Source organism: Lactuca virosa, chromosome 5, assembly GCF_052849685.1.
Source record: "Lactuca virosa cultivar CGN04683 chromosome 5, Lactuca_virosa_CGN04683_v6, whole genome shotgun sequence".
Lineage (NCBI taxonomy): Eukaryota > Viridiplantae > Streptophyta > Magnoliopsida > Asterales > Asteraceae > Lactuca > Lactuca virosa.
Window position 1 is genome coordinate 125,053,389 of NC_136430.1, and position 72,089 is coordinate 125,125,477.

Below are 72,089 nucleotides of genomic sequence, written 5' to 3' on the forward strand. Positions count from 1 at the left end.
CGTCCGCTCGCTCTGCCCTTCTGTCTGCGGGTGGTACACAGTACTAAAATGCAGGCGTGTGTCCAACTCCTCGTGAAATTTCTTCAAGAATCTGGAAGTAAAGCGCACGTCTCGATCTGACACTGTCGAGATCGGCACTCCATGCCGAGATAGCACCTATCTCACATAAATCTTGGCCTATCTCTCTGCAAAAGAGCACTCACTAATAGCAATGAAGTGAGTGCTCTTCGTCAGTGGGTCCACAATCACCCAAATCGCGTCAACTCCACGCGCAGTCCTCAGTAACTTGGTGATAAAGTCCATAGAGATATGTCCCACTTCTACTGGGGAATCTACAGAGGCTGCAGGTCAAGCACCTCTCAACCACCCAAGCAACATCCCGCTGCATACAGGGCCATCGGTAATCTCTCTTCAGGTCCAAATACATCTTAGTAGCCCCGGGATGGATCGAGAATCTCGATCTATGCGCCTCCTCCACCAGCATACGCCGAGCTCCGCCCATATAGGGCACCCAAATCTGCCCTCGGAAGGTCATAAGCCCTCGGATATCCGTCGCTAACTCGAACACCTGCCAAATCACCCGCTCCCTCTAGCGGTTCTCCGGTCTCACGACCTCCACCTAAGCCTCTCGAATGATATCTAAGACTGGATTCATCACCGTCATCCTCATACATACATCCCGGATCGGGGCGCTCTCTACTCTGTGGCTCAGGGCGTCGGCTACCACATTAGCCTTGCCCGGATGATACATAATCTCACAGTCGTAGTCTTTCACCACATCCAACCATCTCCTCTGTCTCATGTTTAAGTTGGGCTGATCCAAGAGATACTTCAGGCTCTTGTGGTCCATGTATATGGTACACCGGACGACGTACAAATAGTGGCGCCAGATCTTGAGGGCGAACACCACTGCCCCTAACTCCAAATCATGGGTGGGGTACCTCGTCTCATGAGGCTTCAACTGCCTCGATACATATGCTATCATGTGACCCCTTTGCATCAACACTGCACCCATCCCTGAGATAGATGCATCACAATAAACCACAAAGTCCTCCACTCCCTCCGGAAGAGCTATCACCGGAGCTTCGCACAATCTCTGGCGAAGAGTCTCGAATGATGCATGTTGCTCAGGCCCCCAAACAAATGTAACGCCCTTCCGGGTCAATCTGGTGAGAGGAACCACAATCTTGGAGAAATCCCTGATAAATCTCCGATAATAGCCGGCCAATCCCAGAAAACTCCAAATCTCGGATGGGGATCTCGGCACCTCCCATCGCATGACTGCCTCAATCTTGGCCGGGTCAACGAATATCCCATTCTGATTAACGAGATGCCCTAGGAACTGGACCTCTCATAACCAGAAATCACACTTGGAGGATTTGGCATATAGCCTCTCTGATCTAAAAACTCCCAAAACCTCTCTAAGATGCTCCTCGTGCTGTTCCCTGGACCTCGAGTACACAAGAATATCGTCGATGAACACGATCACCGATTGATCCAACATGGGCCAGCACACCCGGTTCATGAGGTCCATGAACGCCGCCGGTGCGTTGGTGAGCCCGAAGGGCATCACCACAAACTCGTAGTGCCTATAACGAGTCCTAAAGGTTGTCTTCAAAATATCCTCCTCGCAAACTCTCATCTGATGATATCCGGACCTTAGATCAATGTTGGAGAACCAAGATGCCCCCTGCAACTGATCGAACAAATCGTCGATACTTCGAAGTGGATAACGGTTTTTGACTGTAAACTTGTTCAACTCCCGGTAATCAATGCACATCCGGGTTGAACCATCCTTTTTCTTGACAAAAAGGATTGGAGCTCCCCACGGTGAGCTACTCGGTCTAATGAACCCTTTCCCCAGCAGCTCCTGGAGCTGAGAGGATAATTCATGCATCTCTGTTGGCGCAAGGCGATAGGGTGCCTTGGCAATTGGCGCTGCACCCGGAAACTCCACCTGCCTCTCGGGAGGCACACCCGAAAACTCCTCGGGGAAAACCTCTGCAAACTCACACACTATCGGAACCTCAGAGATAGAACTCGGTCTCCCTGCAGTAACCCGTGTATCCATCACGTACGCCAGAAAACCCATACTGCCCTGCTGTAAACTCTGTCTCGCTCGGCCAGCAGAGCAGAAAGCTGATCCAGACCTAGTACCCACGCCATACACCGTACGTACTCCTCCACTAGGATCTCGTATAGTCACTAACTGACGCTCGCAGTCTATCACAGCTCCAAATCGACTCAACCCGTCCATGCCCACTATGAAACAGACATCACCCATAGCGATCGGTACCAGGTCTATCGGAAACTTAACACCAAAAATCTCCAGTATACACTCACGGATCACGTCAGTAGCAAAAACTGCATGCTCGTCGGCTATAGAAACCCTCAGAGGTCGACTCAACGCCTCACGTCAGATACTGATGTGACGACTAAAAGCTATGGACACAAAAGATTGACTCGCACTCGAGTCAAGTAACACCAAAGCAGGTACAGAACTCACAAGAAAAGTACCTATACACAACACAGTATAAGCACAAAATAACTCAAAAGAATAATAATAAGAATACATACCGACCACAACGTCAGGTGGTGCGCGGACCTCCTCCGCTGTCAGCTGAAAGGCTCTCCCATGAACCCTCAGTGTCTCGGCCTTCCTTGGCCGACTCTCAGTAGCACACAAAGAAGAAGATGCAGATCCATGTGCTGACCCCTCCACGAGCTAAGGGCACTCGGGCTTCCGGTGTCCGGTCTGGTTGTAATGGAAACAAACCGAGAACCCCTTGGGGCAATCCTTCGCCATGTGCCCCTCCTTGCCACATTTGTAGCAAATCCCTGCACGACACGAACCCTCATGGCTCTTAACGCACTTGCCACAAGTGCGGCCCTTCTGGCCCCCAGCTCTGGTATCAGCGGGCTTAGCCCGCTTCATCGCTGGTTGCCACTGTACTGGTCTCCGGTCCCTACCCCGGGATTCCTCCTCCTCCCTGGTTTGCAACTCAAGCTCAATCTCCCTTCTCCTGGAATTGGTCTGAAGCTTAGCTAATGTCCTATACGACGAGTTCGCCACGAAGTCTCGTATATCCCTCTTTAGTATGCTCAAATATCGGCTCACACGTTCCTGCTCAGTGGACACGTGCTCAGGGCAAAACATCGCCCTCTCGTCAAACATCCTCGAAATCTCAGTCACTGACTTTGTCTTCTGCTTGAGAGACAGAAACTCCTGTGCCAAATGTTCCCTCTCCACCGGGGGAACATACTCGTCTCGGAACAACTGAACAAACCTCTCCCAAGTCACTGCAGCATGATCTGCAGAGGTAAAGATGGCTGTCACAAATTTCTACTAGTCCTTCGCCCCCAAGCGAAGCTGGTTCAGCGCAAACCGAACTCTCAAGTGATCTAGGCATGAACATGTGTAAAAACACCCCTTAATATTAGAGGTCCACCTCATCGCAGCATCAGATCTTGTGTCCCATCAAACTCTGGTGGCTTCGTGTTGCTGAACTCCCAGAACAACAACGAGTCACCTCCCTGTGGCCTAGCAGTGGCGACACCTGCGGTGGCTGTAGCAGCAGCAGCCTCAGTGACAGCGGCGTATCGCTCATCAAAAGTCTCAATCAGGGTTGTCTTGATAGACCCAAACATCTCGGAAATCTCTGCTCGGATGGCTGCGGCCACCTCCTCATGAATCATCCTCCGAATCTCATCGTCACTAGTCCCACTGCCTCCAGGGTTGTGGCTTGTACCCACCATGATGCCTCTGAAACACAACACAAAATCGTCAGAGACTCGCTCGAGCATACTCACACTCGATCACCCATCCCTACTTGTTCCTTAGCTTCCTGTGGATTCTTACCTGGGTTGCGTACAGGTCTGGTGTTTTCAGTAGTACGAGCCCAATATTACCTACCACACCCGGCCTGTAGTCACCCCAAGTCCTCCTAGGATTCTAATTCCCAAGTACTCTATCTCTCCCGAATATCAGACTACTCTCGTCTCAGAATTCTCTCTCTAAGTGTTCATGCTCACTACTCTCATTAGCACATACTCATAGCACATAACAGGTAACAACGACTCCTAAGCTAAGGCATCACAAATCAAGCAACCCTAGCCCTAAGATATGAAATACCTAGCTCATTATATAGCACGTATCACTATCATTTCATAATTATCTCATCACACACTAAGTAAGGGTATTTTGGGAAATCACCGTTCGGGCTCTGGCTGATTGTACACACTGCTCCATCTCGATTTCTCCTAAAACTCTTTCACTTTTTAGAAAAATTCATTTCTTTTGAAAGTTTTTCTCAAATCCTCAGTTTGAGTCCCGACATACCCGAAGGTGCATCCGAATCCCTCAAGCCAAGGCTCTGATACAAACTTGTAACAACGTAAATTTTGAAACCAAATTTTCAAAATTTTAAAACACATTTTCTCAATTCAAACATCTCCAAAGTATTATAGTATCAAATCATCCAACACATATCCCAAAAACTGAATATATAACAAATATAGGATCCTCTCAAAACATGACTCAAATCTCTGACGTGTGAACAATCAAGCCGGCGCCTTCCCCTGATCCTGAGAAGTACCTGAAACACATAACACATAACACGGTAAGAAAAAATCTTAGTGAGTTCCCCAAAATACCACTCATATCTCATCAGCCTCTCATGGTTATACTCAGATAAGACCCTCTGGTCCCACTACTCAGATGGACCCTCCGGTCCCTCAACTCAGTAACTCAATATAATACACTACATACATATCATAAATACACATAAGCAGGATATCTCAATACACAGTATATGCACGTAAGACCCTCCGGTCACACATAGATTACCACTCAAGGTAAGTATAGTGAGAAGACTCACCTCGTAAGTAAGCTAAGTGAATGAATACTCTCGCCCGCGAATCACAAAGTCTAGCCTCCTCCTAAACACATAATATAATTTTATCTAATTAACTATTTAAATTACGCTTATACTAAGTATCTCTCTCTCTCTCTCTCTTGAAGTGGGAAAAGACCAATTTACCCTTCCATGGTTTCCCTAAAGACAGGGTTGACCAAACCCTAAGTCAACAAAGTCAAACTCGGGTCAACAGTCCATGTTGACCCTACTCGTCGAGTGCACTCATGGGACTCGACGAGTCTGCTCGCCATCCACAGAATCACTCAAAAGTCTGGCTCAACTCGCCGAGTTGCTGCACGATCAAAACCATCGGGACAACCCCATCCGACTCGTCGAGTCGGCTTCTTGACTGGGCGAGTCCATTCAGACTCATCTATCATTCAGTCGTTTTCAAAGCAGAGAACCTCCCCAACCTCTGGATCTACACTCCTAGGGCTCATCTATCACGTATAGTCACAGGCTTTACGTTCATGCATGTCATTTTGAGCATAAAATGCCAAAACACACCCCAAAAAGGGTTTTTCACTCAAGATCACTATTATGGTTGGATAAAGTAGGGACTTTTGGACTCTAGGGATCTCACATGGACCAGATCTGTATTTCAACCTTCCAAATGAGCATGGAGCACTCAAGGTCCTCATATTTGGGTGGGAAAAACCCTAGATTCACAAAATCATGAGATCTATAAAAAATAATGAGAAAGGTGCAAGCTTTGTACCTTTCCCAGAAGCTTTGAAGTGAAACAACCTCAGATCTAGCAGTACCCTCTTGTCCCTTGGCTTGGAAATCTTCTCTTCTCTTCACAAAATGCACCAAACACTCACAATTAGCAAAGTACTCTCTCTAGGATCAAAGGTCGTTTCGGGTTTGCTCTCAAGGAAGGGTAGCCGCAAATGAGGCTATAAGTGCCTTTAAATATGCCCCAAACCCGGGGATTTAGGGTTTCTCATCCCAGCGCCTACTCGGCGAGTCGGCTCCCGAACTCGTCGAGTAGGTCATTAATCCTACGTGGCACATCGCAACTCTACTCGACGACTTTGAGCACCGACTCGTCCAGTAGCTCAAAAGATAAATAAACAAATAATAACAAATGATATACCTGGAAGTCCGGATGTTACAATTAATTTGGAATTAATTTAGTGATCAAAACAGACTGATTTGTGATGGACTAAGCTTATGAGATAGTCCATGAAGTGTTAGTCAAAGTCGATTGTTGGATCATACGCCTAAGTGTAAGAATTAGGGTTTATAAGTGACTCTTGGGATTCTACCCTATATATGTAACCTCTAAGCCCCTAAAATCGGCGCCAAGAGTATTCTAAGAGGATATTGCCGATTTTTGGTGCTCCAAGCTCTCTCTCATTGTCTTTCAATTTTTTGTGGTGTTTTCTGAAACATTTGAGGCATCACACTTAAGGTGCTAAGATCTTGAAAGGCCAACTTCTACAAGCTACAACAAGAGGTAATCATCTAACTAGTTTTTGTGATTTAAATATCAAATTTGTATGCTAGTTAGGCTTCATGCTTTGGTAAAAAGAAATTGCATGTATAATTAGAGAAAACTTAGATCTAAAGCATTACGGTTGTATGTGCACCATAGGGATGTTATAGTGCTCAAAACCCATCAGTGGTATCAGAGACTAGGGTGTTTTCTGTTATATTGATGTAATTGTTTGTTTTTCAAAGCTCAAAAAATGTGTTTTCTGACCACTGACTGCTGGACTAGTCGAGTCCCATAAGGGAACTCGACGATTTGGATCATATGAGATGTACTCGTCGAGTCCATGCCATGAACTCGACGAGTAGGATCCTCTGTTTGCAGTTTTTCGAGTTTTTTTGGCCATAATTGGATTAGGATCATTACCACAAACTGTTTTGTATCATAAAATTCATTTTTTCTTATATGGTGATGATTATCCTCATCTAATTAAAAGACACGTATCAAATTTTAAGATAATAAGTTGATTATTTGTATTATTTGATTTGAATTGCCTTGCTATGTGAGTTAAGTTAAGGTTAATTTGGTAAATAATAAATTATATGATAATTTTATTAGTTCAAATTTGATCTAAATGGTTCTTGAAGAGTTTCATAACTTGTCCTCAAGTTATGGAATATGAAAAGTCTCATTCAGGAAACATTAACTCCTTAAGTTATGGAATTCCAGAGGATTTGAAGAGTTTAAAAAACTATCCCTCAAGTTTGGGAATTTGAAAAGTCTCATTTATGAAACATTAAAATTCCCAACCCTAGAATTTTAATGGCTTAAAATTCAACCCTTATACTATTATAATATTAAAAGTTCAATACTTATATATATGTATAACACAAGTCAGTCTTACTGTTAGTAGGCCTCATTCACGAAGCCGGTCTATAAGGGGGGTATAAGGAAAATGCATATAAAATGGTGGTTGAATGGGTGTCCACTCTCACCCAACGCTTCCTTCATTGGTTGAGGGTCGTTAGTGGAACGGGTAGGATAGGACATTAATTATCATTAAAAAGTATAATGATAATTATAAAGTAACTAAATGTTTTACAAATTCCCAATCTTAGTTACTTTAGGAAAAAAGTGAAAATGGTGCTATTCCACGAAATTGCACTTTGCACCTTGCCAAGTTGTTAGTGGAGCGTGTGTGGTTAACCGGCACACTAATTTGGGACTACCAAGGGTGGCAAAGGGTAGCTTGATGTTTGTCATAGATCAATGGAGCGTATTTTTGGGTTTTAAGCATTCTAACACTCCTATGGTGTACATGCAACCCTATAAACCTTGGATCTATGTTTTCTCTATTATACATGCAAATATTAACTATTCCAAGGTTTCATCCTAACTAGCATATTATGAAGCACCTATACTACAAAGTTCTAGTTAGATGACATACCTTTTGATGTAGCTTGATGTCTTCAAGCTTTAAGAGCTTAGCCCTAATAGTGTGGAAGCCTCAAATGGAATCACAAATCACCAAAACACCTTGGAAGAACTTGAGAGAATATGTATGCACACTAAAATCGGCCCACTCTTATTTTCACTCACTTGTCCAATTTTGTGAGCCAAGGACCCCTTTATATATTATGGAGGATTAGAGTTACATCCATGTAAACCCTAATACCCATGATCTTTCATTTACATAGGATCCATGGGTTAAAAGCTCCATGGACCATCCATGAAAGCTTAGCCCAACCTAAATGAACTTGGCCCATTCCATATATATAAGAGTCCATATTTAATTAGTTCTTTTTGATCACTTAATTAATTCTAAATTAATTCTTGATCAATACTAATTAAATAATATGATTCCATATTAATATATCAGAACTTATAATATATTAATATAAATCATAAATATACTATTCTGAAAAGACTATCCATATAAATTGTGCCGGTGAAGTGCAACCCAAATGGACCATGCCGGGTCGGGTCAAGTACATACCAAATATAGTTATGGACTTAGACAATAATCCAACAGTCTCCCACTTGGATAAGTCTAAAACTATTATTGAGTATGACTTCAAAACCTAACTGGCAATCGTAGCTCTTAAAGCCGCTGTCGAACTCTGACCTTGTCAATGACTTGACCATTAGATAAGGGATCATATATTCCTCCATTCTAGATATCATATGGACTGAGACATGGATTATAATCATTCTCTCTGTCCATTTTTTGTTTCCCGATTTTCGATTTATGATGACTGACTGATTGAACAATGTGAGTCCTGGCTTAGCCAAGCACTCACATGTGTCATCGCTAAATCATCGAGGGGCCCACAGATATCGCTTTTATCCCGAAAGTAAAAGGAATGGATAAACTTCGACTCATATGGCTTGTTCTACTACTCGTTGAATCATACACAAAGACACGTTTTATAACATCGAGTTATTAAATGCGTTTTCGTGCAATCAATGTATAACCAACTCATAGTAAGAACTCATATCTCTATGTTTGAAGAATATAAGATATTATCGTCTCATGATCACTCGTGATAAAATCCATGAAGTGATTCAAATGAGCGCGGGTTGAATCCAATACTCAGAACATATGAGCACTCATGAGTGTTGTAGCACCACTTTGTCCACCAACTTGGACCTCTACAAACCAACCCATGACAGTCTTGATTCATATCTACTTCCAACATATGACCGACTGTGGATGGTTTGAATAACTTAATCATTCAGGAAGAGCGACTTAGTTATTCTGGAAGTCAAAACATGCAAAGTGAAACACAAGAATGAATGAATCAAATATGGTATCAAACCCTATGAATATAAATAAACACTTTTATTTATCACCATACTGATTACTCATTATTCATTGTTTCGGTTTATCAACTTTATACTTGAATTAAAACACTAGTTGACCCATGCTCCAAGCATGTACACTATGTTTTTCTTAAACAATAGCTTTGCCATACACCAAGTATGCACTCTATGTTTGTCTATGATCCTTACTTTGTGAAATAAACCAATTGAACATAATTTCAATGATTCTAATTTCACACTCCCAAATCCTTATCGAAAAATGTGAGAATTTCAAATTCCTATCATTTATCGAAATCTGTTTAGATTTTAAACTTATATGCACTGACCCTCCTGTAATGAATATGTACAAAGTCACAAAGACTTGTCAACAGTCATTATAAGGTATTCCAATGGAGATCAACTCCATGGAAACTAAGTCTCATATTCAAAGTACATTGCTTTGGACATGCTTCTTGCATTAAGTTTTCTAATCTTACACAGATAACTTCCACCTATGGAGACAACTCTATATTCTCATTTTGACTATCACTTCTGAATAAGAGATGGCTCTTTTCAGAATATGTCAATATGGTCCTTCCAAAATTAGCACTATACATCCAACTGTCCCTGAGCAACCAATCTTTGGTAAACCTCATATTGTCCTCGACAATTGCTTAATCATTTTAGTCATATCAAATTCTAGACCTTTTCCCTTCTTAATGCCTCTGGGCATTTGGAAAAATTTAGAAATGACAAATATTATAGCACATTCAATCGATCCTGTACCCAAAGCAAATGGTACACGATTAATGATGTCTCACATAAAGACATGATTCTAGACCAGTCTTTTGCTACAATATTTTTATTTGCCATGTTTTCAAAATTTGACTATGAAGAGGGATGTCGTAATCATAATCGAATTTTGAGAACGCAATATATAGAATTTCCTTAAGTTGAACCAATCCAACATGAAATTCATATATATATTCTTAACTAAAGATGATTAAGGTCTCAATCTAAGCCTTTAGAACTAAAATGAAGTATATCCTCTCCCATAATTATAGCAAAACAACTTTTTCAATCCCTGCAGCCTCACAAATTAAAACTTTTGTTTTCTACAATTAACATTGCTAACTTGCAACACTAACAATAATTATCATGCTCCCACTAACATGATGATTATTAGCATAACACTTATGCTCCCACTAGCTTTGACATGTACTCAGAAATCAGCTGGACTTCTAGAAATCAATACTTTATTGACTTTCTTACCAAAGTTCAGATTTCTGATACGAGATGCTTTGATAAAACTTTATCAAAATCATACACCTTTCCTTAGATAGCCTGCATGTGTGTCTAAACAATTTCAGAACTATGAAAAGGGATGCCGTAATCATAGTCTCAATTGCTAAGACCTTTTTCCATCTGCTTCAAATCTACTTGGTGGAAGTGCTTCCTCACCATCATTTTCATGAATCAGAGAGAAACCTTATGACCCTTAGATTTTATGGTGTATGTGTTCTTATCCATGTGAATCGTCAAAACCATAGTCATAAGACAAGGATAATGACAAATCCAAACTCATATGGACTGAACTTATGCAATCTTAACTTCTTGCCACCTGGCAGTACAGGGCCTGCCATTGCTTCCAAGTTGTTATGCAACCAATTGAGAACTTTCAGAACTCCTATGCAAAGCCAACTTTAACTGGAATGGGCACAAAATATGTCAACACGATAGGTTATAAACCTCAAGTCGTGTGCTAGTGAAGAACCTCAGGTTTTATTCTTAATTAGTTCTTGAAATTCTTTTTAGGATCTTTAAGACTCCCACTATCCTCTTGACATATAAGACTATCTTGCCAAATATTCAAGAGATAGTGCGGATTCTTTATCAAGACAAACACTTCACACAATTGGCCTTAGTTGGTCTTTGTTTTATCCAAAACATCACAACTTACCAATTTCAAATGTACAAGAGTAGGACACTTTTACTCTTACATTTGACAAGTGTTTTAAACCTTTCTTTAAGATATGTCACTCAAGTTACAATCTTGGAGTATGACTCTAAGAATTGTTTTGGAACGAAGTATGACTCATCTTCCTGATCTAACCATTTCAACAATTCATGACTCTTCTTCTTAGTCATAAGAATGCACTAAGATGACCTTTAGAGGACTAATTGTGATATGATTTCTAAATCATTAAGATGATCACAAACATGATACTAAAGTACTCTCCCATCTTTTCAGATTTGAGAAACTTTTATCTTTCTGCCTAATTTGATTCTTCCCATTCGTTCTGCCATACATTGAGACTTTTCCAATGTTTTCAGAATTATACTTAAACTTGTAAGTATAACCATATTCACTAAACTTTAGTAAATAAAATAGTCTTAACGAGCTTTGTGGTGGACATGACCAGTGCACAAGAATGTGTACTCGATCCCTTTAGTCCTTCACTTGACTCACACATCCATGTGAACAAGTAATTATTCTTGATTTTCTAATGCTTGAAAGTTCTCATTCATCATACTATTCAACTTGCATGATTCCAAGTTTCGATCCAATTGAAACTTGGGTGATGAGGAACTTTCCTGATTTGGTAAATTTAGACACTACCACAAATGAAAGAATCAAATCCATTTTCCAATATTGCTGTCAGTGGAATCATATAAGCAACAATTTTCCACAAATGCCATTGTAAGGATACTTCAAATAAATAAAATTAAACAATTTTCTTTTACTTTAAAACTTTGCGGAAAAACTTATCCTTACAATCCAGATGGAAAATTTTTGTTATCTATTCCTTAGCAATATATCATAACTTCTTAAGCAACTGCTCAAAATTCTGATGCGATCGAAATCCACCTTCGCGATCAGAATCAGCATATACTTCCTTTAATATTTCTCTCTATTCTTTGATTCTTAAAACATCAACATGTGACCCAGTCACATCATGTAATGAGGATCTCAGAATAGAACTTAACAGAGTTAGATAATGGGCTCTACCTGATGTAGAGTCAAACTTATTGACTTTAACATCCCTAGGTAAATTTGGCAGCTTTGCAATCAACGCCCCTTCCTTTGGCAAAATAAACATATGGACCCTTTGGTAATGGGACTATCTCATACTTAGCCTTTCTCTTTACCATTTGGTCAACCGGGTTGACTATGGCCAATCCCTTTCCATTGGGAAGAGAATGCTTTTTCTGGATTTCCAGTGTCACCATTGTCACTATCCATAAAGTTTTTGGGAAGTTGATCTTCTAATCAAATTTGCTTTACTATCGTTCCAAATCCTTGCTGATTCAGAAGCACCAAGCAAATAGATATGATCATTAAGGTTCATGTCATAGTCTGTTTCATAGTAGTCCCAAAGGAACTCACTATGTGACTTAGACACCCAACTCTCCCGGCTTGTCAATATGTGACTTCATCTCTAAGATGTGATCACACATAGACCTTGCTTGCCATTAGGGCTTGAGTGACCTTGAACTTGTGGGTTAGGGAGAATAATTGGAGGAGGTGGAGGAAGAGAAGTATGACTTCCATGAGCCAAACTCGGGAAGTCATATTCGTTAGGAAAGCTTGGTTTGGGAAGATCATTGTTGTCTAAACCAGACATCAACAATGGGAGAAATTCACGTAAAGTTGATTTAAGTCCTTAATATAACACCCAATATGATATATTAAGGCTAGGACCCAACAAACTATTTTATAACTTGGAAGAGGGATTCCATAATCCAAGCTATAAAATATTTGAAGGTAGGCGAATGACGATTCACCAATTTCCACCAAGATAAACGAAATGTATGATTAGGTTTTAATTGGTTTTGAAACTCCTAGATTCTTTTGAGATTCATTGAACTTTTCAAAGGCATGTTTCAATCTCGAGTGTGCCCTTCAGGTTTTGTGACTGGGATGCCGATGATCACAAAACAAGGTGTGAAGTAACCATGCAAATATACTTGGTACCCTTAATATTTACCCCTCAATCGATGTGCCGGATAACCACACACGCTCCAACGATACTATGATAAACATTAAGTTACCCTTTGCCTACCTTGTTAAGTCCAGGTTAGTGTGCCGGTTAACCACACACGCTCCACTAACAGCTTAAAGAAAGTGCAAAGTGTAATTTCATGGATTAGCACCTTATTCACATTTTCCTAAGTAACTAAGATTGGGAATTTATAAGTGTTTAGTTACTTAGTATTTATCATTATACTTATAATGAAGGGAGAATTATAGTCCTTGTCCTACCTGTTCGGCTAACGACCCTCCACCGGTCAAGGAAGCGGTGAGTGAGAGTGGACACCCATTAAACTGCCATTTTATAGGCAGTAACCTTATACCCCCCTTATAGACCGGCTTCGTGAATGAGGCTTACTAATGGTAAGACGACTTGCTCTTATACATATAATATATTAAACTTTTAATATTATAATAGTATAAGGGTGTATTTTAGACATTTAAAATACTTGGTGGTTTAATCTATTAATTAAACTAGACTTTTAATTTAATTAAACTCAAACCATATATTTATGGATTAATAATACTCTTTTATTTAAACGCTTTAATTAACTATTAATAAAGTCCATAAGAGTTAAGTTGAACTATTCAACAAAACATCATAATTCCAATTATTAAACTCAAAAATAAAACCATTTAATTAATTGTTTAAGTTATGAACCCAAGAGTTTTAGAATTCAATTCTTTTTTTCATAAAAAACTTTTCTCAAATTCCAAAACTTGAGGGCAAGTTTTGTAATTCTTGAAAACCTTTGGATTCCATAACTTATGGAATTAATGGTGTTTTATGATGAAACTTTCCATGTTCCATAACTTAAGAACAAGTTATGGAATTCTTTAAAACATTAACACCAAATTTTGTAACTCCATAAAAACTTTGAATCAAATTTTTTTTTTTAAAAAAAACTTTCATATCCATAACTTATGGAAGTTTCAAAAACCCTTAAGATCACAACTTTAAAAAAACTTTTGAGCTCCAAAATTTTATGACAAAATTTGTAACTCCTTAAAACATTTAGATCAAACTTTTAAAACTAATAAAATAATCATATCATTTTATCTTTTACTAAATTTGACCTAATTCAACTCATTTAACAAATGATTCAAATTTTACAAATTATTCGTTTTTCACAAAACACGTAATTATCTTAAAATTTGACAAACGGCATGTTTTTTTTTCTTTTTTTTTCAACTTGAAAATAAAACATTTGCATCAATATAACAGAAAACAACCCATGGCTCTGATACCACTGTTGGGTTTTGAGCATTCTAACACTCCTATGGTGTACAGGCAACCCTATAAACCTTGGATCTATGTTTTCTCTATTATAGATGCAAATATTAACTATTCCAAGGTGTCATCCTAACTAGCATATTATGAAGCACCTATACTACAAAGTTCTAGTTAGATGACATACCTTTTGATGTAGCTTGATGTCTTCAAGCTTTAAGAGCTTAGCCCCAATAATGTGGAAGCCTCAAATGGAATCACAAATCACCAAAACACCTTGGAAGAACTTGAGAGAATATGTATGCACACTAAAATCGGCCCACTCTTATTTTCACTCACTTGTCCAATTTTGTGAGCCAAGGACCCCTTTATATATTATGGAGGATTAGGGTTACATCCATGTAAACCGTAATACTCATGACCTTTCATTTACATAGGATCCATGGGTTAAAAGCTCCATGGACCATCCATGAAAGCTTAGCCCAACCTAAATGAACTTGGCCCATTCCATATATATAAGAGTCCATATTTAATTAGTTCATTTTGATCACTTAATTCATTCTAAATTAATTCTTGGTCAATACTAATTAAATAATATGATTCCATATTAATATATTAGAACTTATAATATATTAATATAAATCATAAATATACTATTCTCAAAAGACTATCCATATAAATTGTGTCGGTGAAGTGCAACCCAAATGGACCATGCCGGGTCGGGTCAAGTACATACCAAATATAGTTATGGACTTAGACATTAATCCAACACGTATGTGCTTAACCGGCACATTAATTAGGTGATAAATGACTTCAAGAGTACCAAGCACATTTGCATGGTAATTCACACCTTGTTTGTGATCCTCGGTATCCCATTCACAAACTTGGAGGGCATAATCGAGATTTAAACATGTCATTGAAAAGTTCAATGAATCTCAAAATAATCTTGGAATTTCAACTCATTTAAAACTAAATACTCTTTTTCGTTTTTCATGGTGGAAACTAGTAAATCGTCATTTACCTACCTTCATATATTTTGCAATTGGATTAGGGCATCCCTCTTCCGAATTGTGAAATATTGTGTTGGGTCCTAGCCTTAATATTTCGTTGGGGTGTTATATTAAGGATTATTATCTAATCTAAACTTTGTCTTTCTTTTCAGATGTCTACCCCAAACACTGCTAGCTCCAACCCTTCCGGCTCTTTCTCTCTCATGAACTTATGTGGGAGGGTGATTTTTGATGGGTCGAATTTCAATGACTGGATTCAGAACATTCGAATGGTCACTCGTTACGAGGATAAGGAATATGTCCTCGATAAAGAGCTTAAGGAGGTGGATGAAGCAACTGCTACTCTTGAAGAGGTTGCTGAATATAGGGCTCATGAGAAGGACGTGAAAAAGGTGTCGTGTGTCATGCTTGCCACTATGACAACTAAACGCCTAAAGTCCTATGAGGACTACTATCCATTAGAGATGCACCAAGACTTTATGGAAAGGTACCATCAAAGTGCTCGACAAGAAAGGTATGAAATCATTTCCTCCATGATAAAAACAAAAATAAAGGATGGAGAGTCTATCACGGCCCACTTGCAAAAGATGCAAATGTTTGTGGACCACTTGCTGAAGTTTAATGTCAACTTTGATGAAGAGTTGGCTATTGACATTATCCTACACTCTTTGCCTTCGTGTTATGATCAGTTCTGCATGACTTATCATATGAACAAGGAGGAAGTCACTCTTAGAAAACTTCAAGGCCTACTGAGAACTGTTGAAAGTAGTTTGAAAGGCAAACCTGTTGTTCCCACTCCTACCACTACTGCCCCAATCCGGACAATTTGACATGGTAAAGGGAAGAAAAGGAAAGCTCCTTCAAATAATCACAAGGGAAAGTCTCGTGATGGATCCTCTTCTAGTGGGTCCAAAGGTGGTTCTGCTGCTTCCTCTTCCAATCCAAAAGAAGCAAAGTGCTTCTACTGTCATGAATAAGGGCACTGGAAACGAAGCTGCCCCAAATACTTTCAGGACATCAATGATAAGAAGATAAAGCCCACATTCGCAGGTATTTATACTATTCGTTCTAATAACTCATCACATGCTAATTCTTAGGTCCTGGATACAGGATGTGGTTTTCACATTTGTTCTGATTTGCAAGGTCTAAAAAGAAGTAGGGATGTGGAGCACGTGAAGACGAACCTGATCATGGGGAATAGGAAAGTGTCACATGTCACCAAGATTGGAGTTTATTCTTTATTGCTTAGTAGTGGGTTAGAATTAGATTTGAATAATTATTGCTACTCGTCAGATATGGCGAGAAACATTATTTCTTTTCATGGTTTGTATAAACAAGGTTTTAGATTTTTATTTAATAATGAAATTGGTTCTATAAATTCTTTTTATAATGGTATCTTTTATTTTGAAGCATTGCCTTGTAATGGTATATATGAAACTGTGACGGTTGCAGACAAATTAAGAAATAATGTATTGCATATTGATTCGTCCAATGTTTTGGACAAAGCATGCTTGTGGCCTTGTCGTCTTGGACATTTCATCAAGAAGCGCATATCCCAACTCCAAAAGGATGGAGTGTTGGAGTCATTTGACTTAAAGTCGGATGACACATGCGAATCTTGTCTGCTTGGAAAGATGACCAAGTCACCCTTCACTAGTACTTGTGAAAGAGGTGAGGGTTGGTTGGATCTCATACACAGCGATGTGTGCGGACCCTTCAGATCCGCCACAAGGGATGCTAACCGCTTCTATGTGACTTTTACCGATGATTACAACAGATATGGGTATGTCTACTTAATCGAGCATAAGTCAGAAACCTTTGAAAAGTTCAAAGAGTTAAAACAAGAAGTAGAGAATCAGCTGGGCAGGAAGATAAAGATGCTCCGATCCGATCGAGGTGGTGATTATCTTAGTATCGAGTTCCACGACTATCTTAAGGAATGTGGAATTCTTTCACAATTGACGCCACCTAGGACACCGCAGCTGAATGGTGTGGCTGAGAGGCGCAATCGAAACTTGTTGGACATGGTTTGTTCGATGATGAGTTGAGCTTCGTTGCCTATCTCATTGTGGGGGTATGCCTTAGAGACTGCCGCCCTAATCCTTAATCTAGTCCGAACTAAGAAGGTTGCCAAAACACCTCACGAAATGTGGACAGGGAGGGTTCCCTCGTTGGCACATATCAAGGTTTGGGGTTGCGTGGCTTTCATAAGACCAGAGACTCACGACAAGCTCGAACCTCGTAGTCAGCATTGTATTTTCATCAGCTACCCACAGAAGTCCTTTAGATATCTCTTCAATAGACCGAGTGATAATGTTGTCTTCGTTGTGAGGAGAGGAGTTTTTTGTGAAAGAGAACTCATATGCCAAGAGGACAGTGGGAGGCATATTGACCTTGAAGAGCTTCAAGAGTTAAGTGGTGAAGGAACCCCTAACACTAGCACTCAACCTGAGGAGGAAACTCCTATTGAACCAGTTGACGAGTCCATACCTCTGAGATGTTCCAGTAGAGTTAGAGTGGCACCGGCGTTTTATGGTTTTCATATTACTAGGGAAGATGATACGTTTATCAGTGATAGTACACTAGTAAATTTGGATGAGCCATCTAACTACGAGGAAGCCATGGCAGGCCCCAAGTCTGCAAAATGGAAAAAGGCGATGGAGAATAAGATTCAGTCCATGTATGACAATCAAGTGTGGAACTTCATTGACCATGTACCAGGTCGTAAGATGGTCGGGTGCAAATGGATCTTCAAGAAGAAGACCGACATGGATGGGAAAGTACACCCATATAAGGTTCGATTGGTTGCGAAGGGCTTTACTCAAACTCCTAGAGTTAACTATGACGAGACCTTATCGCCAGTAGCGAAGATCAAATCTATAAGGTTTATGCTAGCCATAGCTGCGTTTCATGATTATGAAATATGGAAGATGTATGTCAAAACTGCTTTCCTTAATGGAAAGTTGGCTGAAGACGTTTACATGACTCAACCAGAGAGTTTTGTCGATGCGAAGTACCCTAATAGAGTGTGTAAGGTTGAGAAATCCATTTATGGATTGAAACAAGCATCTCGTAGATGGAATCTTTGTTTCGATGAGAAAGTCAAAGACTTTAGATTTTTGAGAAGCGAGGATGAGTCTTGTGTATATGTCAAGGCTAGTGGGAGTATAGTTAGCTTTCTGGTGTTGTATGTAGATGTCATACTTCTCATAGGAAATGACATTTCAAACTTGCAGGAGGTTAAGTCCTGGCTTGGAAAGTGTTTCGCTATTAAGGACCTCGGGGAAGCTGCTTACATTCTAGGGATAAGGATATTGAGAAATAGGAGTAAAAGACTAATAGGACTTAGTCAAAGTACCTACTTGGACAAAGTGTTGAAACATTTCAGCATGGAGAATTCTAAGAAAGGTGAATTGCCCATTCTGAGAAATACCAAACTGAGTAAGACTCAGAGTTCGAGTACCGATGCCGAGATAGCAGAGATGAGCCGAGTACCATATGCTTCTGCAGTTGGCTCGATCATGTATGCTATGACATGTACTCGTCCTGATGTGGCTTTTGCTTTGAGCATGGTCAGCAGATATCAGGGGAATCTTGGTAGAGCTAACTAGACTGCGGTAAAGAACATTCTTAAGTACCTGCGGAGAACTAAGAATTGGGTCCTTACCCTCGGTGGGAGTGATGACTTGACAGTGACAGGGTATAGTGATGCAAGCTTTTAGGCTGATATATATAGTTTCCGCTCTCAGCCGGACTGGGCATTTACCGTAAATGGAGGAGCAGTAACATGGAAAAGTTCCAAATAGGAGACTGTAGTTGATTCAACGTGCAAGTCAGAGTACATAGCAGCAATGGAAGCGTCGAAGGAGGCGATATGGCTAAATAACTTAATCGGAGACCTTGGAGTTGTACCAGCTTTAAAGGAGCCTATGGAGATTTTCTATGATAACGAGAGTGCGGTCGCCTTAACCAAGGAACCAAGGGATCATGGCAGATCCAGGCACATCGACAGAAAATATCACTTCATAAGATATCGAATAGAAGAAGGACTCCTCGTAGTAATGAAGGTATCGTCTGAGGAGAACCCAACAGATCCCCTTACGAAGGGACTGAGTAGGGTTAAGCACTTGCAGCATGCTAGGAGTATTGGGTTGAAGGACGATATTAGTGATTGGATAGCTATTTATAAACTTGTAATAGATAAAATGCAATTGACGTTTGATGATTAAATAAAAGGAGTTTTATTTATGAGTAAATTACTATCTTGTGTCAATTGTTTACTATTGTTTCATTTTGCATGTTTTGACTTCCAGAATAATAAGATTATTCAAACCATCCACAGTCGATCATACTTTGGAAGTAGGTATTGAGACTAGACTGTCATTTATTGCCTGGTAGATTGTCTAAAGTGTTTAGACATAGCAAACGTTTGCTACAACATTCATGAGTGCTCCTGAAATAAGATTTTAGTATTGGATTAAACCCACGCTCACATGAATCACTTCATGGAATTTATCAAGAGTGATTGTGAGACGATAATATCGTATAGTCTCCAAACCAAGATATATGAGTTGTTGATTACGAGTTGGTTCTGCATCGATAGTACGAAAACGCATCAGTAACTTGATGTTATAAAACGTGTTGTTGTGTATAATTTAACAAGTAATTAGTACAAGCATATAAGTCGAAGTTTATATGTTCTTTTTATCCTAGGAGGATTAAAAGCGATATCTTAGGCCCCTCGATGTTTTTGTCTTGACTTATGTGTCAGGCCCGGTCAGGACACAATTGATGTGTTCAATTAAGTTCTATGTCAAACAAATCAGAAATCGGGAAACAAACTGTTGGACAATAAGTATGACTATGTTCTATGCATTTGTCTGCATGATATGTTGAAGAACATACGACTATATGATCCCTTATCTAAAGGACGCGTCAGAATTCGACAACAGCTTTTCAGGGCTACGATTGCTAATCAGATTTTGAAGTTGCATTGGCAGTTATAGTTATTAGACTTATCCAAGTGGGAGACTGTTGCATTAGATGTCTAAGCGCATAACTATAATTGGATTGTACTTGACCCGATAGTAGCATGGTCTATATTGGGTTGCATTCGCTAGAACAAATTAATAGGATGGATATTTGAGAAAAAGGTTATTTGTGATTTATTAATATATTATAAGTATAATATATTAATTGAGAAATCATATTATTTAATTAGTATTGATCAAGAATTAATTTGGAATTAATTTAGTGATCAAAAGAGACTGATTAAATTAACAGGGACTGATTATGTAAATCAGTGATACATATGGTTTGAGCTAATGATCCATGATTGATTTGTGATGGACTAAGATTATGAGATAGTCCATGAAGTGTTAGTCAAAATCGATTGTTGGATCATAAACCTAAGTGTAATAATTAGGGTTTACAAGTGGCTCTTGGGATTCTACACTATATATGTAACCTATACGCCCCTAAAATCGGCACCAAGAGTATTCTAAGAGGATATATCTGATTTTTGGTGCTCCAATCTCTCTATCATTGTCTTCCAATTGTTGGTGGTGTTTTGTGAAACATTTGAGGCATCACACTTGAGGTGCTAAGCTTTTGAAAGGCCAACTTCTACAAGCTACAACAAGAGGTAATCATCTAGCTAGTTTTTGTGATTCAAATATCAAATCTGTATGCTAGTTAGGCTTCATGCTTTGGTAAAAAGAAATTGCATGTATAATTAGAGAAAACGTAGTTCCAAATCATTAGGGTTGTATGTGCACCATAGGGATGTTATAGTGCTCAAAACCCATCAAAAAAGGCTTCATCCTTTATCCTATTCTTCTTCTCATCCCTCGTCCTCAACATACAATCATTCGCCATGTGGTTCGCACCATTGTTGTAGTGGAAATCGAACCCAGAGTCACCTGTAAGCTTTTTATCTATCTTCGCATCCTCAGTCCTAACTTCCTTCTGCTCCACTTTCTTCTCCTCTCTCACTCCCTTCACAAACGAACTATCTTTTGAATCACTTGTTTTAGGTTTCGAATTGAAAGGCTTCTTGAAAAAAAATTCACTTTTTTATTTGAATAAATTGCTATTTCTTCATCATTAGAGTTCACAATTAGTCCTTCATCTTCCGAACCTTCATTCTCAGCAGACTCAATCTCAACATCTTTGTTTGTCACCTTACACATTAAGGCAAGAGGACCACCAAAACTGATTTTTGTTTCCTCAGCAATCTCATTTACTTCCCATTCATGAGCCTTCAACTCATTGTAAAGATCACTAAGAGATACATTGTCGAAACATTGTTCAGTTTTTATCATCAGACCAACATTATGCCACTCCTTTCGAAGCCCTATGAGAAAAGTCACATTGTACTCCATTGTTGATATGTTGACTCCATACCTGCTACACTTGAAGATTAACTCATTCAGACGATCGTAATAGAGCTCAATTTTCTCACCTTCTTTCTGCTTGAATTCACCCAATTCAAGGAAAGATTGCATAACAGAAGTCTTTTTGGTTTTATCGCTTCCTTGATACTTCTCCTTTAGTGTATCCCAAATTTCCTTAGTAGTGGAACAAGCACGGACATAATTGTACACTACTGGTGGAAAAGCACCTCTCAATTCACGCAAGCATTTCTTCTCATTCTTCATCTTCTTTTCAGCTTGATTAGAAACTTCACGACTGGAAGCAGCAAATCCAATATGCACATTGATCGTAGTCTTTCATCCTATATGCACATTGATCGTAGTCTCAATTCACGCAACCAGTGATACTTTTCATGGGATCGTCATCAATTCCATTCAGATAGTCTTCCATCTTATATGCACATTGATCGTAGTACTCAGGGATTAACATAGGAATTTTGGTTGAAGAACCAAGAAGATGTGAATAAGAAGTCATTGTGTTCATACTGAAATTCGCCATTGTTGTATTGATGAGTTTTGGAAAAAGATTCAGAAATTAAGATCTGAAGGGTGAAATTTGCAGAAATCAAACACGGAACACTCGATTAACAAGCTAGGAAAAAAATCGAATCAAATTAGATGATCTAAATATATTTTCATAATCAAAAGTGTGGAAATTTTGAATCTAGAACGAGATTCAAAAACTTTTCAAAACTGGAGAAAATCATAGATCAACTAAATGAATCCCGCTCTCATACCAAATGTAGTTGTTACAAATCGAATGTATGAAAAGAAATCAGAGTCTCAATCAAACGAGAACATAGAATCGTAAATAATTTATGTTTGGCTCAATATATTGCTTTTGAAGATACAGAGAAAAATAGAGTACAAGTGGCTGTGACTTCGAAAGATACTCTAACTCTAATATCTAACTCCTATTTATAGGGATGACAAAAGCAAACAAAAAATACATAAGGGCTTTAACATCCACGCTTCGACATTACAAAATACTGTTATGCAAATAAACAAAGAAGACTTCGATACTAACAAAATACATAAGACACTTCGACACCTTACAACTATTTCGAACCCAACAAAAGTGATATTCTCTTGTCTTGATCAGAAAATTTATTGTAAGGCTTGAGTGTTTATTTTATAGGTTCATAGTTTCTTACCTGACTTTATCCCTAGAAGAATGCTTTCTGTATGCATCAAGTCGCACGTTCTAATGAAACATCGAGGATTACCCAGTGTCTTACCCTAATTACATTGACATCAGCATAAGAGATACTTTTTAGGTCCTTACATTGACATGAGCATTACCCAGTGGCTTACCCTGTTGAAAAATCGAGCATTACCTAATGGTACCATTATGAAATTGGCGATAGATATATTCCAAGATTTTAACTACTCTCTAAAAGTCTTCTAATATGAAACTTGATGATTCACTATATAATACCATACACTGGTAAAATTTTGAAACTCTATGCTGATCGTTAAGATATATACCATAGTTTATCACACGCACCGAACCATTCTTGCCCTTAAATTCTTCTTAAAAGTTTTATGATTCAGTTTTATATGCCAGACAATGATGAGAACTTGAAAAGTCTACTCCGATGGGTATATCATGTACCATGATATATTACAGGTACCTACCTACTCTCGTTATTTTTCTTCTAATAGAAGTTGTTAATGATTCAACGTATAAAAACAAATGCTAATGAGACTACACAAAATTATGGAAGGAATTAACTATTTCAACAACACAATCGTCTGATACACCAAATCCTCTCCTAGCCTTTAAATTTATTTGATGTTTTCTTTCATTTCAGGTTACTTGTTGTCTTCTTAAAAAATTAAAAAATCAAAAACAAGGCAGTGATTATTGATGTTTTCAAAAAGGGGGAGAAATGTTTAGTTCTTCTACATTGTTACTTGATTATTCATTAAATAGCATACACTCTTGACAGAAGAAGGTTATACATCTAAAGGGGGGGACCAAAACTCAGATGTTGTTTATCTCAGGGGGAACAAAATCTAAGGGGGAGCAGAAATCAACATTTCACTTCAGATGTAGTTAGTTCATTTATTATTTCATTATTTATTAGTTTGTTTTTGACATCATACAAATATGTGGATATTGTTGGGATACATATTATAGATTTGATGATCCAAAATATATACATTACATTTATAGTTTTACTGCTCATTGTGGACAGTGACTCTTGTATAAGCAGGTGTAAATATTACATTTAGACAAGCTGATTTGTCAAAGTTTGGTTATATATTTAATCTTAAGATATACTAATGGAAGTTCATAAGATCATCCCTTGACGAGCAAAATAACCTGAAGACTCTATCAGCACTAAAGGCACGAAGGCACCATTCAATGAAGACTGATCAGTGTGTCCATAAGTTGAAGGTGTTACACTGACTGCACACAAATTAGGTGATACACTCATGACACACGCTAATGGTTATACACTTCTGAAAAAGAAGCTGATCAACGTGACTCCCTGACGTTGATGCCGCTGACCAGCATATGATGTGATGGTGCTGATATATGAATATGGAGCTAATTAGATTTATTTGGTGAAGATGTATTTTGAACATATGATCTGATCCATTCCTTAATTACCATATGCGCATTTATCATTTAAGAATCAATCCCATCAAATCAGGGATTTGATATAACCAAAGATCTAGTAAATCTGCAGAAGATGTATCTTCTAGGTTTAGAGTAGTATTTATACGAGCCTCTCTCATTAGTTGAGAGTTGATAATTTGTATTGTATTGTGAGACTTAGAGTTTTTGTGGAGATAGATCTAAGAGTTCTTGGTGTGTTATTAGATTGTACTCATTGCTTTGTGTTGCTTTGTGCATCTGATTCTCTTTGTGAGAATGATTCTTAGTGAAAACCATTTTTGTGATAACTATGTGTTAATCGTTATTTCAACTTGTTTTTATATGATCTATGATCCTACAAGACTGTTCTGTTCACATAAGAAACAATTGAACGGTGACAAATTAATTGACAGATGACAAATCAATCAATACAATAGTATAATTGATTGGCTGATGAAAAATCAACCAATACAATAGTATGTAAGGTAAGGTTTTACAGACTATAAAGAATAATATGAGTTTTATCTATGGAGGAATTATTCATATATGCTTAAGATTTAAAGATAAAACTCATATTTTTTTCTATAATCCGTACAACCTCACCTAACCTACTATTGTATTGATTGGTTTGCCATCAGTCAGTGGTTTCTTATATGAACTGTTACGTTTTATTGAAAAATAGTCTAAAACAAATAGTCAAAACTACGGGTTTAGCAACGTAAGCAATTATATGTTTGATTAAAATAAAACCATTTTACCCACCAAGGATCAATTTTCAAAGCTTGGGAAGATTAAAAAAACTATAGGAAGGAATTAATTGACAATCTTTGAAGACTTTGATTTCTTTTGGCAATTATTGAAGTTGATGAAGATGACATTAAACTCCAAAGAAGAAGCTTTCTATAATGTAGCCACCAAGAAAGAATCAACCACCAAAGTACTAGTCTTCACTTGTATATTAGTTATTAATAAGACATAAAAATATATACCAAATATACCTCCAAAAGAGAACCAACTAAGACCTTAAACTCCATACTACACGAGCCAGAGGAAGAGAAGGGAGAAGCCCAAAGTGCTCTCGGTTTTGGGAGGTGAAAGAAGAAAGAACTCTTCTGGAAAAACTTGATTGTTTTTACAACCAAGGCTTCTTTATATACAAAGAGAGATGAAAAGATTCAAAGCTAGCCATAAAGGAAATCATGGTCTTTTATTACATGCATGGTGTGATGTAAAAGAAAGATAACACTCCCACTCCATATCCTAATGGGATTTTTGGCCATACATGACTCCAAATCATGGTCTTCTCTTTGTGAAACATATCTAACCCAGATCCAATCAGATATGAACATCATCTATAAAGCCTATGAGTTTTCCATAAAAGCGAGTGAGAAGATGGAATGTGAATTGAGTCGTCTTAAGTTATGTTTCTAGGATAGGATGCTTAAAATATAGTCCTTAGAGCATGAAATTGTAATGTCACAAGATGATTGTATCATTCTTAAAGACAAATGTGAAATCACTTATTCTGAAAGGAATGTTTTAATTTCTAATAACAAACATCTTAATGCCAAAATGTATGCTTTACATCATGCCATAGATATTCTTGAAGCCAATGAATGGCTGAATCATAATTTTCGTCATCCTTGGTCCAAAGCACCTGGTCTCAGAGGCGAGTTTCCGAAACCAATTGTTCGTCCCTTGAAGAAGTTACAAGATCTAACTTTTATCGGAGACATTCCAAACCCCAGATATTCGAATACCCCTATCTCACCATTGTCACCCCTTCCTAAGACCTCGGACGGATATTCATCTCTGATTCCTGAGTGTCAACCCATAGTTGTCAAGTGTCCTGATTCCACGCCTCTTCCGCCTATGATACCCCTGAACCTGAATCAGACCTCGAAATCCTTCCCTAGCATCACCCGTACTGTAGTTCAAGTTCCAAACCACAGACCTTCTGACAGTTGTATTGTTGAGGAAATAATTTCGGAGACAACTAGACCTGAGTCGGATATATCGGGTTTTGTCTGGGCATCTTTTGATATTGACGTAGAAGAAGAAATCTTAGTAGATTACTCATCTGACTCTTGTGTTTCTAATTCTCAAGTGATTTCAAAAACAACCTTAGTACCAATCAAGCCTAAGTTTAACAACCCATCTGTAGGCCAATCTTGCAAGTCTTCATCTGACTCGAGGAAGAAACCAAAATGCCCTTAAAAAGGAAATTAGGTCAAGGCATGACTACAGATTCATTGAGAATTCTAAGAAGAAAGTATCTCGTACTATGAGCCCAACCACTAGGAACCACAACACATTTGCTCCTGTTAAGATTCTTAAGAAGCCTTCTAATCCTCCTAGTTCGGTAGCTCAAAACAAGGTCGTTAGTCCTATTTTGAATAAGTTTGTTGATACTCATCCCACAGATACGAACTCTTCTCGGATAGTTTCTACAGTGTTCATTGCTAAATCTGATGGTACTAATTTCAAACAACAACTTTCAAAACCAAATGTACCTTCAAAAGTAGCAAACAAAGAACGAGTAGCCAAAAACATTGTTACTCACAAATTTTCAAAAGATTCAAACCAGAAATTTGAGTGGAAAGTCAAAAATGTCAAAAAGGAAACTGCAACTCCAAGTAACATTGTGATTCCTACACATCCAAAAATTGCTTGTCCTAGAAAAAGTGTTACAAAACTACCTATTGCTGAATATAATTTTTGGGTCAATGAAAAGGCCATGGCTTTCTGCTTCTTTGCAAAACAATCTCGGAATAAATCCTCCGAAACATCTGTTGCTCAAAAGTCACAACATAAGTCCAAAGCCCGTGCCCATGTCCCAAAACCTAACTCGAAGCCTAAGAACTCCAAAATTCAATATTTTTGCATGCACTATGTGCTTCGAAACAAGATACAATATGGTATATTGATAGCGCTTGTTCCATGCACATGATGATTTTCTGCATGATCTTAAACTCTCACCAAATGCTGGCTATGAGATGTATGGCAACAACTCCAACTCTCAGATCAGGGTTATGTCATCCTCACCAATGACAATTGCTCTCTCTCAAATGTGGAATATATAGCTGACCTAAATCATAATTTGATAAGTGTGGCTCAACTCACTAACTCCAACCGACGAGTTGAGTTCTGCAAGAAACATAGCTACGTCATGACAGAAGACCAGAAAGAATGTCTCATCAGATCTGTCACACCCCCAAACCGGAACGGCGGAAACGTCCGGGGTGGAGGACGTCATGTATAGTATCACAACAATTGAATAATAGTAATCAAAGCAACAACAACCATTGTATTAATAGTATAATGTTTACATTACATTCGAATCATACACGATTGACTCCAAAAGTAAATAACAAGTAAAGAATCGAAGCTACTATGCTCCGTCTTCTTGAATCCGGTGCGTGTACCTGTCTACTAGTGTCCTGAGAATACAAGTAGGTTTTGAAAGAGTATCAACATAAAGCTGGTGAGTTCATAACCGTTTCGTTTTAGAAAACACGTTCTTTGTTCTTTCGAAAAGTGCGTTGTGTTTCTCCATAAAATCCTTATATTTTTCTGATGTAATGAATGTTAAGTAAAAATCATTCTTACTAGTTCCTCCTGCGAGTACTTAGTGTATGCAAATCATATATAATCCAGATCGAACAAATAATCGATTGTGTGGTTCTGCCCCAAGCCCACAACCAAACAAGGAACAGGAAGTGAGGCGGAGGCCACACAATCAACTGGTTGTCAGATCCTTATGTACATAATCCTGAAGTATTCACTAGATACTTATAAAGTTAACTGTATTGGTCCTATGAAATCTGTTGATGGTGTTCCTCAAGAAAATCCAATATTTTCTTAGTGAAAGCATGATTAAACCAATTCCTTTCATAACTACTTAGCTCATACTAGCTATGTATAAACCAATATCGAACAAACAATTGATTGCGTGGATCCGCCCTAAGCCCACAACCAAACAAGGAACAGGAAATGAGGCGGAAACCCCACATTCCACTGCCTATCAGATATTCTTCACACGTAACTCGGATGCATAAACTAAGGAATTATGGAATTAATAATGTATGTTCGTTAGTTGGATAATAACCCAGTTATTTGCAAAGCACTGATGTTTATTTTGGAAAATACTATATTTTCCCTAAGTGTAAGTTATTGAATCATCTGTTCCAAACCAAAGAGTACAAGTATCTACCATACTTATGTTGTTCAAGCATTGTTCTGTTTGAAAACCAAAGACTACAAGTATCTACCATACTTATGTTGTTTAGGCATTGTTCTGTTTGAAAACCAAAGACTACAAGTATCTACTATACTTATGTTGTTTAAGCATTGTTCTATTTGAAAACCAAAGAGTACAAGTATCTACCATACTTATGTTATTTAAGCATTGTTCTGTTTCAAAACCAAAGAGTACAAGTATCTACCATACTTATGTTGTTTAAGCATTGTTCTGTTTGAAAACCCTGGCTACCACCAGTAATATGTAGTATGTTCTATAAGCTAGAAGTGTTGTTAATACCCTCCTGTGATCACTTAGTACATACGAGTTATAGAAATCTAGATCGAACAGACAGTCGATTGGGTGAATCTGCCCTAAGCCCACAACCAAACAAGGAACAGGGAATGAGGCAGAAGTCAGACATCCCACTGCATGTCGGATGTTAATTTCATATTACCCTAGTGCACATACTAAGTCATCACATAGTTACTAACCCTGTTGACTGTTTGTTAGGTATATTATTATGTGAACGAGTCGTTGTTTCCCTTGTGAGTTCTAATAACCATGCTGATGGACGAATACCAATATGACGTACTTCGGACGTCGAAAACTGAAATGATGTTTGTCACCCCCGGTTGACTGTAGCTAATAGTCAGGGTGCGAGATTGTCAGTCCCGTATAGATCTATACACAAACTCACGCTTTCCCTCTAGGAGACTCTGGTTCCTAAGGAGTAGACTTCCTAGAAGTCGTGTCTCACACTGTACTTCTCTCAACGAATCCACGAATAACACTATAAAAACCCTTTTTGTTATTAACATGAATCCTTATAAATAATACCTTTTATTTCATAGTTCATAAGTTTGTTTCCTTTGTTTTGAAAACTGTGTTTGTAATGTTTGCATCTTAACCTGTTTTGTAAAAATGGTTTCAAGTCTAGTAGTAACCATGTTTACCATGTTTAGTAAGTTCTACGCTCAATGTGTGCTAATGATAGGAAAATATAATAAACCAAATTATATTTTTAAACACAAGATTTACTTATGCTTTTACTTGTATTCCCCCCTTTAAAACATTAAAAAGCTCGGAAAAATGTAGGGGTATGAACTCACCTGATTGTGAATGACTTGAACGAATGACAAAGATAGGGTGCTTGGTATGCTAAGTGAAGTCCCGAGCACAATATGGTCCTACTAAGCACATATAAACACGTATACGCCTAGAATTAGTGTCTAAAACCACTAATGATCATAGGAAACACCCTTAGAATGTAGGAAACACTTGTAATGAAGTGTTAGAACCAAGAATGTGGGATGAAATGGAGTTCACGGCCAAACCACCATGGGTTTACGGCCCATGATGTGTTCACGACCCATGAACACATGAAGGGTTCACGGCCCAAGATGTGTTCACGACCTAAGAACACATGAACATTTGATAGGTTTACGGCCCATATACGAAGGGTTCACGGCCCTATAAAGGGTTCATGGTCGTGAACTCTTCAAGACCATGAAGATGATGATGAAAAAGTGATGAATCAAGGGTAGAATCAAGGGGTTTCTAAGCATGAACAAGTAAGGAATGAAATACTTACGTTTTGAGGCATTTAAGAGAGCTTTTGTTCGATGAGTCTTGAGAGAGTCTTGAGGATTTTTCGGCCAAGCAGAGAAGAAATGAAGGGTAAATGAAGGAAGAACACACACACACACAGATATATATATATATATATATATATATATATATATATATATATATATATATATATATATATATATATATATATATATATATATATATATATATATATATATATATATATATATATATATATATATAGAGGGGGTTCACGGCCCAACATGGGTTCACGACCGTGAACCTAGTTTGCGGCCGTGAACATACCTAGATGGTGTTTCCAGCTTCCTATTGGTTACGTTGACCTACAGGTAAAGATTTCGGCTTTTCACATCATCCCCCCGATAGAGGGAATTTCGTCCCGAAATTCGGATTCCGAGTTGTTGGTTACGGATAAGGAAAAGAGGTGGGTACTTCGGTTCCATTTAACCCTCGCGTTCTTCAGTGAATCATCACTGTTGGGTCTGCTGTTCTGATATGTGGAGGGTGTGTAGATTTGAATTGCATAACTATGTTCATCCAACTGGTAGGATGTCCATTTGTAGTCATGAGCATCTTTTGTCCTGAAGTTCATGGTAGGACTCATACCTGGTTCATCTATCATTTGCCTTGTGCATACTAGTCGTATATAATTATGATTGATAAGACGGTCGGATGGGTGGCTCTGCCCTAGGTCCACAACCAGACAAGGAATAGGAGATAGGGTGGAAACATACATCCTAAGTCCGTAGAATCTTAATTATATACCACCCCCGTGTATACACAAAACATTGTTAGGCTAACCGTATCCGTCCCCAGCCTCTGTGCTTGAACTTGATCTGCTGCACGAGTGGAATTTCCAAAAGGTCTGCTGCGAATACTTATGGGAGGTTACGGAAGAATATCATACTCCTCGCATGAGTACTTCAGACGTTTGAAGCGAGATGCAATTTCAAGGTTCGTATCTAGCTTGTCGTTATGGGTGACGAGAGTTTTGTTATTCGGTCGGTTTAAGGTAAAGGGTCTCCTCGGTGACGCGTGGGTTCGGTATAACGTAGACTCAGTTAGACTGGGCGGAATGACGTCCTCGGATAGCACATTAAGTTAGTCCAGAAGGATTGTTTTGCTATAGCATCAGTGCATCTGTGTGTGTACATTTCTAGTGCTTTCTGTTTTGACCTTGTTAATACTACTGCAAAAGTTTTGTACTGCATTACGTGTATACTAACTGAAAGATTGTTCTAGTGAATGATACTTGATATTATGATCCATATCCAGTCTCTCTATAATCGCTTGGTGTCTACAAGTCATATATAATTAAGGTTGATAAGACAGTTGACTGAGTGACTCTGCCCTAAATCCACAACCAGACAAGGAACAGGAAATAAGGCGGAATCACGCACTCTAAGTCTATTGGTTCTTAATTATATATGGCCCTAATGTTTACACCAAGTCATTATAGCTAACCAGAAAGAGTATTTAGTTTCTACATAAACTATGTGCTTTGTTTAGACGAGGAAGAATTTATTATAGCTAGGATTTAGTTGGGAAACGTACCATTGTTCTTAGGTGGTTCCGGGGTAGATTCTCCTACAGTGATAATTAGCACTCTTCCTTCTTCCCCAAGGTTTCTGGCCAATAGACAATCTCTCCTGTAGTGTCCCGTTTCACCACATTCGTAGAAGGTCTGACTTACTTACTCAAATGGTACCTGAGAGATTGGTCGTGCCGGTGCCCTACAGAAGCGGATGGTGTGTCCCCTTTTGAGGCAGCTCTTGCAATACAGCTTCCGACACCTCCGGTATGATGGAAGTTACACTTATTACTATTAGGGAGGGTTCCAGCATAAAGATTGTCGGGTGCTGAGGGGGTTGGTGTCTTGGCAACACAGGTTGCACCTGTCTGTTGTCCCTCGGGAGGTCCTTGTGTTGATTGTCTCTTCTTCCCGCTCTCGACTTTGTTTATCATCACCTCCTCTGGTTGACTCATGAACGGGGTCCATTATGCCTTGGTGCATCCCATAGTCCACCAATGTTCGAGCCAGGCGTTTGGCACTGTCAAACGTAAGAGGTTTCACTGCTAAATACATTTCCTTGGATTGGAGAATGTAGTCACCAAATGTATCTCTCTACCTTCTGGCTCTCCGAGGTTTCACGGCCCAAGATGTGTTTACGGCCCAAGAACACATGAACATTTGATAGGTTTATGGCCCATTTATGAAGGGTTCATGACCCTATGAAGGGTTCACGGCTGTGAACTCTTCAAGACCATGAAGATGGTGATGAAAAAGTGATTAATCAAGGCTAGAATCAAGGGGTTTCTATGTCACACCCCAAAACCGGAACGGCGGAAACGTTCTAGGGCGGAGGACGTCATGTCAAGTATCACAACACATGCAGTATAGTAATCAAAGTACAACAACCATTGCATTAATAGTATAAGTTTTTACATAGGTTACATTTAGCAACAACATCAAAAATAGATATAGAGAATAACATAAGATGCAGCTCAGTACTTGGCTGTCTCCGCAAAAGCTCCCGGAGTGTACCTGTCTACTGACGACCTGAGAATACAAGTTATTTTGAAAGAGAGGATCAACATTTTAATGCTGGTGAGTTCATAACTATTTTAATGACATTGGTATAAATACATATTTTATCTCAAAATAATCTCATAAAAGTTTATAAAGTATTTTAATTCCTTCCAGAAAATCCTATATTTTCTATTAAAAGTAGTCTTCTACCAAGACTCGGCTGTTTCATGTTTAAAAGAATGAGTTTCTCTACTAAAAGCAGTCTTCTACCAAGAGCCGATTGTTTTGTGTTTAAAAGAATGAGTTTCTCTACTAAAAGCAGTCTTCTACCAAGGCTCGACTGTTTCATGTTTAAAAGAATGAGTTTCTCTACTAAAAGTAGTCTTCTACCAAGACCCGACTGTTTTGTGTTTAGTAGAATGAGTTTCTCTACTAAAAGCAGTCTTCTACCAAGACTCGACTGTTTTGTGTTTAAAGAGCATTTTTCCCAAATGTTACTATCATTATCAAAATATAGTTTTACATTATTGCTTTATGTCAACAACGTTTTAATGTATTCGGAAAATATTATAATACTGTAGTTTTATATGTAGAAACTACCGTGGTACTAATTACCTTAAGGCCATGAATTATAAGGTAAATGTGAAGATACTCGTAACCATACTGATTACGATACTGATTGACGGATGTAAACACGACGATCTGCTGGCGTCAAAATAAATGTGACATTTGTCACCCCTTGGCTTGGTCGGCCGGGACTGTAGCTAGCAGTCAGGATGTGGGATGGTTTGTCCCGTATAGATCTATACACACAATGCCCGCTCTCCCTCCAGGAGACTCTAGTTACCAACTCGACGATGGTGAAATCCGCGTCATGAGGATGTATCTCGTGTTTTGATGGCTATATACGTTTCTTTTTACTAAAAGTACATGTTTTAGAATATTGATATAGCTAGTTTCTCCTCATAAAAGTTATTGTTGGTTTCTAAACTATACCTATTATAGTTTACTTGAGAGGTTATCTAGGTACCTTTGCTACCCAAAGGCGCTGAACTGGAGTAAGAGTTTTAATATCTAAACATATATACATAATATATAACTAGGACTTCAATGACACTCGGACAAATAACCGGATACTCTAAGTCCACAACCAAACAAGGAACAGGAAATAAAGCGGGCTATCAGTCCTAAGTCCTTCAAACCCTACTTATATAACTATATCTATATAGACATGAATCTAACAAGAATATAAGTTTAAAAGTCTTTCATAAAAGTTTAGTAATTTAAAAAGAGATTATAGTACTTTAAAAGAGATTTGCAAGTAATATGTGAAAACCTTTAGCTGAATAAAACAGTTTAACAAGCAAAAATCTATTTGATTGACAGTTATTAATCATATGTGATTGATATTATAACTTAATAGTTCAACTTGTATTCCCCCCCCCCCCCCATCAAAGCATTTAAAATCATTTCAAAGGTTGATTAAGGGGTATGAACTCACCTGAAGTGAGTAACTCGAAAGAAAGATTGATATAGGATCGTCGGGTGTTGAATGAAGTCGTGAGCACAAACGGATCCTAGTTTAACATGTAATAACACATATATGAATACACTTAGGGTATATAACCAGTAATAGACACATGGACACACCTTAGGGACATGGAAACACTTAGAATTAAGTGTTACAAACACCTATTGAAGTCCCTAAATGAGTGTAGGGCCTTAGATTTGAGTGTAAGGCCACCAAACTCGACTTTTATGTGTGTGTGGCCAGGTGTACGGCCAGGGTGTGCGGCCAGGCCTGTGTGCGGCCGTACACTCCCATAGAAATGTGTCCAAATCGATTTTCCAAGGCTTTGTGATGATCCTAAGAAGGTGTTTCGGCCGATGTTATGTTTAGATGAGTGTTTAAGTCCATTTTAGGACCAAAAGATGTGTGTGTGGTCACACATGATGTGTGTGCGGCCGTACACACATGAAGATCATCTAGAATGATGATTTCATGGATCAAACTCGAGGAAAAGGCCTTCTAATGTGTTGTATCAATGATCTAAGGATGAATACTCACTTGTTTTGCTGATTGGAGATGAAAACACGAAGGATTCTTGAGAGAGAATGTTTCCGCTTTGAAGGAGTGGAAAGAGGGGTGTAAGGTTGGCTAAGTGTTCAATATATAGGGTCGAGTGTGAGGCTGGAGGGTGTGTGCGGCTGGTTGGCCGCACACACTTTCTAACACTTCTTAAGACTCATATCTATGTTATACTAAGCCTAGAACACTTATATAGACCCACAATTTCGTTATAACATAGCAAAACGAAGGCTGACACTCGGCTGAGTTGAATAGTTGAACTTTACAACACAAGGATTTTCGGGTTGTCACATTCTAAGCATGAACAAGTAAGGAATGAAATACTTACGTTTTGAGGCCATTAAGAGAGATTTTGTTCGATGAGTCTTGAGAGAGTCTTGAGGAGTTTTCGGCCAAGGAGAGAAGAAATGAGGGGTAAATGAAGGAAGAACATATATATATATATATATATATATATATATATATATATATATATATATATATATATATAGAGAGAGAGAGGGTTCACGGCCCAACATGGGTTCGCGGACTTGAACCTAGTTTGCAGCCATGAACATCCTTAGATGGTGTTTCCGGCTCAAATTCATTCCTCTAATCCCGAAGTGACACTTCTCAACCTTCAATCCCTAAGTATACTAGGCTTAGAGACTCTCAAACTGATCCGAACACAGTAAGACCAAAGCAAAAGCAAGTCTGACTTCCTATTGGTTGCGTTGACCTACAGGTAAAGATTTCGGCTTGTCACAAGATCGAATCACAATAAGAATATGTATCCTCTAGATATCCACATGATCATTGGAAAAACTCAACTTTGTCTACTCTTAAAATTCGTTCCTGACGTCAGTGGGTTATGGCATCGGAGGCTTGCTCACTTAAACTTCAGATCTATGAATGATCTTGTTTTCGGTGAAATGGTTACAGGTCTGCAACTCCTCAAGTTGGAAAATGATCATTTATGTGCTATGTGTGAATGTGGGAAGCAATCCACGAAATGGAATCCTGTTATCATTTAAAACTGAATTATGGAACCATTAGAACTCCTTCATATTGATCTTTGTGGACCTTCGACTATCGAGACTCTACATCATAGAAAGTACATCTTTGTGATTGTGGATGATTTTACGAGATTCACTTGGGTCTTCTTCCTCATGTTGAAATCTGAGATAGCCTCGGAACTTATCAACTTCATCAAAGGAATTGAAATTCTCATCAAACTACTGGTAAGACGGATCCAAAGTAATAATGGCTCGGAATTTACCAATGTCACCATTGAGAAATTCCTCTATGACAAAGGCATTGACCACAATTTCTCAACTCCCTACACTCCTCAGCAAAACGGTCTGGTTGAAATAAGAAACAAAACTCTCGTTGAAGCTGCTCGATCGATGCTCAACTTTAACACCGTAATTTTTCAAACAGATTTTTCATTTCAAAATCGCATACTTTTCATAACATATTGTGTAGAAATCTCGTTTATTCAAAATACAAGCACAACTCCATTAATAATCCAGGATCCACAAAATACAACTCTTTCTCGGGTGTGTACAATCAAGCCGGTGCAGTCCCGTGATCCTGAGAAAACCTGAAACACATAACACATAACACTGTAAGCACAAAGCTTAGTGAGTTCCCCAAAATACCACATATAGCACATATTAGCCACTCGAGGCTATAACTCTGTGGGCCTACTGGCCCTAACTCTGTGGACCCTCTGGTCCTAACTCTGTAGACCCTCTGGTCCTAACTCTGTGGACCTTCCGGTCCTAACTCTGTAAACTCTGGGATACACACAACATAAATCACATAGAAATAATGCAGTGCAACACATCACATACATAGCATACAAGATACTCTGTCACATAACTCTAATTACCACTCAAGGTAAAGTATAGTGAGAAGACTCACCTGACCAGCAGCAAGTAAAGACCCCGCTCCCGAATCTCGAACTAGCCTCCACCTAACACAAGGGATGTATATCTCTAAGTGATACTCTAATCACAACTCTAATGACCGAAGGCTATTCTTCCTCTCTTTAACTCTTTGAAGTAGATAAAAGACCATTTTACCCCTCCATGGTCTCTACTACTTATGTTGATCAAAGCTCCAAAGTCAACAGATGTCAAACTCGAGTCAACAGTCCATGTTTGACCCGACTCGCCGAGTGCACCCTTGCGACTCGTCGAGTCCACTTACTTTCCTCAGAAATCTTGTGACAGTCCAGCTCAGCTCGTCGAGTTGACCCCTAACTCGTTGAGCTATCGCCTGATTCGGTTCCTCGGGACAAACCCTAACCAACTCGTCGAGTCGGCTTATCGACTCGGCGAGTTCATTCAGACCAAATGTTCATTCAGCCGATTTAAGGCAGATCCATCACCCCAAACACTAGATCTACCATCCTGAGGGTGGAATGTCACGTAAAGCTGCAAGCTTTACGTTTAAACATGGCATATAAAGCTCATAAGGCCAATATAACTCTAACAAGGATGATTAACCACAATAACTCTTCTATGGTTAACTAAAGTTATAATCTTTGGACTCTCTGGACCTCACAAGGTCCAGATCTGTAGTCTAGGCCTCATGAGAGACCTTATGCATACAAAGTCCCAACAATGGTGGAAGAAACCCTAATCTTCCATATCTACAAGATCTAAGCAAAACAACAAGAAAGGTGCAAGCTTTTACCTCTTACTCAAGCCCTTGCACGAAGTTACACCAGATCCACTGATTCTCTAGCTCCCTTGATGGGTGATCTCCTCTTCTCCTCAAGAGATGCACTAGTTTACTCCAAGTTTTAGCTTCTAAGACTCTCATGGCTCTCCATACACGTTTAGGGTTTGCTATCAAGGAAGGGTAGCCGCAAATGAGGCTATAAATTCCTTTAAATAGGTCTCAGACCCGGGAAATTAGGGTTTCTCGGCCCAGCACCTACTCGGCGAGTCCCTCCTCTGACTCGTCGAGTCCATTCATTAAATTCACGCGATTAACTCGACTCGACTCGGCGAGTTGGTCCCTCAACTTGTCGAGTCCCTCCTTAAATCACAAGATTAACATACACGATAATGTCCCTGGAAATCCGGATGTTACAATTCTCCCCCACTTGAATTAGATTTCGCCCTCGAAATCGCTCCTCCACCACATATAGATCCAATTCATTAACCAAACAGCACCATCGAAAGGGTCTCATACCACACCACTTTCTTCCTCTCTGGACACCTGAATCCAAACAGGAATTCCTCCATGGAAAAAGGTCAGACCCATCTGCCACTATGCTACCCCTTCTGACTCTCAAGAATCTGAAACTCTAGTAGTCTGACACACAGCCAGACCGCCCTCTCTAGATGTCACCATGTTATTCGCTCCTCGAATAACAAACCCCGATAGCTCACTGCCCCTCCGATTCTCTAGTGGGAACTGATAAAACAAGTCCATGCCCAAAACTGGCTACCGATCACTCGTCCCAGACATGATAAACAATCCAGATCATATACCAAGTAATGGAAGGATCACATCACACCAGGGACTCATCCACTGTACCGCAATCACAACCCCTCTGAACAACGAACCCTCAACACCTTGTTGTCAGACACGAACAATGAATATGCTTGTTCAGAAGCGTCCTCCGACATCTGACAAGCATAAACCTCAGCTCCCTTCTCAATATCCCTTTCAAGACTGAGCGCCAGGTCATCTCCCGACCCAGCAATTGAACCTCCAAAGGTTACCCATTGCGTGTACCAACACGCCTCACTGACTTCCTTATCAATGCAACTATCTCGGCTCTGTGTGACACACGAGTCACGAAGTTCGCTTCACCTCAAGTGAGTACGGAATTCGACTCGCTCTCGACCTCTGCCGTCTACTACTCATTAGTTCCATGTGTTTCACGGTTTTCTCATACCAACGAATTCACCCACTCCGCTTTAAGACACCATATGGAACAATACCCCTTCCAAATGATGTGCATCTCTGAATCTGGAATTTCATTCCGTCTACTCAATACACCACTAGAATCGAACTCAACTCAAGAGTCTGATCCGGCACAGAATTGGAACCACTCGTCCCAACGAACCACTCAACTCATGACTCCTGACCCGCAACTCATACGTAAACCGCTTCTCCAATTCCCTTGGGTTGCGACAACCACAACTCAATTCAGAGTATAACGTTTCCCGACAAATATAGAGACCTCCGTCTCTTTCCTGATCTGGCCCCCAGGCTCCCGAATACTCAACCCAAATAAGGCTACTCAAGCCTAAGAACTCTCCTGCGTCATGCTCTGATCAACATATAACGCGGCTCCCTGCCGCACCGTGACGCCCTCTTACTGACTTGTGGGTACTACGACTCCCCGCAGTATCACAACACCCTCTCGCTGACTAGTGAGTACTACGGCTCCCCGCAGTATCACAACACCCTCTCGCTGACTAGTGAGTACTACGGCTCCCCGCAGTATCACAACACCCTCTCGCTGACTGGTGAGTACTACGGCTCCCCGCAGTATCACACCACCCTCTCGCTGACTGGTGAGTACTACGACTCCCTGCAGTATCACAACACCCTCTCGCTGACTGGTGAGTACTACGGCTCCCCGCAGTATCACAACACCCTCTCGCTGACTAGTGAGTACTACGGCTCCCCGTTGTATCACAACACCCTCTCGCTGACTGGTGAGTACTCCGGCTCCCCGTAGTATCATAACAACCTCTCACTGAATAGTGAGTACTATGGCTCCCCGTAGCATCACCACACCCTCTGCACTGACTCATTAAAAGTGTAGCTCCCTGCAGTCTTACCGCACTTACTCTTACCACTTCACAATCTCATCCTCAGGTTGACACCATACTGCGATCATTAACTCATGATTTGCGGCCTAGCATAGATAGGTAAACACACACCCATCCGGGCTAAGCATCACTACTTCGGACGACCACCGTCGTGACAAAACCTCTTTTTCTCGCTGCAATTCACATCCTCAAATAAATCCATTTGATGTCAATTAGCTGAAGGGTCCCCACCAGAACCATAGACACTCGATACACCACTCGTCTTCTCAAACTCAAACTCAAAATAATCCGAGATTTTTGGACATTAAACTCGGATACCCCGGAAAATCATCACAACGCCTCGCAGTGTCTTGGCTCTAACACTGATCTCATACTCATGGCATCATACTCAGATACCGTATTGCTTCCTCGGAACCTCGCAACCGGTCTTTCTCTCGTGCCACTTATAACCCCTGAATACTCCATCTCCAAATTTAAAACACGGAGAAATTACCAATGACTCAGAACACGAAGATGACAATCCGAAAATTCCTCCTCTATTGCTCAAAACTCATGCAAGAATACTCTTAACGACCCTGAAGTTGGTTGCCCAAACAACTTCTTCCCTTCCCATACTGCATATAATAGCCCATACTTTGATCCAGAAATTCTCAAACTGTCGAACTATCCTCACAAGCCAACCACCTCGAATTCACCATTTAACCTTGAAGGATTCCTAACCATCATAAGGTCTCCGACCAACGGCCACTTGCCATAGAGACACTCATCCTTTCTTAAACACGTACCACATGCACTATCTCACTCTGCACCTCTCCTTAACCACCAATAACCCTGGTCTCAGGAATCCGCACCACAGGCCTCTTTATCCAGTTCTCTAACCATTCTTGAACAAATCTCTGATCTCCTCAAAAGTCCCCGGTCCTCCCCCACTCAGGGTTCGAACCATCACCAATTGGTTCGCCAACCATCTAGCCCACAGACTGCTTTTTACCAATAACATCGCACCTACTCTTGGAACGTGATACGCAATGCTCGATAATCCCCCCAAATCTCCGATGAAATCCTCAGAAACTTCTCATCATGGCTTCCTCTAGTCATTCAGAATCTCATACCGTCCCACTACCGGACATCTCAACTGTCCAGTCGCAACCCTGACTCTCAGTCTGAAATAACGAACTAACATTTTCCTCATCCTTGACTTTTCAACCAACATTCCATCACGTGGGTTGTAATAAGAGTGGAGTCCTCATTACCACACTCGATACTCATCATAGATAATAAGAGCCACCGCTCCAATATCCTCTTCTTGATCGTCTGTCGCTGTAGCTAATACATGCCCTACTATGCTCAAATAGGGTGTATCGTTGTCCTTGATCATCTCAGTCCCCGCTGACAGCCTGCTCACGCTCTAACATTACCTCTCGGCAGACATACTGCCCAATTACTCTGATGAAAGATCGTAACCAAAGCTACCCCACAGGGCTCACCCCCAACCTTGGAAACCGAAAATCTCAATACCCCTCATGTTTCTCACAGGAACAGAAATAACACCGCTCAGGTTACAAAAAATGACATCTCCACCATCAGCTGATTTCTTAACTCATGCCGTAATCCTCCATAACCGCCATCTCTACTTATTCTTGAGTCTTGCGACTCCAATTGGCATTTCACCAACAATCCCTCGGAGATAACTTCATTTCCCTTTTAAGGGATGCTTCACTAAAACTTGTTCGTCATGGCCCTCTAGCCCCTTACTCTTTCACCTCTGATATCAGTCTAACCAATCACCACAGAATAACTGGTAGAACCAATAACACTAACTGCCACGGGTCATGGTACTCGAACCATGTGGCCACCTCTCGATCTGCTATGAATCATGGTACCCGAACCATGTTATCTCTTCTTAATCCGCTATGAATCATGGTACCCGAACCATGTTATCTCTTCTCAATCCGCTACGAATCATGGTATTCGAACGATGACATCACCTCTCGATCTGCTACAAATCATGGTACTCGAACCATGACATCACCTCTCGATCTGCTACAAATCATGGTACTCGAACCATGAAATCACCTCTCGATCTGCTACAAATCATGGTACTCGAACCATGAAATCACCTCTCGATCTGCTACCTAGATCCTCCGGAATGTTCCACGTATCGAGTATGGGTCCTCTGCTTTCAGTAGTACGGGCCCGTACTACCTGCCACATCTACCCATACTTTCTGCACGGACCATCCTCGAGTTCCTAAGTAGCTGCTCAACCTTCTCGATCACCAATCCTGTCACGTGTGTTCGCTCCTCTGCGAAATACTCTACTCTGTCAGCGTACTCATCTGACTAGGGTCACCCTTTCCTAGGCTCTTCCTAGGTTCTCACACTTCTCCGCCATCAGCTGCTGAAGAACTCCTTATGATGCCAGCAACCTACCTCCTGAATATCGTCATATTCACTTAGTAGGTGACTCCCATCATCAAGAGTTCCACAAAGCACGAACCAAGCAGCATTCGGGCATCGAATAACCTCTACCAACATGTAAAACCACTCTAGGTTATTACCCACTTGCTCACCTCATACTCAAAAGATATCACCGAACTCAAGCAACTTTACCCCATGCGGGCATCTGACTACTCTCTCGGTAGGCTCCTCAAATGCTCATCTAGGTATCTCTCCTAGATTACTCCTCTACTCAGATCCCTCTCTAAAAGGATTCCTGTTGGATACTCATACTCAGCACATACTCGAGGCACATCACATATAACAGCAACTCCTAGGCTAAGGCATCACAAATCAGGCCACTCTAGTCCTAAAATATGAAATACCTTGATTATCTCTAGTATGCATAGCATATCACATAGTATCTCATAACACATAATGTAAGGGTATTTTGGGAAATCACCGTTCGGGCGCTAGCTGATCGTACACACTGCTCCATTCTGATTTTCTCAAAAATCTTTTACTCTTTTTAGAAAAATTGTTTCTTTTATGAAAAACTTCCTCATATCCTCAGTTTCAGTTCAGATACGCCCGAAGGTGCATCCGAATCCCTCAAACCAAGGCTCTGATACCAACTTGTAACACCGTAATTTTTCAAACAGATTTTTCATTTCAAAATCGCATACTTTTCATAACATATTGTGTAGAAATCTCGTTTATTCAAAATACAAGCACAACTCCATTAATAATCAAGGAACCTCAAAATACAACTCTTTCTCGGGTGTGTACAATCAAGTCGGTGCCGTCCCACGATCCTGAGAACATCGGAAACACATAACACATAACACTGTAAGCACAAAGCATAGTGAGTTCCTCAAAATACCACATATAGCACACATTAGCCACTCGAGGCTATAACTCTGTGGACCCTCTGGTCCTAACTCTGTGGACCCTCTGGTCCTAACTCTGTGGACCCTCTGGTCCTAACTCTATAAACTCTGGGATACACACAGCATAAATCACATAGAAATAATGCAATGCAAAACATCACATACATAGCATACAAGATACTCTGTCACATAACTCTAATTACCACTCAAGGTAAAGTATAGTGAGAAGACTCACCTGACCAGCAACAAGTAAAGACCCCGCTCCCGAATCTCGAACTAGCCTCCACCTAACACAAGGGATGAATATCTCTAAGTGATACTCTAATCACAACTCTAATGACCGAAGGCTATTCTTCCTCTCTTTAACTCCTTGAAGTGGATAAAAGACTATTTTATCCCTCCATGGTCTCTACTACTTATGTTGATCAAAGCCCTAAAGTCAACAGAAGTCAAACTCGAGTCAACAGTCCATGTTTGACCCGACTCGCCGAGTGCACCCTTGCGACTCGTCGAGTCCACTTACTTTCCTCATAAATCTCGTGACAGTCCAGCTCAGCTCGTCGAGTTGACCCCCAACTCGTCGAGCTATCGCCTGATTCGGTTCCTCGGGACAAACCCTAACCAACTCGTCGAGCTGCATGCTTTACGTTTAAACATGGCATATAAAGCTTATAATGCCAATATAACTCTAACAAGTATGATTAACCACAATAACTCTTCTATGGTTAACTAAAGCTATAATCTTTGGACTCTCTGGACCTCACAAGGTCCAGATCTGAAGTCTAGGCCTCATGAGAGACCTTATGCATACAAAGTCCCAACAATGGTGGAAGAAGCCCTAATCTTCCATATCTACAAGATCTAAGCAAAACAACAAGAAAGGTGCAAGCTTTTACCTCTTACTCAAGCCCTTGCACGAAGTTACACCAGATCCACTGATTCTCTAGCTCCCTTGATGGGTGATCTCCTCTTCTCCTCAAGAGATGCACTAGTTTACTCCAAGTTTTAGCTTCTAAGACTCTCATGGCTCTCCATACACATTTAGGGTTTGCTCTCAAGGAAGGGTAGCCGCAAATGAGGCTATAAGTTCCTTTAAATAGGTCTCAGACCCGGGAAATTAGGGTTTCTCGGCCCAGCACCTACTCGGCGAGTCCCTCCTCTGACTCGTCGAGTCCATTCATTAAATTCACGCGATTAACTCGACTCGACTCGGCGAGTTGGTCCCTCAACTCGTCGAGTCCCTCCTTAAATCACAAGATTAACATACACGATAATGTTCCTGGAAATCCGGATGTTACATCAACGTTGAAAATCTTCTAGTTTATCATTGGGCTGAAGCCGTGTCCACTGCCTGCTTCACTCGTAATCAAATCATCATCATTTGACGCCTCAACATGACACCGTATGAAGCCATGAATGGTCGCAAGCCGAGTATCTCTTTTCTACATGTCTTTGGCTGTCGATGCTTTATCAAAAACAATCATGATCAACTCATGAAATTTCAGCCTAAATCTGATGAAGCAATCTTTCTAGGATACTCATCAAAATCAAAAGCATACAGAGTTCTGAGTTGTCGGACTCGTGTTCTTGAAGAAAGCTTTGATGTCACCTTCGATGACAACTATGTTCGGAATTCTGGCCCAACCCATGTTACTACTCATATCATGGAGTCTAATGCTCCATCGCCAGGATCTCCTAATTCCCAAATTATTCATGAAGTTTACATTGAAACCCTATCCGGGCGATTAGAATTAGCTCTTGATTCAGAATCTCGATCAAGACCATCCTCAGCTGCTGCTCAAATTTCCCAAAATGTTTTTGGTCCGACCTCCACTTTTCCTCCATTTGATTCTGAACCTATTCAACTTTCTCAGGTTCAGGGGGAGAATAGTCTTCCCTCTCTTGAATCGAATGTTGACGGATTCCAAAATGCAGCGGATCAATTTACTGAATTTGATCCTATTCCGAACAACAACGAAGGCGATGCTAACTTCTTTGACTTTCCGAACGAAGATGATGTTGATATCTTTGATTCAGAAGTTCAAGGGGAGCATCATCCTCAAATTCAATTTGTTCAGGGGGGAAACATAACCCCATTGTTGATATCGGATCATCAGCTGCACAAGAACTTCCGAGATTACATATCTGGACAAAGGATCTTCCTCTGAACCAAGTTATAGGAAATCTCAACGTTGGTGTACAAACTCACTCTGCTACTAAAATCCAAAATGAATGTCATTTCTTGGCATTTATCTTAATGGTTGAACCAAAATCCAACAAGGAAGCATTAGAACATGTTGACTGGATTACGTCCATGCAAGAATAGTTAGTAGAGTTCGACAGAAACGAAGTGGGGACTCTCGTCCCTCCTCCTTAGGATCACCCTATTTTTGGTACAAGATGGGTCTTCCAAAACAAGCTATACGACGCTGGAGTAATCATTCGAAACAAAGCAAGATTGATTGCCAAAGGATTTACTCAGATTGGAGGACTTGATTACGACGAGACCTTTGCTCCTGTTGCTCGTCTTGAAGCCATCAGAATCTTCCTCGCTTATGCATCTCATAAACGCTTCAAATTTTACCAAATGGACGTTAAAATTGATTTTATTAATGGTGAACTGGATACTGAAGTGTATCTCCAACAGCCTTCCAGTTTTTTCAATCCTTCCTTTCCGAACTATTGCTACAAACTCCGAAAAGTTGTTTATGGCCTCAATCAAGCTCCTCACACCTGGTACGAGACTCTCACCGACTGTCTCAAGCGTTCCGGTTTTTAAAGAGGAATTCTCGATCCTACCATTTTTCAAAGATCAAATGGAAAACATCTCATGCGAGTCCAAATCTATGTTGACGATCTCATTTTTGGATCCACGGATTCATCAATGGTTGCTGATTTTGCCAAGTTAATGGTTAGTCGATTCCAAATGAGCATGAATCATGAGCTAATTTCTTCCTTGGCCTCCAAGTTAAGCAAACCAACAGAGGAATCTTTATTCACCAAGAAAAATACATTTCTGAGCTTCTCAAGAAATATTCAATGGACACATGTGCCTCTGCAAAGGTTCCTATGTGACATCCCCGAATTCACGGTCATTTTAAAAAAAAAAATTATGCTTATTTTCAAATCAGAGTAGCCTTTTTAAAGAACAATGTTGCAGAAATTTGTTCCTAGAAAACATGATAAAGGTTTTATCAAAGCATTTTCGAAGATTTTTATTTGTTTATATTAAAACATTGGGATGTCATCGTCAATACAGAAACATAAGCACAAACAGACCTTACATTCTTTTACACTAGTGATTTACATCTCCTTTAATCTCTCAGTGTAATGTAGCTTTGTATCGACACCTATAACACAAACAAGCTAAGTGGGTCGGGTTGGGAAACCTGGTGAGTATATAGGATTTTCAACCCACAATAATAAAGTTATTATGTTTAATCGTCAAACAATAAACCCAATTACCCATCCTCATTATCTTCTTTATTCTTAAGTATCTTCCCTAAGAATCATCTATTCCTCATTATTTATTCCTAAGGATTGTCCTAATCAATAGGAAAAAAGTCCATCGTTGCCAGGGTTTATATAACCGGCACTAAGTCCATAGTTTCCAGGATTCATCTAACAGGCGCTAAGTCCATTCCTGCTAGGGTTTATCTCATTTATTAACAGTATTATTTTAGGGAGTCCACCCGTAATACATGTCAATGGGTTTTTAGAGTACACAGGGTGAACATATTGTTCACAACACCTACAGGTTGCGAGCATCCTAGTGTTCCACTGGAATGTCTAGAATAGTCCAAGGTTGTCATCTATACTCTGCTAGATGATGGGGCAATCGCTTGGGTCATCGCTTGGTTCATCGCTTCTCACTATCTTTTACCACTCATATATCATCGCTCATCATTCATCTCATTTTTCATCGCTCATCATTCATCTTATCTTTAATCTACCCATCATAATTATAGGTATAAAATACATATATATACAGTGTAAAACAATTAAAACATGTATATTTTTGTTCATCCAACATAAATATTAAGTACAAAGATAATATGCACACATAGCACGTAATTTATGTTAAATACTTCATATCTATGTGTAAGATGAAAGTAACTATGCACTCACTTGTTAAACCAGTGATTCCAACTTGGATAGCGCTTCGCTTCTTAAAAATATAATTTCCTTTGTCGATACTTAGTATTATTACCACTAGATTTTAGTCTAATATTTATTGTGACTAATTACGAGCGATTTTGTTTTATAAGTGTTAAACAATACATTTCATCCACTATGTACAGACAGGAGTCATACATAAAACACCAGAGGGCAGGACCATTTTGGCATACAACACTTCTGAAAATCCAACAACCCTATGCGGCCCTTTAAACTAGATTCCCCGTACCGCGAGTAGTTAAAAAATATTATAATAACACTTTATATATTATATTTAAGTTTATAAGTTCATAATAACTATAATAAATTTAAACATAACATATACTTAAAGTAGGGTAAGCATAACTTACTTACAAGGGGGTTTTAGCTAGGTGTCGGGCTCTGCAATGGCAGAGCTTCGTCGCTGAATCTTTCTAAGAAAAATTCTTGTCGCGCTTCATTGCTCACCTTACTATACTAAAACTACAGAAACAGAAGTCCAATCACGAGTGACCGAAATGCTCGGGCGATAAGAAGAGAAAGACTCTTGAATCAAGAGAATGGTGCAAGAAATACGAGAGCCCAGAGGCTCTTATTTAAAGTAATTGAATTTTCAAAAACTACCCTCTATAGTTACTTAGTGACCTTATAGTTATTTAAACGACTAAACACCCCTTTATAATACTATTTTAGATAGATTTAACGATATTTGTACTAAACTAATGTCGAAAGTACTCAATACTAGTCTTATAATGACCGCATCGTCGATGCCTTTCTAATGATATATACATATGTATATATATGTATACGTATATATGATTTATACTTTCTTTAAATACGTAAATATGCTATTATAATTTATAACCCGTTCATAAGAACTCCATTTTTTACGTTCTTTATATCCACGTGTAGCTATCGACGAAATCTACAACTTTCGTTTACACTCCGTCGGCTAATTTTGACTTTATTTTTCGTCCATATTTTTATAAAATTAAATGATTTTGCTAAAATCATAACTCTCTCATACGAACTCCGTTTTTGGCATTCTTTTTCTCAAAATTCCTATTTTAAGGAGTACTACGATTTTCGTTTTCGTGGCATTAGATAAAAGTCAACCATTCTCTTCATAGCTTTTTACGTCATACATTCGTTGTGCGTGGCTGACTTTTATATCTTATAAAAATCATATCTAATTCATACGGAGTCGGATTTCTACGAAATTTATATTTTCTGGATCGGGGAGATGTGTGTTTTCTAAATATATATATATATATATATATATATATATATATATATATATATATATATATATATATATATATATATATATATATATATTGGCACACTTATTTTTACGATTTACGGACGATTCGGCTGATTTTTCTTATTTATATTATCATAATCATGGAACACATAATATTCACATAAATCTACTTTATTACTTGAAACATGTTACAATTGTTGAACATAACTATTATTTTGGTTAAGATTATTTATCCTAGATAATAAAAAAATCATTTTAATGCTTATTATTGACTAGCCCGAATCTGCGGGTGTTACATCCTATGGGTTTCGGACACAAGATCTTCTCGGACCCATCAGTTGTTGTTGTTGATGAAAAAAAGTATATAGGAATGATTGGATTGCTACTCTACCTAACAGCAAGTCGTTCGGACATCATGTTCTCTACATGTTTGTGTGCCAGATTTCAGGTCAATCCAAAGATGTCTTATCTTTTGGCGGTTAAGCAAATATTCTGATACCTCAAAAGTACAAAGAGTCTCAGAATCTGGTATCCAACAAATATGTACTTATCTTGGTGAATGAAAATTCCTTTGTTGGTCTGTTTGACTTGGAGACCAAGGAAGAAGCTTAATTCCCGATTCATACTCATTTGAAATCTACGAACCATTAGCTTAGTAAAGTCAGCAACCATTGATGAATCGGTGGATCCGAAAATGATGTCGTCAACATAAATTTGGAAAAGCATGAGATGTTTTCCATTTTACCTTCGGAACAGAGTAGGATTGAGAATACCTCTTTGAAAATTTGAACGCCTGAGAAAGTACGTGAGGGTCTCGTACCATGCGCGAGGAGCTTGGTTGAGGCCATAAACTACTTTCTGGAGTTTGTAGCAATAGTTCGGATATGAGAGATTGACAAAACCGGGAGGCTATTGAAGATACACTTCAGCATCAAGTTCACCATTTAGAAAGACACTTTTAACATCCATCTGGTAAACCTTAAAGCCTTTGTGAGCAGAATAAGCAAGAAAGATTATGATGGATTCTAGACGTGCAACAGCAGCAAAGGTTTCATCGTAGTCAACCCCTTCGATCTGTGTGTGTCCTTTAGCCACCAATGTTGCTTTATTCTGGATAATGACTCATGCATCGTCTAATTTGTTCCGAAATACCCATCTAGTACCAACAATGTGATGATTCTGAGGAGGACGGACGAGACTCCATACTTCATTTTTTTCGAATTCTGCCAATTCTTCCTGCATGGATGTAATCCAATCAGCATGTTCTAGTGCTTCTTTGATGGATTTAGGTTCAACCATTGAGATAAATGCCAAGAAATGACATTCATTTTGAACACTTGTGGTAGAACGAGTTTGTACACCAGTGTTTAGGTTTCCAATAAGTTGGTTCAAAGGATGATCCTTAGTCCAAACATGTAATCCCGGAAGTTCTTGTGCTGGAGATGATCCAATATCAACAATGGGGTTGTGTTGCTCCCCCTAAATGCTTTGAACTTATGGATGATGCTCCCCCTAAACTTCTGAACCGAATAGGTTGACGTCATCATCAGGTGGGAAATCAAAGAAATTTGCATCATCATCGATGTTGATAGGATTTGAGTCGAATTCAGCAGCTGCATCTTGAAATCCATCCACATTTGATTCAAGGGAGGGTTGACCATTCTCCCCCTCAACCTGATAAGGTTGAAATGGTTCGGAATCAAATGGAGGAAAACTAGGTGTCGGACTGGAAACATTTTGGGAGACCGGAGCGTCGGATGTGGTTTGTCTTGTTCGAGATTCCGAATCAAGAGCTGTTTCTGAGGGACCTAACAAGGTATCAAAGTCAACCTCATAGATTGTTTGTTGGTTCGGACATCCCGACGCTGGAGCATCGGACTCCATGATGTGAGTTGTAACATGGGTTGGGCCAGAATTCCGAACGAAATTGTCATCAAAGGTAACGTCAAAACTTTCTTCCAGAACACGAGTTTGTCGATTAAGAACTTGATAAGCCTTTAATTTAGCAGAGTATCCAAGAAAGATGGCTTCATCAGCTTTGTTTTGGAACTTGGTAAGCTGATCACGGTTATTCTTGATGAAGCATCTACATCCAAAAACGTGAAGAAAATAGATACTTGGCTTCCGACCGTTCATGGCTTCATACAGTGTCTTATTGAGGCGTCGATTGATGATACTCGTATTCTGAGTAAAGCATGCAATAGAAGCAGCTTCGGCCCAAAGATAGAGTGGAAGATTTGCATAGTTAAGCATGGATCAAGAAGCTTCAACAAGTGTTCTTTTACGTCGTTCGACTACACTGTTTTGTTGTGGAGTGTATGGAGCAGAAAAGTTATGAACAATACCCTTCTCGGTGAGGAATTTTCAATCGTTGAATTTGTGAATTCCGAACCATTGTCACTTTGGATTCGCCTTACTGTGAGTTTGATGAGAACTTCTATTCATTTGATAAAGTTGATGAGTTCGGAGGCTGTTTCTGACTTGAGCCTTAGGAAGTAGACCCATGTGAACCTAGTAAAGTCATCCACAATGACAACAATGTATTTTTTGTGATGTAAGCTCTCTACTGTAGAGGGTCCACAAAGATCAATGTGTGGAAGTTCTAATGGCTCCGAGATTGATTTTTCAATGATGACCGGATGACCCTTCTTTGACTGCTTTCCATACTCACATGCAGCACATAAATGATTATTTTCGAACTTGAGGAGTGGCAAACCTCTGACCATCTCATCGGAAACAAGATCATTCATATATCTAAAGTTCAGGTGAGCAAGCCTCCTATGCCATAACCAACTGACATCAAGAACAGCTTTAGAGAGTAAGCAGAGTTGGGGCTTGCCGATGATCATGTTGATGTCAGGAGGATACATGTTCTTTTTGCGATTTGACTTGATTAAGCATTCTTTTCGGTCTTTGGATATGACATAGTTGTGTTTCTTGCAGAATTCAACTCGTCAATTTGCATTAGTGAGTTGAGTCACACTTATCAAATTATGATTCAGGTTAGCTACATATGCCACGTTTGAAATGGAGAAGTTTCCATTTGTAAAAATGCCATAACCTCGGATCTGAGAGTTGGAGTTGCTGACATACGTCACATAGCCATCATTTAGTGAAAGTTTGAGATCTCGCAGAAAGTCCTTCTGCCCCATCATGTGCATGGAGAAAGCACTATCAATATACCATATTGTGGAGTTTTTAGGCTCCGAGTTAGGTTTTGGGACAAAGGCACGAGTCTTAGGCATCGATTGTGACTTTTGAGCAACATATGGTTTAGAAGATTTGTTCCGAGATACTTTAGGAAACAGACAGGAGGCCATTGTTCTTTCATCTATCCAATAATCATACTTGATGACATGATGGTTCAGAACAACTTTTCTCGGACAAGGAACTTCTGGAGTAGTGGTGCCTTCCGGAGTCACAGTTTCATCAATGGAATTTTAAATTTCCAAACAGGTTTTTGTTTTGAAGATTTTTGTGAAATTGTTTTCTTGGAAAATCTTTCTTTGTTCGATGGTACACTTCATTTGGAAAGCGATTTAGGTTTAAAAATTGTACCATCGGCTTTTGCTATAAAAACGGATGAAACAGTCCGAGGAGAGTTGGTTAGCACAGATGTAGTGTTTTCAATAGTGTTACTCAGAGTGGGACCGGCCACTTTCTTTTGTTCTACAAGACTGGAAGGATTGGAAAAAATCTTGAGGATCTTAGTGGGTGTGAAGGTGTTTTGACTCTTTGTTGATGAATGAGTAGTCCGAGATACACTCTTTTTAGAGTTCTCAAGGAATCTAGAATTTTGTCTAGACTTAACTTCCTTTTTGTGAGCATTCATGGCTTCTACCTTAGTATCGACAATATATTTCCTATTTAATATGGGTTTTCGTTTGGAATGAGGCGAAGATTTGGAGGTTTGTCCTACTGAAGGGTTGTTGAACACATGCTTAATTGGAACTAGTTTTGTTTTGGAAATCACTTGGGGTTCAGACTCACATGAGATTGACGAATCATCGACTTCACTATCTAAAGATGCCTAAACACACTCAAAGAATTTAGATCCAGTTGTCTCCGGAAAAATTTCCTCAACAACACAGTTGTTAGGAGGGCTATGGTTCGTATTTTGAACGATAGGGTTTGGAATACCAGAGTAGGGTATCGAGGTCCGATTCAGGTCCACGTTTGTCAGAGGCGGAAAATGCATGGAATCGGGACACTTGACAATTATAGGCTGAAACTCAGGAATCAATGAAGCAAATTGGTCAAGAGTCTCAGGAAGGGGTGACAAAGGCGAGACAAGGGTGTCCGAATGTTTGATGTTCGGAATGTCTCCCATAAAAGTTAGGTTTTGTAACTCCTTCAAGGGACGAGTAATAGGTTTCGGAAACTTGCTTCCGAGACCAGGAGCTTTTGACCAAGGATGATGAAAATTGTAAGTCATCCGTTCATTTGCTTCAAGAATATCAATGGAATTGTGAAAAGCATCTATTTTAGCATCGAGACGTTTGTTGTCAGAAATTAAAACATTTCTTTCAGAATAATTGATTTCACATTTGTCTTTAATAATGATACATTCATCTTGTGACATTACAAGCTCACGTTCTAAAGACTCTATTTTTAACTTATTATCCTCCAAACATAATCTAAGATGACTTAATTCACTTTCCTTCTTCTCACTGGCTTCTATGGCTGACTCATAGGCTTTGTAAATGATGTTAATATCTGATTGGATCTGGGTTAGATATGGTTCACAAAGAGATAAGTCAAAATTATTATCAGTAATCATAGATTTTACCTGTTGAACGATGCTTCTGCCAGGTGGATCGTTGGTAGCCATGTAGCAGTAGTTTGGCTTAGCATCTTCATCATCTCTTTCCTACCCCGACAACCAGTAGCCTTCATCACATTCTATTTCTTATCGAGCCATAAGACACATGTTCCTGCCAGTGGTTACGTCATCATCATCTCCGGATGACCAGTACCCTTCTACAACCCTTAATATAGTGGTAACAAAAGCCTTTTCACTTTCTACCATTTCTTGAGATCGACATGGATAGTAAGCAGGGTCCTTGATCTTGGGTTTCTATGGGACTTCGGCTAAGCAATCTTTGGCAAAGTGATTTTCATTGCCACATTTGTGACATACTAAGGACTGGGTCCTTACCCCCGGTGGGAGTGATGACTTGAGAGTGACAGGGTATAGTGACGCCAGCTTTCAGACCGACAAAGATAATTTCCGCTCTCAGTCGGGCTGGGTATTTACCCTAAATAGAGGAGCTGTAACATGGAAAAGTTCCAAAGAGGAGACTGTAGCTGATTCAACGTGCGAATCATAGTACATAGCAGCAAGCGAAGCGTCGAAGGAGGCGATATGGCTAAAGAACTTCATCGGAGACCTTGGAGTTGTACCAGCTGTAAAGGAGCCTATGGAGATTTTCTATGATAACGAGAGTGTGGTCGCCTTAACCAAGGTACCAAGGGACCATGGCAGATCCATGCACATCGACCGAAAATATCACTTCATTAGACATCGGATAAAAGAAGGACTCCCTGTAGTAAAGAGGGTATCGTCAGAGGAGAATCCAGCAGATCCCCTTACGAAGGGACTGAGTAGGGTTAAGCACTTGCAGCATGTTAGGAGTATTGGGCTGAAGGACGATATTAGTGATTAGATAGCTATTTAGATACTTGTAATAGATAAAATGTAATTGACATTTGATGATTAAATAAAAGGAGTTTTATTTATGAGTAAAGTTACTATCTTGTGTCAATTGTTTACTATTGTTTCATTTTGCATGTTTTGACTTCCAGAATAATAAGATTATTCAAACCATCCACAGTCGATCATACTTTGAAGTAGGTGTTGAGACAAGACTGTCATGAATTGGCTTGTAGATTGTGTAAAGTGTTTAGACATAGCAAAAGTTTGCTACAACATTTATGAGTGCTCCTGAAATAAGATTCAAGTATTGGATTAAACCCACGCTCACATGAATCACTTCATGGAATTTATCACGAGTGATTGTGAGACGATAATATCGTATAGTCATCAAACCAAGATATATGAGTTGTGGATTACTAGTTGGTTGTGCATTGATTGTACGAAAACGCGTCAGTAACTTCATGTTATAAAATGTGTTGTTGTGTATAATTTAACAAGTAATTAGTACAAGCATATAAGTCGAAGTTTATATGTTCCTTTTACCCTAGGAGGATTAAAAGCAATATCTTGGGCCCCTCGATGTTTTCGTCTTGACTTATGTGTCGGGCCCGGTAATGACTCAATTGATGTGTTCAATTAAGTTCTATGTCAAACAAATCAGAAATCGGGAAACAAACTGTTGGACAATAAATATGACAATGTTCCATGTATTTGTCTACATGATATATTGAAGAACAGAGGATTATATGATCCCTAATCGAAAGGACGCATCAGAATTCGACAGCGGCTTTTCAGAGCTACGATTGCTAATCGGATTTTGAAGTTGAATTGGCAGTTATAGTTATTAGACTTATCCAAGTGGGAGACTGTTGGATTGGGTGTTTAAGTCCATAACTATAATTGGTATGTACTTGACCCGATAGTAGCATGGTCCATTTTGGGTTGCATTCACCAGAACAATTTGATAAGATGGATATTTGAGAAAGAGGTTATTTGTGAATTACTAATATATTATAAGTATAATATATTAGTTGAGAAATCATATTATTTAATTAGTATTGATCAAGAATTAATTTGGAATTAATTTAGTGATCAAAAGAGACTGATTAAATTAACAGAGACTGATTATGTAAATCAGTGATACATATGGTTTGGGATAATGATCCATGATTGATTTGTGATGGACTAAGCTTATGAGATAGTCCATGAAGTGTTACTCAAATCGGTTTATTGGATCATAAGCCTAAGTGTAAGAAGTAGGGTTTACAAGTGACTCTTGGGATTCTAAACTATATATGTAACCTTTAAGCCCCTATAATCGGCACCAAGAGTATTCTAAGAGGATATAGTCAATTTTTGGTGCTCCAATCTCTCTCTCATTGTCTTCCAATTGTTGGTGGTGTTTTGTCAAACATTTGAGGCATCACACTTGAGGTGCTAAGCTTTTGAAAGGCCAACTTCTACAAGCTACAACAAGAGGTAATCATCTAACTAGTTTTTGTGATTAAGATATCAAATTTGTATGCTAGTTAGGTTTCATGCTTTGGTAAAAAGAAATTGAATGTATAATTAGAGAAAACTTAGATCCAAAGCATTAGGGTTGTATATGCACCATAGGGATGTTATAGTGCTCAAAACCCATCATAATAGGCTTCATCCTTTATCCTATTCTTCTTCTCATCTCTCGTCCTCAACATACAATCATTCGCCATGTGGTTCGCACCATTGCTATAGTGGCAATCAAACCAAGAGTCACCTTTAACCTTTTTCTCTATCTTCGCATCCTCAGTCCTAATTTCCTTCTTCTACAATTTCTTCTCCTCTCTCACTCCCTTCATAAACGAACTACCTTTCGAATGACTTGTTTTAGGTTTCGAATTGGAAGGCTTCTTGAAAAACGTTTTCACTTTTTTATTTGAATAAATTTCTATTGCTCTGTCATTAGAGTTCACAATTAGTCCTTCATCTTCCGAACCTTCATTCGCAGCAGACTCAGTCTCAACATCTTTGTGTGTCACCTTAGACATTAAGGCAAGAGGACCACCCAAACTGATTTTTGTTTCCTCAGCAATCTCATTTACTTCCCATTCATGAGCCTTCAACTCATTGTAAAGATCACTAAGAGAGAGATTGTTGAAACATTGTTGAGTTTTTATCATCAGACCAATATTACGCCACTCCTTTCGAAGCCCCATGAGAAAAGTCACATTGTACTCCATTGTTGATCTGTTTACTCCATACCTGCTACACTTGAAGATTAACTCATTCAGACGATCGTAATAGAGCTCAATTTTCTCACCTTCTTTCTGCTTGAATTCACCCAACTCAAGCAAACATTGCATAACATAAGTCTTTTTGGTTTTCTTGCTTCCTTGATACTTCTCCTTTAGTGTATCCCAAATTTCCTTAGCAGTAGAACAACCACAGACATAATTGTACACTACTGGTTGAAGAGCACCTCTCAATTCATGCAAGCATTTCTTCTCATTCTTCATCTTCTTTTCAGCTTGATTAGAAAATTCAGGACCGGAAGCAGCAGATCCAATATTTTGTAACGAACTCGGAGAACCAGCATCACCAGTGATACATTTCTAGAGATCTTCATCAATTCCATTCAGATAGTCTTCCATCCTATTCGTCCATTGATCGTAGTACTCATGGATCAACATAGGAATTTTGGTTGAAGAACCAAGAAGATGTGAATAAGAAGTCAGTGTGTTCATACTGAAATTCGCCATTGTTGTATGGATGAGTTTTGGAAAAAGCTTCAGAAATTAAGATCTGATGGGTGAAATTTGCCGAAACCAAACACGGTGGAACATCCCAAAAACACAGTTCAAAAATTTTGTTTTAAATCAGTAATAAAACCATAGTCATCATATATCGTATAAAAATCATAAACAATGTATCTCCAAAATATTATAACAACTGTCAAGTATATTGGAGTATAACCATCCCAGGCTGAACAAATGGTGTGTGCACTGCAATCTTCCCGAGCTCCTCTTTTAAAAACTTAGTACCTGAAACCAAAACTGAAAACTTTAATCACGAAGCTTAGTGAGTCTCCCCAAACTACCACATACCATATAATAACTCATATAGCACATATTGGACCTTGCCCACTGCATCGGGCCCCGCCCGGCATCGGACTGAAGTCAGTACTAGCTTGGGCCCCGCCCACTGCATTGGGCCCCGCCCGGCATCGGACCTAAGTCCGGAATAACTTGGGCCCCGCCCACTGCATCGAGCCCCGCCCAGAATCGGACCGAATTCCGGAGTAAATTGGGCCCCACCCACTGCATCGGGCCCCGCCCGGCATCGGACCGAAGTCCGGAATAAACTAAACATAACATAAACATGAACTTATAACATAATCACATATACTGCATCGGGCTTGCCCGACATCGGACCAGAGTCCGGAACATATAACACATATGAAGGGTCTAGTTTATGGTTTGGGCTAGGCTAATGGATGTATAGGTCTTATTGTGTTTTGAGTCTTGTAATTGAAGTGTTTTGGTGAGTTTACGGCCAGAGTATGTTTACGGCCGTAAACAGGTTTACGGCTGTAAACCTGTTTACGGCCAATCTTTTTCCCCTATATATTGGATGTGTCAGAGTCTGTCAGTAGTGGTTGTCAGTTCACATAGAGTTTATGGTCATTGTGTGTGTACAAGTTGTACTAGACGTTTTTCTGATATAAACGTGTGCAAGGCTTGTCTTAATCTTCTTCTACTCCATTCTTACATTGTTTGATTGTCAGATTGCTTGATCACTGGTTAAGATCCTTGTTTCTAGGACCTTAACACATATCATAAACATGCATGAATCACGAAGACATCAAGCATACATAACTACTTCTCAGATTGCCCCGGCATCGGACCGAAGTCCAGAAAACATAACATATAACATGAAGCTAAACCACTGCATCGGGCCCCGCCCGACATCGAACCGAAGTCCGGAAACATACAATCTGCATCGGGCTAACCCCGGTATACTACACTGCTAAACGGGCTGGCATTGTTTCCTTAGACCCGTTCCTACTGAAGGGAAACTCACCTCACACTGTTGAAGTCCTGCTGACAAAACCCTAGCTGCTGGGTGACAGATTCCCAAATCTATCAACATCAAAATAACACCCAATTAATAATTAGGTTCTAACACATATCCATAAGTCCATGCTTGGGGTAAAAGACTACTTTACCCCCTAACTTTGCTTGACTCAAGCCCAGGGCCCAATCCAAAGGCCCAAAAGTCTAATAATGGACCAAGGCCCAACTATGGCCCATCTATGGCTCAATTTTCTAACTTGGGCCCAAACCATCATATGGGCCTTACCCTAAAGCCCATCTAAATATTCTAGTCCATATAATCATTCTTGGATGGCCCATTATTGGCCCAATTACCAAAACCCAATAGAAAGGCCCAACTGAAATTAGGGTTTTACATAAAATGACGATTAGGGTTAAGTGTTTCTCACTTAACCCATTAAGGACTCAATCCATTAAGTCCTTTACTCTACTAGATAAATGATATGGAGTAATTGGGCTTAATACACAATCCAATCCTAATGGCCCAAAAGTGGGTCCCGATGAGTCCAAGGCCCAAGTATCAAGAATTAGGGTTTTCAAAACCCTAATTAGGGTTTCCCACCCAAACATGGCCCAATAGGCCCAAAACTAATCTATAAGCCCATTAGGGTTTTGCTAGGTCCGTTAGGGTTTTGCTAGTGAGGCACCACCCACCACCACCTCGGGTAGTGGGAGTCAACGACGGTTCACGGCGGCGGCGGCCACCTTACGGTGGTGGTTATGGTTATTTTCATTAATCTTTTGCTAATTACAATTACAAAGCTTTTAATCCAAAAAAATAAACACACACACACACACTAACTACTCTAACACACACAGCCACCCTAGTGGTGGCCGGCGGTGGCTCGTGGCGGCAGCCACCACCTCACGGTGGTGGCGATGGCTATTCCCGACTTTCCGGCTAGACAAAAAGCCCCATATATAATCTAGCACATACACCACACGAGATAACACACATTAAAATGGAATCACACACTCAAACAATCTCACAGCCACCACCACGACGACTGGTGGTGACATGACACGGCAGGAGGAGGTAGAAGCGGCGGCAGGTGGTGGTTTGCATCGACAGCCACCACCTCATGGTGGTGGCGAGTTTCCTTAAGTCTCGGCCTATCAATACATGACCACCTGAGCATGATCGTCATGAGTCCAACACCAAAGCGTACCCCGACCTCAGCCACCCTCGTGGTGGCGCAAGGAAGTTGAAGAAGAACACCATCCGCAACAGCCGCCCGGAGTGGCTGCTACAGTGACATTGTGGTGGCAGAAGAAGGTGGAGGAGAGCACGACAGGCCGACCGGTCCATAGGAGCAGCAAGTTGCCGATCATTGCGGTTTACAACCTTGTCGACAAAACATGGCGGAGGCAGCTCAGCAGCGGCACAGCAGCGACAGCAGCTCTAACGGCCGGAGATGGCGGCTCGTTGGTCGGAGAAGTAATGTAACAGTGGAGGTAACACCCTCGCCGGCAGATGGGATGGTCGTTGGTGGTTTCCGATCTCCACGATGATGGCGGTGCGGCGCCGGAAGTCAGGAAGGGAAGGTGGCGATCGGTGGAGGGGATATAAGGTGGGTTGGCGGCTGCTAAGGGCTCCTAGGGTTTGGGTTTTCGTAAGGGTTATATACCCGGTGCCCCTCCAAACTTATTTCCATAATAACAGGACCGGCCCCTCCTTCCCTCTTTTCTCTCAAAACAATGCCAATATTTGCCATTTAAACCCTGCCCCTTGAATTCCTTTACAAAATAAGTCCGGGTTTTTACTAAACAGCCCCCATCTTCTAAAATCTTTACAAAACTAATCCACAATTTACCTTTTTAAACCCCTAACTCTCAAATGTGACATATTCAGCTTTCCCCTCTCTTTTTCTTCCAAATTAAGTCCCAATAATTACCACGGAGCCCTGCCTTCATAAATATTTACGAAATGAAGTGGTGTTGATTATGATGGCATGTGCGGAATAAGAAAAGATCTAGTGAATCATCATGTAAACTCAAGAACACAAGGAGTAAATAAATCTTTTTAAGCTCATATTAGATCTAGAAAGGACATACAAATGGGTTTGTACACAATTTCTCTCTCTAGTCTAACACTCCAAATGGTTCCTTACATCATGGGAGTCACCCACTTCCTATTTATAGTAAAGACTCAACCCATTTACACATACAAGAGGGTAAGCCTAAAACACTACATCCAAGAGTGACTTTGCACCCTAACATTCTCCCCCTCAAACTTAGGATTGGATGTCCAGCTTCAATCTCCAACGAGCTAACACGATCAAGACCAAACTCCCCCTCGAAGTAACACTGGTCTTCAAATCCGCAAATGAATATTCGACAAACCCGAGAAGCTTCGAATACCCATCATTCTCCCCCTTTTTATAATCAAAAATGATTATAAAACCCACTAAGGGTGAGAAGCGCCCGAGGAATAGTCTTCACGATACTCCCCCTTGATGTGTACCAAAAATGAATCACCAAAAATCTTGCACGGAAAAACAATCACGAAAAAGCCACAAAAAATTTCCAATTTATGAAAATTTTTGACTTTTTGGGTGAAAGTTGCAAGATTTTTCAAAAACCGGGTAAAAATCATCACTTTCTGAATTCTGCAGGGACCCGTTGCGCCCAAAACAGCCAAATATGCAAAACTCTCCCCCTTTTCCAAATCTGGGTAGAAAGCGTCAATTTGCACAAACTGCAGGGGCTTGAAATGCATTTTCTTCAATTTTCAGCAAAAACAGTCCTTTTTCGAATTTGGGTATGAACCGCCAAACATTCGAAGCCTCAGGGACTATTTTAGAAAATTCTGCCATTTGTGTTCCAAACATACGAAGAGTTATCCCAAACATTTGAAGTTTCAGAAAATATTTGAATTTGGGTGAAAAGTGTCAAACATTCGAAACTTCAATTAATTGATGAGATTGCCAAATATTCGCAAGTTCGGGGGCTGAATTCGAAAATTATGCTTTTTGATCAAAACATACAAAATTTGGATCATTCATACGAAGCCTTTTTCCATTTGTCAACCATTCGAAACTTGAGGGACTACATTCGAAAATTTTGCTTTTCCATTCCAAACATACGAAATTTTGCAACGCTTCGTACGAAAGCATCTCCTCTTCATACGAAAATTTTCCCAAACACACGGATTCGAAGGCATTCGAAGCGTCTTAATAAACAGTAACCTCTTAATCATCCAACCTCTTAATCGAATTTACTCACTTCGTACATTCAACCCAAAATCAATTTTTCGTTCTTACAGTTCATTGTTTTTTTTTCGTTCCTTGACAATCGATCACAAAAGCAAATTTCCATTCATCGATTCTTGACTTTACATCACTAATTTTTCGAACATTTGCTCCAAAGTTGACATCAGGCTATTAACCTTGTAGATTCGTCCCCAAACCATCGATCAACGAAATCAAAATAATCGATTCCAGTCACTTCGCTTTTCAAACACGTACCCAAATATTTGTTCTTACAGTTCTTCCAAAATCATCAAAAACTTTCGTCCTTAAACCCATCTATCGACCATCGATCCCAAATCAACAATCATCCAGGAACCCTTCGTACATCAACGATCAAAATAAATTCATTTTCCCGACTCCAAATCAATCCTTCGTATTACAGAGCCATCAACATCTATAATCGACTCCAAGATTAATAATCAAAATCGGAATCACAAATCATCAGTCACCAATCGATCGAACTTTGACTCCAAAAAGTCAACATCCAAACCCAGTTCCTTAATTCGTTCCCAAATACAAACTGAATACCGACAACAATTAATTTCGATCTTCAAAATACGTCAACAAACACCAATCGACACTAAGAATCAGATTGTCGATTTCAATCGACTTCACAAATTTACGAATCCAGATTCTTGACTCTAACATTTGTTCATCGATTTTCAGTCATGAATACCCGATCGTTAATAGACTATATCAACTGATTTCATGGCCTTTATAGCATTCGATTTCCGAAAATCATTGAAGATGCAAACAAGAAGTTTATTCGATGTCAAGAACATAACATCAGTTTATCATCGACTTCAAAATTCGATTTTGTGGATCATGAACAAATAGAATATTCGATGAATAACTAACGATCAAGCAGAAACCGAATCAAACAATCAAATATGAAATAATGTGATTATACTTCAAGAACAATTTTGATTAAGATCTGAGATATAAGTCGTCGATTGTACAACAGGATAAGCCAGAGTACAATTCGATCTCAGAACAGTGTTTTTAGAATAAACCCAATTTATGACTTCCAGGCTTACTATCTCAATCAAAAATATCGGATTTATTAAAAGAATGATTGGGCTAAAAAGTGAACATGAACAGTATCAGATCTTTGATTTTTGGGCTTGAATTTGGGCTAAATGCATTGATCGGATGAACATAGGATTTTCAAATGATATAACAATTGATTTCAAATTTTGTTTTTGGATTTGATCAATAAAAAAATTATTGGATCATCAATGGGGGTTTTCAATAAAATATTTGATCCAACGAGTCAAACGATCACAAATCAAAAACGCAACGCACGAATCAAAATCATGGACGTTTTGGAATCCATTTGAGAATTTGAGATACCTTTTTGACGAATCGAGTTCCGTTTTCAACGAACGAATCAAATTTGGAAGATCTTGGTTCTTTTGTTGGAATGAGAAAATCTCCGATTTGAACATTGTACCACCCACTTTGCGAGATGTACAACTCATTCTTTGTGTTCTTCGTGTTCTTCAATGATCCAAGAACATCTTCAAAAGAACCTCCAACACTCTTGGGTTTTGACTTCAAATTCAATGCAACCTTTGGAGATTGTTGCTTTGGAACCCAAATTTGCTTCACGGATTTCAGCTTCACAATATTTGACAATTTTTGTGAGTAAACCCGCTTGTTTTTCCGATTAATCTTCTTCTTCTTTTTCTTTCTCATCTTTTTGCATCTTGAAGACTTGATTTCATGAACAAACCCACTTTCCACAACTTCTTGAGTTTGAATCAAATCTTTTGGAGTTTGATACTTGTGAATTTCTTGGATCACCGGCTTTCGATAAGGAATCATTCCTTCAAACGAATCACAAGAACACAAAATATCATCGGTTTGAACTCCAATTAAGCAAAAAACTTTTTCATCTTGAGAATCAACTTGAATCTTCTTATCATGAACTTCAAGAACATCAAGAACATCACATTGAACTCCATTGTCAACAACTTCAACAACCTTAAGAGCACGAAGATCATTTGGGTCTTCAATAAGAGAAATATATTTCTTTTTGAACAAATATTTTTCTTCTCCAATCTTATCACTACTACTTGATGATATGGACCATGTAATATCAGCCAACCATTTGATCTCACAAAGTGGTTGAAATATCAAGCTTCCATGATCATCCTTCAATCCTCCATAAGAAACCATAGTTCCCCATGAAATCAACTTGTTTAACACCAACCCATAATATTGATTTTTATTGACTTTGTATTTGACATCTTCAACGATCACAATCCAAGAATTATACGGCAAATTCACCATGATCACAAAAACTTGAAGATTTCTAGAGAGAGAAAGTGATTTTGAATGGGTTTTCTAGAGAGAGAAAGTAAAAATCACTTGAATTCTAATGAAGAAAATCGAATTATGAATAGAAACAATGATGAATTCGATTTCTAGAATCCAAACTCTCTAAAACATGAAGATCAAAGATCAAAAAATGAATCACCAAATCAAGATTGCCACCATGGATCAATTCTTGATGAAATCAAGAACACCTGCTCTGATACCAATTGAAGTGGTGTTGATTATGTTGGCATGTGCGGAATAAGAAAAGATCTAGTGAATCATCATGTAAACTCAAGAACACAAGGAGTAAATAAATATTTTTAAGCTCATATTAGATCTAGAAAGGATATACAAATGGGTTTGTACACAATTTCTCTCTCTAGTCTAACACTCCAAATGGTTCCTTACATAATGGGAGTCACTCACTTCCTATTTATAGGAAAGACTCAACCCATTTACACATACAAGAGGGTAAGCCTAAAACACTACATCCAAGAGTGACTTTGCACCCTAACACAAAATAAGTCTCGAATTTATACTTTAACCCACGAATAATCCCAATAATAACTTTTGGCTCCCAAAACCAACACCTGGCTATATAATTATTGATTTTAGGGCTACGATTCATTCGTTAATTTATTTATTTATTTATTTAATAAATGGGGTGTTACAACTCTCCCCCACTTATATTAGATTTCGTCCTCGAAATCATTCCATACCATTCCTTACACGCCAAACCACTCTAGTAGCATGGTCACCATCATGGGCACACCCTAGCCTTCCCAGGGTAGCCGTGACCAATCTTCGTAAAGCCCTAAAATCCGCAGGGGAACGAATTCCCCGCGACAAGACCACTTCTACTCCATCTGAAATATGCTTTCTCGAGATGGTCTGAATCCCTGATAGACCACTCATATTGAATCATCATTGTTGAACCCAATCCACTTATCCCTTAACTGACTACTCAACTTCTGATAACTCGAGGTTCCCACTGGAAAATAGAGTCACAGACCCCATTAGCCTTGTATCTCACTTATACTCGGCCAAGGCTCAGCTGATCCCGCTATGAGTGACTTGTCACTCCCCAATCAACCAGCTATTCGGTCTATATCTACAACCTAAAACACAAATACTAGCACTGCCCAAATGCTAAAACTGTCCGAACACTGAACTGTCTGAAGTAGTATGTTGCCACATGGCTGCTTTCCAGAATCTACCGAGACTTGCCTGGTCTCAGTTCATTTGTCAGTCCTCGGAAATACCGGGTTCCGGCCCTGCTGCGGAGCCAAAGGACTCCCACTTAGTCGCCTCACATGAATTCTGAACGAAATTCTTCTCTGGAACTAGTTGCAACTAGTTATCATGCCACTGTGACTCTAACAACTTTCTGATCTAACCGTTTGGTTCCATGCGTCAAATCATGACGTCACCAAACCCAAGGCTAAAAGTGATTGCTACATGACCATTGGTAGCCTTATGTCATGAATGACCTTAAGCAGTCCACTGCTTCCTTGCTCTCATAGCTGTAGTGGCGCTCTACAGTCTTATCACTGACTTAACCAGGTCTAATCCGTTTAGGTAATTCCGAAATCCACTCCGTGGATTTACATATCCTCACTGCTACACCCGAACTGGTGGGTACTAATGTTCCTTCCGCGTCCTAACAACGCACTCACGCTATCTACCAACCTAGTGAATACTAAGGCTACACCCGTAGACTTACAACACTCTATCACTATCTGGCAGCTAGTGAATGCTACGGTTACACCTGCAAACTTACAACACTTAACACTATCTGGCTACTAATGAATGCTACGGCTACACCTGTAGACCTACAACACTTTAACACTATCTGGCTGCTAGTGAATGCTACGGCTACACCCGCAGACTTACAACACTCTAACACTATCTCGCTGCTAGTGAATGCTACGGCTACACCTACAGACTTACAATACTCTCCATACTAGGCCGAATACGCGCTTGACCTACACTCAACTGAACTCATGTCCTAACTGGAATCCCTAACATGATTCCCTAAGGTCTGCTATCACATGACCCCGCTGCATTAGTACTGCACCCCTGCCCGTGATCGAAGCGTCACAATAACTTACGAAATCATCTACACTCTCTGGCAGGGTGAGAAATAGGGTCTCGCACAACCGTTGTCTGAGAGTCTCGAAAGTTGTCTGTTGCTCAGGCCCTCAGCAAAAGGCCACTAAATTCTTGGTCAGTCGGGACAAAAGAACTGAAATCTTGGAAAAGTCCCGAATAAATCTCCGGTAACAATCTGCTAACCAAAGAAACTCCGAATCCCAGTTGGAGACCTCAGAATCTCCCACTGCATCACGACCTCTATCTTAGTCGGATCAACTAGCATACCCTTCTGGCTGACATGGTGCCCAAGAAATTGCACCTCGCGCAACCAGAACTCACATTTGGAGAACTTTGCTAAAACTATCTCCCTCCTCAGAGTCTCTAGCACCTCCCTCAGGCGCTCATCGTGCTGCTCCTTAGTCCTGGAACAAACCAAGATGACGTTGTACTCTCCCAATCCCATAATTGTTGCACTGATTCTGGCCCTGCAGGACTCTCAAGAGCTGTTATGAAATCTTGGGTCTCCTCCTGAGACCCTTTTATATAAACAACTAATCTGATTCCCTTTTCCCAATGTGCTCCAAGTCAATATCTCACTCTCGTGCTCTAGAAGTCATATCATTTAGGGTCTCGCACCCCGAGATACTCACGATCTCCCTGCTAACATTCTACAGTATGTCCTGATACTTTATCTTCTTCAATTCCTCATCTGCTGCATACTGCGGTACCAACTAAGCTCTCTCCCGAGACTTGGCAGTGATCTCTGCCATAGTCTTAGTAGTCTGGCACAGATCTAACAACTCTCACGCCAACTGCTGCGCCTCAATCGCCTGGCAAACTTTGTGCTGAATCTGGTCAAAAAGTCATCCCATGACATAGCATCAACCGCTTCATCACTCAACTCACTACCAACCTCTCCCTATCAATCTCGTGCTCTGTCCCTCAGGAGACAGGAAGTAAGTCGGATCTTGTCTCCTTTTAAGACAACGTCTATAACGAAAAGTGTTGGTCACATCTGCCAACCATCTACTGCTAACAATGATGTCCCTATCCCTCATGACAATCTGAAGCTTCACAAACTTTGAATTCCCGAAACATCAACGTATGGGTCCCTATCATAACTGCTATCTTAGTGCAGAATGCACTCAGCCTCTCATCACAAATCCCTATAATGCCCTCCTTGATCATACTTAGGATCACAGGAGTCCGGTCAATGATACTGCGCGTAATCTCAGATGGAATGAACTCCCTTATCTGATCATCGAGCTGCCCGGCTACAAAGTCCGAGCCTGATCCCTCGTCGACACCAGAACTACTATCTGGTATACCATGTAGCGTCACTATACTCGGAAATATACCATCACTAACATCACAATACTCATCAAAACTCGAGGGATCTTACACACTACAAGTTCCATGGTCTTATCCCAGCCTTCCTTGATTCGAGTATGGATCCTCTGCTTTCAGTAGTACGGGCCCATACTACCTTCCACATCTATCCGTACTTTCCTTAAGAACTGCCTTGACTCCACCAAGTCCCTTTTACAACTACTACTGTTGCTGATCTCATACTAAACTCTTCCTAGCCTTACCCTAGGGAAATCATCAACCCACTCTCTGCTATCAGCTGCATAAGAAGTCCCTGCTACCTCCCCCTAACTAGCTCGTGAATATTATTACATATTACTAAGACTAGATAATTCTTCGAATGAGAGATCCTACCCTACAACGGTTGCACTCAAACAAGAGTTGCGCAATAGAGCTAGACCTAACCATCTGAAATTATTTAATCCTCACAATATGTAACGTAACATATTCATTTACTAGTTAGTAAAAGGTAACTAAAACTCCTAAAAGCACAAAGCAAGTAGCATTCGAGCATCGAGTAAACATAATCAATCATATCTCTCTCATGATGTCCCTGACTAATCTGTACTAACACGCAATCCATAAAGCTGAGATACATATAACAGGCACATAAGGCATCCTTCCTAGATCCTTAGTCCTAAACTAGCATGCAATCCTCATAAAGCTAATACACATATAATAAGGACATAAGGCATCCTTCCTAGATCCTTAGTCCTAAACTAGCATGCAATTCTCATAAGCTGATAGACCTAACATAACATAAACTTGTATGGGTAATTTGGGAGTACTTACTTGAGCTCGGCTGATTGCATGCAGCACACCCTTTTCTCTTTTTCAAACAAAATTTAGCTTTTTCTAAAACTCTTTTCTTTATACTTTTTCTAAAATTGTTTTCTTTTCTCAAAATCCTTTTGTAAACATGGTTTTTCTTTTGAAAACTTTATACCACTTCCTTAGTTTGAGTTCAGACACACCCAAAAGTGTGCCTGAATCCCTCAAACCAAGGCTCTGATACCAACTTGTAACATCCCAAAAATACAGTCCAAAAATTTCGTTTTAAATCAGTAATAAAACCATAGTCATAATATATCGCATAAAAATCATAAACAATGTATCTCCAAAATATTATAACAACTGTCAAGTATATCAGAGAATAACCATCCGAGGCTGAACAAATGGTGTGTCCACTTCAATCTTCCCAAGCTCCTCTTTTGAAAACTGAGTACTTGAAACCAAAACTGAAAACTATAAGCACGAAGCTTAGTGAGTCACCCCAAACTACCACATACCATACAATAACTCAGATAGCACATACTGGACCTTGCCCACTGCATCGGGCCCAGCCCGGCATCGGACCGAAGTCCGGACTAGCTTGGGCCCCGCCCACTGCATCGAGCCCCTCACGGCATCGGACCTAAGTCCGGAATAACTTGGTCCCCGCCCACTGCATCGGGCCCCGCCCGGCATCGGACCGAAGTTCGGAGTAACTTGGGCCCCGACCACTGCATCGGGCCCCGCACGGCATCGGACCGAAGTCCGGAATAAACTGAACATAACATAAACATGAACATATAACATAATCACATATACTACATCGGGCTTGGCCGGCATCGGACCAGAGTCCAGAACATATAACACATATCATAAACATGCATGAATCACGAAGACATCAAGCATACATAACTACTTCTCGGATTGCCCCAGCATCGGACTGAAATCCAGAAAACATAACATATAACATGAAGCTAAACCACTGCATCGGGCCCCGCCCGGCATCAAACCGATGTCCGAAAACAAACAATCTGCATCGGGCTAACCCCAGTAACTACACTTCTAAGCGGGCTGCATTGGTGCCTTAGACCCGTTCCTACTGAGGGGAAACTCACCTCACACTGCTGAAGTCCTGCTGACAAAACCCTAGCTGCTGGATGACAGATTCCCGAATCTGTCAACATCAAAATAACACCCAATTGATAATTGGGTTCTAACACATATCCATAAGTCCATGCTTGGGTTAAAAGACTACTTTACCCCCTAACTTTTCTTGACTCAAGCCTAAGGCCCAATCCAAAGGCCCAAAAGTCTAATAATGAACTAAGGCCCCACTATGGCCCATCTATGGCCCAATTTTCTAAATTGGGCCCAAACCCTTATATGGGCCTTACCCTAAAGCCCATCTAAATATTCTAGTCCATATAATCATTCTTGGATGGCCCATTATTGACCCAATTACCAAAACCCAATAGAAAGGCCCAACTGAAATTAGGCTCTCACATAAAATGACGATTAGGGTTAAGTGTTTCTCACTTAACCCATTAAGGACTCAATCCATTAAGTCCTTTACTGTACCAGATAAATGATATGGAGTAATTAGGCTTAATACACAATCCAATCCCAATGGCCCAATAGTGGGTCCCAATGAGTCCAAGGCCCAAGTATCAAGAATTAGGGTTTCCCACCCAAACATGGCCCAATAGGCCCAAAACTAATCTTTAAGCCCATTAGGGTTTTTCTAGGTCCGTTAGGGTTTTGCTAGTGAGGCACCACCCACCACCACCTCGGGTAGTGGGGGTCAACGACGGTTCACGGCGGTGGCCACCACCTAACGATGGTGGTTATGGTTCGTTTCATTACTCTTTTGCTAATTACAATTACAAAGCTTTTAATCCAAAAAATAAACACACACACACACTAACTACTTTGAGCCACAGACAGCCACCCTAGTGGTGGTCGGCGGTGGCTTGTGGTGGCGGTGGCTATTCCCGACTTTTCGGCTAGACAAAACGCCCCATACATAATCTAGCACACACACCACACGAGATAACACACATTAAAATGGAATCACACACTCACACAATCTCACAGCCACCACCACGGCGGCTGGTGGTGACATGACAAAGCAGGAGGAAGTAGAAGCAGCGGCAGGCGGAGGTTTGCATCGACAACCACCACGTCACGGTGGTGGAGAGTTTCCTTGAGTCTCGGCCTATCAACACACGACCACCTGAGCATGATCGTCACGACTCCAACACCAAAGCGCACCCCGACCTCAGCCACCCTCGTGGTGGCGCAAGGCAGTTGAAGAAGAACACCAGCCGCAACAGCCGCTCGGTGTGGCGGCTACGGCGACATTGCGGTGGCAGAAGAAGGAGGAGCAGAGCACGACATTCCGACCAGTCCACGGGAGTAGGAGGTTGCCGATCATTGCGGTTTACAGCCTTGTCGACAAAACATGGTGGAGGCGGCTCAGCAGCGGCAGGGCAGCGACAACAGCTTTAACAGCCGGAGATGGTGGCTCGTTGGTCGGAGGACCAATGTAACAGTGGCGGTAACACCCTCGCCGGAAGATGGGATGGCCGTTGGTGGTTTCCGATCTCCACGATGATGGTGGTGCGGCGCCGGAAGTCGGGAAGGGAAGGTGGCGATCGGTGGAGGGGATATAAGGTGGGTTGGCGGCTGCTAAGGGCTCCTAGGGTTAGGGTTCCCGTAAGGGTTATATACCCAGTGCCCCTCTAAACTTATTTCAATAATAACAGGACCGGCCCCTCTTTACCTCTTTTCTATCAAAACAAGGTCAATATTTACCATTTAAACCCTGCCCCTTGAATTCATTTGCAAAATAAGTCTGGGTTTTTACAAAATAGCCCCCATCTTCTAAAATCTTTATAGAACTAATCCACAATTTACCTTTTTAAACCCCTAACTCTCAAATGTAACATATTCAGCTTTCCCCTCTCTTTTTCTTCCAATTTAAGTCCCAATAATTACCACGGAGCCCCTGCCTTCATAAATATTTACGAAATAAGTCTCGAATTTATACTTTAACCCACGAATAATCCCAATAATAACTTTTGGCTCCCAAAACCAACACATGGCTATATAATTATTGATTTTAGGGCTATGATTCATTTGTTAATTTATGTATTTATTTATTTAATAAATGGGGTGTTACAAATGGAACACGCGATTAACAAACTAGAAAAAAATCGAATCAAATTAGATGATCTTAATATATTTTCATAATCAAACGTGCAAAAATTTTGAATCTAAAACGAGATTCAAAAACTTTTGAAAACAGGAGAAAATCAGAGATCAACTAAATGAATCATGCTCTCAATCCAAATGTAGTTGTTATAAATTGAACGTATGAAAAGAAATCAGAGTATGAATCAAACGAGAACACAGAATCGTAAATAATTTCTGTTTGGCTCAATATATTGCTTTTAAAGATACAAAGAAAAATAGAGTATAAGTGGTTGTGACTTTGAAAGATACTCTAACTCTAATATCTAACCATTATTTATAGGGATGACAAAAGCAAACAAAAAATACATAAGGTCTTTAACATCCACGCTTCGACATTACAAAATACCCTTATGCAAATAAACAAAGCATACTTCGATACTAACAAAATACATAGGACACTTAAACACCTTACAACTATTTCCAACCCAACAAAAGTGATATTGTCTTCTCCTGATCAGAAAATTTATTGTAAGGCTTGAGTGTTTATTTTATAGGTTTATAGTTTCTTACGAGACTTTATCCCTAGAAGAATGCTTTCTGTATGCATCAAGTCGCATGTTTTCTTGAAACATCGAGCCTTACCCAGTGGCTTACCCTAATTACATTGACATTAGCATAAGAGATACTTTTTAGGTCCTTAAATAAAAAGGGGTAATTCATGTTGAAACATCGACCATTACCCAGTGGCTTACCCTGTTGAAACAACGAGAATTAACCAATGGTACCATTATGAAATTGGCGATGGATATATTCCAAGATTTTAACTACTCTCTACAAGTCTTCTAATATAAAACTTGATGATTCA